The sequence below is a fragment of the Vigna unguiculata genome, chromosome 11 (assembly GCF_037176805.1).
Source record: "Vigna unguiculata cultivar grain cowpea cultivar isolate G323 ecotype 2 chromosome 11, ASM3717680v1, whole genome shotgun sequence".
Lineage (NCBI taxonomy): Eukaryota > Viridiplantae > Streptophyta > Magnoliopsida > Fabales > Fabaceae > Vigna > Vigna unguiculata.
In genome coordinates, this window is record NC_140802.1 from 26331914 (window position 1) to 26404002 (window position 72089).

The following is a 72089-nucleotide window of genomic DNA, read 5'->3' on the forward strand; positions in this document are numbered from 1 at the left end:
TGGACTTTATCACAGGGTTGCCTTTGTCTCACGGTTACACAGTTATTCTAGTGGTTGTTGATAGGCTGTCTAAGTATGCTCACTTCTCTGGACTCAAAACTGATTATTCCAGCAAAAGTGTAGCTGAAACTTTCATGAGGACAGTGGTCAAGTTACATGGAATTCCCAAGACCATTGTTTCTGACAGGGACAAAGTCTTTACTAGTCAATTTTGGCAACAACTATTTAAACTGAGTGGTACATCCCTAAACATGTCGACAGCTTATCATCCACAATCGGATGGGCAATCTGAAGCTGTCAATAAATGCCTCGAAATGTATCTTCGTTGCTTCACATTTGACAGCCCGAGGGATTGGTATAAATTACTGTCGTGGGCCGAATATTGGTATAACACAGCGTACCACACTAGTATTGGTATGACTCCCTTTAGGGTGGTATATGGTCGAGAACCTCCTCAACTGCTCCGATACACTCCGAATAGCCACGATGTCATTGCAGTACAAGAGCAGCTTATGCTTCGAGATGCTACTCTAGCTAAATTGAAGTGTAATTTACAACGAGCCCAACAGGTCATGACAAAATATGCGGATGAAAAGAGAATGCATAAGGAGTTTGCCATTGGTGATATGGTTTTGGTTAAACTCCAACCCTATAGGCAACACACTGTTGCTTTAAGAAAATATCAGAAGCTCAGTTTACGCTACTTTGGTCCTTATCGGGTTATTATCAGGGGACCGACACAAGTGCCACAACTGTTAATTCAGTGGGAAGGTTTTGATGAGTCTCATGCAACATGGGAAGATAAAGACGCTTTCATACTAGCATATCCACTGTTCAACCTTGGGGACAAGGTTGATTTCAAAGGGGGACGCATTGTAATGAATGAAAATGAGGTGGGACCCAAAGTAGGGGCTGACATGCCAATAAAAAATCAAGGACACGTGACACAAGATCTTCCAGAAGATAAGCGCAGGAAAAGCACACGTACAAAGTTTGTTAGCTCAAAATTGCGTGAAATTGAGTGATGCAAAAAGAGGGGTATAAGTTTTCGGTTAGAGGAGAGAGGAGGGGGACTGGCAGTTTTCTTTTCTCTTTCTTTTGGAATTCTGTTTTTGCTGTTTTCCCTGCTTGTTACTGTGACTATGCAGACTCCACTATTCAGACTATGAGAGAATAGTTTATGCAGGTTTATAATAATATCAGTCACCTTGACTGACGTTTTAATAGCCTTTCTATTCATCATTTATTGTGTGCACTGTTAGTCCTTGTTATATTCATAACACAACCCTCGACAACACACTTTGTTCATGTGTGTTTTTCACATTTGATCCATCACCTTCCACATCCATGCCAGCATGTAAAGATTCAAAAGGAGCACTTGGAACAAAATCTGCAACAACAAGTCTGATGCATCTTGGAAACTTTGCCTTTGGATTGGGTGGAGAAGCTGTGTGGTGACGTGGCAACCTTTTGTCTCTCTTTCTCTCTCTGTTTATCTAATAACTGTATGAAACAGAGAAGGGTAAAACAAAAAGAAAGGAAAAAGCAAAGGTTGAAGGTGGTAGATAGGAATGTGCTTGAAGTCGGTGTTAATGGTGGTGTGGTGTTGTGGTGTTGTGTGAGAAACCTCTTTAATGAAGTGGAGAAAGAAAAAAAGAACTCGAGGAACGAGGTCAGAGACTATGAAATCATGACATCTTCTTTTATTTTTTTAGCATAGTCTAAGATATTAGTTGTGTGCAGATGGTGGAAGTACAAGGAGAATGTAGTGGAGTAACGATAACATATAATCTATGATGCACCGATACTTCAACTTAGGTCACGTATCCGTATCCGATACGAATTTGTATCCGATACTGTAGGATACTTTATCGATAGTTATAAATGAAATATCTAATTTATAAAGTCGTAATACACTATAAGAAAATTTTAGTGACAAAAAATAATTACTCACTATATATATATATATACATATATATATATATATATATATATATATATATATATATAGGTACCAATTTAAAAAATAAAAATTATTTGGATATATATATATATAAAGGTACCAATTTAAAAAATAAAAATTATTGGCAACTAAAATAGTTTCAAAAAAATATAATTGGTCTCTAAATTGATAATTTAAATAGTTTATATTATGAATTAGTTTCTAAATTTGTCACTAACATTAGCTACCAAGGTTTTGACTACTAAAATAATTTATTTCTAAATTGGTCATTAACATTAGTCACCAAGGTCTTGGCTACCTAAATATTAGTCTCTAAGTAGAAAATTGTTGTCTAACATATTTTTTAGGATAATGATATTTCAACAAAAGTTTTTGACAAGTATTTGACAAAGGTGACGTGGCAGCGATTTTTTTTAAATTTTAATTACGAAATGGTTAGTTCACATGTGCAGCGGAAAGAGAAACCAAAATAAAATTAAATGTAAGTTAGAGAGAGAAAGTAAAGAGAGAAAAGGGGGAAAGTGAGGCAGGGGGTTGCGAAGTGAGAAAGTGAAGAGAGAAAAGGGGGAAAGTGAGCCCGTCGGAGTTTGTGGTTTAGTGAAAGTGAGATTTCAACAACCATTTCGCCGGGTGGGGGGGTGGAGGATAGTTATCAGTGAAAGCGAGAAAGATAGAGAGCAAGAGGGATAAAGCGAGAACGAGAATGAGAGAGTGATCGGAGTTAAGCATTGCAGATTAGTGGTGGATAATTGCAGTCATTGACGCCGTTTGGGTGGGTTACCAGAGGCAGGTCGTAGAAGAAGTCGTCGACGACAAGGAATTCGTCATCCCGAGCGTACACAACTGTATAAACAGCTGACGCCGATGTGGGTAGTAAGGACGCTGTATGTGGGGAGTTGAAGCAAAGTTTTTTGAACAAAACTGCAGGACAAACCAATAAACCTAATTAAAATGTGGTAAATACGTTATTCTTATTTCATTACTTAAGAAAAATATTCGTATGCATAACCCAATTCCAATTCAAATAATTAAGTGGGAGTAGTAGCCTCACAGGACCCTAAGTATAAACCTGATAGAAAAGCGGGGAGTACACATGAACTTTTGCAATACTGCTTCAACATTGAATAAACATTATTCTTAAGTCGCCTTTTTCGACCATTGACCATCAAGTAACTCAATCACGAGGTCTAATGGACCAATTAAAATTGAATTAACGGAAGTATGTGGATTTAATATGTGCACACAATTGTATAAATAGTTGACGCCGATGTGGGGAGTAAGGACGCTATATGTGGGGAGTTGAAGCAAATTTTTTTGAACAAAATTGCAGGACAAACCAATAAACCTAATTAAAATGTGGTAAATACATTATTCTTATTTCATGACTTAAGAAAAATATTCGTATGCATAACCCAATTCTAATTCAATTAATTTAGTGGGAGTGTACCCTCACAAAACCCCAACTATAAACGTGATAGAAAAGCGGGGAGTAACTCGCAACTATGTGGGGAGTACACATGAACTTTTGCAATATTGCTTCAACATTGAACTAACACTATTCTTAAGTCGCCTTTTTCGAGCATTGACCATCAAGTAACTCAATCACGAAGTCTAATGGACCAATTAAATTTGAATTAAGTGAAGTATGTGGATTTAATATGTGCACACAATTTTATAAACAGCTCACGCAGATGTGGGTAGTAAGGACGCTGTTTGTGGGGAGTTGCACCGAAGTTTTTTGAACAAAGCTGCAAGACAAACCAATAAACTTATTTAAAATTTGGTAAATACGTTATTCGTATTTCATTCGTTAAGAAACATATTCGTTTGCATAACCCAATTCCAATTCAATTAATTTAGTGGGAGTGTAGCCTCAGAGGACCCCAAGTAAAAACCTGTTACAAAAAAGGGGAGTTACTCGCCCCTATGTGGGGAGTACAATCGGACTTTTTCAATACTGCTTCCACGTTGAATAAAAACTCTTCTTAAATCGCCTTATTCGAGTAATGGCCATGATGTAACTCAATGACGAAGTCAATCACGAAGTCCAGTACACTAATTAACATTGCATTCGCTAAATTTTGTGCTTTTTCAACTACACAAACCAGTAAAAAATATTTGATGCAGATATGAGGACTTATGCATACATATGTGGGGCGTAAAGGCAAACTTTTTTAACAAAACTGCAGAAAAAGCAAACACAATTAATATAATGTGTAAACACATCATTTGTGTTTGATTCAGCCCAACAAATATTCCTTTCCATTATCCAATCCCAATTCAAGTAATTTGGTGGGAGTGTAGACTTACTAGAGGCCAAATTCAAACCTGTAATGGTAAGTGGGGAGTTAAGTACAACTACTTGGGGAGTGGAGTTCAACTTAATCAGTACTGCTTGCATATTGTACACAACTTTATTTAAATCTCCTTATTGGAGCATAAACAATTATGCAAATTATTGACGAAGTCCAGACCTCCAATTAACACTACTTTCACTGAATTTTGTGCTTTTTAAACTCCACAATCATGTGTAAAACATGTCACGCAGATGTGGGAGTTATGCAGATATGTTTAGGGAGTTTGGGCAAACTTTACTAAGAAAGCTGCAAAAAAAACCCAATACAATGATTTTAAATTTAGTAAATACATCAATAATATTCGATTCAGTCAGACATATATTGCTTACAATTACCACATTTTAATTAGGTTTATTGGTTTATCCTACAGTTTTGTTCAAAAAACTTTGCTTCAACTCCCCACATACAGCGTCCTTACTACCCACATCGGTGTCAGCTGTTTATACAGTTGTGTACGCTCGGGATGACAAATTCCTTGTCGTCGATGACTTCTTCTACGACTTGCCTCCGGTAACCCACCCAAACGGCGTCAATGACTGCAATTATCCACCACTAATCTGCAATGCTTAACTCCGATCACTCTTTCATTCTCGTTCTCGCTTTATCCCTCTTGCTCTCTATCTTTCTCGCTTTCACTGATAACTATCCTCCACCCCCCCCCCCCCCCCGGCGAAATGGTTGCCGGAATCTCACTTTCACTGAACCACAAACTCCAGCGGGCTCACTTTCCCCCTTTTCTCTCTTCACTTTCTCACTTCGCAACCCTCTGCCTCACTTTCCCCCTTTTCTCTTTTCACTTTCTCTCTCTAACTGACATTTAATTTCATTTTGGTTTCTCTTTCCGCTGCACGTGTGAACTAACCATTTCGTAATTAAAATTTAAAAAAAATCGTTGCCACGTCACCTTTGTCAACTACTTGTCAAAAGCTTTTGTTGAAATATCATTATCCTATTTTTTATTACTAAAATTGGTCATTTTCTTGTAGTCGTAATTTTATGATGACCATAATTTATATTTGTTATGTTAACAACTTTAGTACACATAATTTTAATTTAGATTCACACAATAATAATTATATATTCGTTATATTTTTAAGAATTGCTATACACTTTTCATTATTCATATAGCATGTATCCATCAGGTATCATATCTTATTATTTTCAAAAATAAACGTATCGATGTATCGGATACGTGCTGTATCTGATACACGTATCGTATTCGTGCATCATAGCATATAACAATTTATTTTGAAAAAAACTTTCCTTACTTTTTGTAATTTTAATATTATTTCTTTACCGTTATCTTTGTTCATTTTTTTACAAATTAAAATATATTTTATAAAACTATTTTGATTATTTAAAAACTATTTTTTTCTATTTTCAATTTATTATTATTTTTTATTATAAAAATCTTTTTTTTAATTCTTATTCTAAATCATTAGTTTTATTTTTTTTTGTGTTTGTCTTTTAAAAACTTATTTTCATTATAAAACTTATTTTCATTATAAAAGTTATTTTTCTTATTTTTTCTATTTAGTTTATTTTTCTATTTTTTTTAAAAAAAAAGTTTAGTTATGTTATATTATATATTTAAATTAGTTGTCTAGGAAATAAGAAAAATAAGATTATTATTACTAAATTTTTTTTATTTTTTTTATTTTTTTTATTATTTAGTCATCTGGACGAAATTGGATGTTGACAATTATGGTCATAATAAAATATCTACCCTACAATCTTATAATATCTTTCATTTAACAATCAATAACTTATTCCATCACAAGCAATTTTACATCACATATACTCAGCCTTTCATAGACATCCCAACTGAACAAGACCTCTGGAGGACTCAGTGTATTGATTAGACTTTAGGACCATGCACATATTATACTTACCTCCCTTTTCAAACCCTTTCCTTACCATCCCATGGCTATACTTCAATTTGAATAGTCTAACAGGGTAAATCATTAATATGTAAGTTCAATTACAAAGTTGAACTTACACACAATGATCTCCCTCAACTCTCACTCTAAGTATTTTTCTCTATATGAGTCCAACACTTAGTTGAGTAAGGATAATCCTAATACAAGTCATTCCATCAATACACTTCATATATTACTCAAACATTTACATCACCACCATTGAGATTTCTATCTCGTACTTAGAATCAAAATTCATGTAACATCATCAAATCAATCAAAAAAACACATCAGGGCATTGCCCAACGACATCATCCCAACTCCAACATCATCAGGCCACTAATTTCAAGAATCCTAAGTAATGTCCAACTACACTTCCAGGGGCCCAACGCCAACGACCCTTGATGTTCTATGTCAAGATGGCGTTACAATGGTGTTGGAGTGGCGCCTCGCATTACCTCCATTGAAGCTCTCTAACTTGGGATTTTAGAACCAGTGCCTAATGGTACTTGTTTGGTGCCTAACTGTTGAAGTAGAAACATATAACCTGATTTTTCTACATTAAGATATTCTAATTAATTTGTCTAATTGCTGCCACTCTTTTTATACTAAAACATCATTTTATAACCTAAATCATCTAATTTAAACAAAAGTTTTAGAGTATCACAATATAGAGAAATCTTTGCACATAAAGATTCATAGAATTAGATAATCAATTCACACATTTCACCATTCAATGTAACCATACATCTGATAGACTAAAATTAAACAATTTATCAAATTTAGTAAGCATGACAATATATTTCTTCAAAATCTTATACTTCAAATCCAACCATAAGACAATTTGATACAACATTTTTAACTGTAAAAATTTTCCCACTATAGTCCACTTGTCACGCGACTCTATGTACACGAAAATAACTTCAATTCAATTATATGTCCTTTCTACAAGAAGCACCAATACTCAAAAGACTCGGATAGAAGAAGATGGAACCACATGTAGCTTGTCAAGCTTACGTGCATGGACAGAAGAAATCAAATTTTAAGAGAGGGTAAATGAATAACTTACTCTAATTGATATTTTAATCAAATGGATGTGTAGAGTCCTCCTGTCGTGAGTTCAAAGGTGGTCTCTAATTGAAAAACAAATAAGAGATGGGTGAGGAAGCTTAGAGAGAAGTTAGAGATGATATAGAGGAAATATTTTAGGAGGGATAAACAATATCTCCATATAAACTCTATATAATAAAAATCTATTTATAGCTTAGCATTTTTAATAATAAGTTATACATATATCATGTTATTAAACCTTCTATGATTTTATAATTATTCATTTTCTAGGTCTTCAGTTGTACATATAATTGTACAAAACAAATTTCATACAAATTAATTTGTACAAAATTTATTCTAATGTTTTTCCAATTTGTACAAAATTTTATAATCTATTTATAGCTTACAAAATTTATTCTTCACAAATAACATTTGTATGTGAAATATTTTTAAAAAAAAAATATTTATTAAAATTTATAAAATTAAATAATTATTAAAAATATTTTAAGGCTTATATGTAAAGTATTTGTCTATTGAAAAATATTTAAAGAAAAAATTCATTGTAGATGATTTGTTGCTATTAATGTATATTTTAATAATTAAATTTTAATTTTACAATTTTCTATAATAAAAGTTTAGTCTGAATATTTGTTGAAAATGCCCATGAGTTAAGGACTCATTTTAAGTTAATCACTTTATATATTTTATAAAATGAAGATTGTTATTCTAAAACTTGATTTTGTAAGGGTGTTAATGTGCAATGATAGAAACTTTGTAAATGTGGTAAAAACATAGTTGTTGTAACTTGACTTTTCATATTTTAATCCTTATTTTTGAAAATAGTTTTTATAAATAAAGGGAGGAAGCCTATTTTGAAAAATACAATAGTTAAACAAGTTGAGTACCGAAAAACTCTATGTGGAAAAATTTTGAAAATAGTGATGTGGGTAGAGCGATTAAATTTCACTAAGTGTGTTCTTAGGTGATTAGTTGTTGTTGGTGTAACTAGATAAAGTTATTCATCTTTTGTGTTACTCAAATGAGGTATTGATCCTTTGTGGTAATCAAGGGAGGTGTCTTTCATCTTTTGTGGTTTTAAGAGATGTGTTTTGTATCCTAAAATATGCTTACTTGATTGTAATATTCAGTTTATTTTAATGTTTGGTTAATCTCTCTTTTAAGAGTGATTAAAAACTAGACGTAGGATCTTTTGATCTGAATAACTATACAATAGTTTGTGCAAATTTTCTCTTTCATTGCTCTCTTTAATTAACTATTGTTCTTATAAAGAAAAATATTTGATTGTAACTCTTATTTTAAAAGGAAACTTTAAAGCATACGTTTTTATCACGAAACCAATTTATCCCTCCCTATGAGTTTTTGTCCAAAGTAAATATTTCGTTGTGCAATGATTATAAAAGGTTAGACTAAACTTAGTAAGAAACTTAAAGCAAAACTCTGTATATTTCCAACTAGGTATCTAAAATGTAAACTAAACTAGAATCAAACTAGGTTAACATGAAAAGAAGCTAGAATTTACTACTATAAACCAAAGTTGTTTAAGATTTACACTAAAAATGACTTATAAAAGAGCTAATTAAGCTAATTTTACAAAAGTCAATTAAAAGACTCTCTAATCTAATTAACTAAAAACCAAATTAACTACAGACTCTCTAAACAAGAAAATTTTGAAGACTTACGAACTTATCAGATAGCCTCGAAAAATATTTTGTAATTCATTCAATTATAATCCATATTAAACTTATTTTTTCCTATGGAAGAAGATAGAAGGAATACAATCATAGATCTTTAAAATAAATAAATAAAGCACACAAAAAGAATATAGAGCATATATGGAAGAAGTTATATATTATGTATGTGTTTTTTCTATACTTATATGTGCAGACCGTAGAAGATAAATGGTTTGTTTAGTTGGCAATTGGAAAGATAAGATGAATGGTTGATATCAATAAAGAGGATCACTTATTTAAGTAATAGACAACAAAATAACATCAAACTCCATTAACATGTAATGAATGCACATTTATGAGTACAAATTAAATAACCATTATTTAGTTTAATGTTATTTAGATTATTGTTTAGTTGCAAATAACTTGTTTTCTATATTGAATGATTTTATTCTTGAACAATTATTAACTATACACAAAAGATTATTAAAAGAAATAGACAGAACTTGTTAAGTCAACCATGGTGCATTAATGTCTTTTTTCCTTAATTTTTGTAAGGACATAAAAACTAGCTAACAGTAAAAGTGATCTTTAAAATATGGAGTTTTATTAATAGAAGTCAAGCTTTTAAATAGAAAAATCAATTAATCCAGTTTCATTTTATAAAGCCCATTATCTTTTTAAAATTATTTCTTTTTCTTCTTTTGACTGTTCTTTCTAAGATTCTCAAAGATTTGTTCATCTGTTTGAAGATCGGAATACACTATAGGAGCCTTAGAGTAGAGGAAACAATCCTATTTGATCATAATTTTCCGAGTAAGTTCACTTTTTATCCGTTTCTTGTGTCATTTTAGAAATTTGCTTACAAGGGTGGGTAAAGTGCTTGCATGTGACTCTTTTGTTTTCAAAATGAATCTCTTGTTGTTTGTGATCATTAGAATGTGTTTAAATCATTATTTACAATTTTCTTGGTACAAGTACAATATCTTGTATGGGATAAAGTTTGTGGAGTTTAGTTAAGATAAAAGCTCAAGTTTAGATAAGGAAAGCTTAATTCTTGAGTTACATTTACTAATTGACTTGGGTGAATGAGGATTTGATGAAATGTGTATAGTAGAGATGATTTTTTTTTTCGTTGAATAATGATTGAGATGTTTGTAGTATGGATGTTGATTGAGATTTATTGTTGAATCTAATGTATGTGATGTTGATTGTTTTGTTGATCGGTTGGTTAATGAGATGAAGTGGGCGATTATAGGTTATTGAGGAATTTTTATTGATTTATAATTTAAGCGATTTTTTAGATGTTGTGAGTATATAGATTTTTGAGATATATCAACCAAGTCAATTAGTTCCAATTGAGATAAAAATTTTAACAGAATATAACTATTTTGACAATAAAAATGAGAAAAGAATGCTCATTAGATCAAAGGACTAGTTGATAAATTTGGGAGGTTCTACAATTATGTAGAGAGAACTCTAGAAGATATGATATATAAGTGAGTTTGAAATTATTTGACTTAAGGTAACCTATTTTAGAATTGGATTATACCTTTTGTGACATGTATAATGGAGAAAAACATAATGGAAGCAAATAATACCAAATTAATATACTTATTTGTTTCCTAAGTTGATTTGACAATAGTTGCCAAATTACTGGTCGAGCCACAACTAGTTGAGTGAGAACGAGAAATTTAAAATTTATAGAATGCTCCATATGATATACTCGTTGGGTGAGTCATTATCGTTGGGCAAGCTTAGTGGATTTGCTTTCAGGAGTTTGGGTCGTTGAACGAGTGACATTATCGTTAGGCGAAAAATATTTGTAAAAAAACAAAGATTTTAGGGTGGTTGGGTCGCTGAATAAGGTGTGGATTTACTGGGTGAATTTTGTTGGATTTCTGTTCCAGGGCTTGATCGCTAGGCAAGTGATATTATCACTAAATGAAAATATATTTTGTATAATTCTAAGAGCTTAAGGGGGTTGGATTTTTAAGTGAGTTCTGGTTTTGTTGAGTGAGTAAGAGGAAAAATCTTTAAAATAAATTATGTTTAAAATATTAAGAGCTTCCATATGATATGCGGGACCGAGTAAAGTCATGACTTATGTCATAATCTGTAGAGAGGTATGTGGGCTTCAATAGAGCCAAGACTTACACCATAATCTATTGAGAGGTATGTAGAACTCAGTAGAGCCAAGGCTTATGCCATAGTTGTTGTTGATTATATATATGCATGTAATGTGGATGTAGTTATTTCCTAGGAGGAAATACTATGTTGTGTGATTTATAATATGTGTATTGAATAATGATGTTGAAGCATATTATCCTAACTTTATTAATTATCGAACTCGCATAGATAAAGATAATTAGCTTGTTAGAATTAATGGAGGTTTTATAATTTATAGAGGTGATATAAAAAAAAAGATTGTGTCTCACAAATAGAAGGAACTTATCCTATCATATGGAAAGGATATAATTTGTGATATAAGGTTGAGTAGAAAAGACCATATTCTACCAAGAGGTCATATGACAAGTGCAAAAGTACAACATGTTGACAATGGTGATTATTATTGTGTTGAATGATCTTTTGTGTGGTTGTTATATGAGGTTCAACAATGTTTTATTTTTAGGAAGGATGTTTTACCAAAATATGGTAGCTTACCCTAGTTTATGGTTTAGGTTTCCACTTTAATGATTGTGTGCTACACAAGAGCAAAACATATTGCAGGTGGAAGTACTCAACAATGAGGAGTTGAGAAAGGTTTTGTGATGTAGATATTTTATATATGTATATATTTATAGTGTGTGTTTCAAATGATATGTAAAAATATTTTGAAAATTTTTAATAAGAGGAGGATTGTAAACATATTATACGTATATGAATTATTTGAAGAAATGTAAGATGTTTAGTAAAGTTATTAATGGTAATATAACTTCGGGTTAAATATGTATTTAATCCTTGAAGTTACATGTGAAATTTGAATTTGTCCATCACTCAAAATTTGAAACATTTTGGTTCCTAACCTTTAAAAATGAATGAATATGGGTCTTTTAACTTAATGGTATTAATATTTTTGGGATTGTTAAATAATATTTTAGGCTGACATTTGGGCTGAAACATGTCAAAATAGTGAAAACAACTTAAACATTATCCTAAAATGGGTTTAACATGTCAAAAAGCTAAAATGCGTTTAAGATGTCAAAAAGATTTAATGAAGTTAGGTTAGGAGGACTATATCCATTCATTTTTTTAAGTTTGGTGATCAAAATGTATAAAGTTTAAGACATGGACTAATTTCAATTTCGTATGTAAGTTTAGAGATTAAAAACATACTTAACAATATAAATTGAAAGTATAAGTGTTACAATTTTTGTATTCTATGTTTTATCCATTGTTCTCTTAACTTTTTCTTTTTCTTTTCTTTTTCACCAAATCATGTTAAAAGTGTTTTAAAATGTTAGATATATCAATAAAAGAAAAGGTATAATTAATCTCTATTTCTTATATTTATAAAAACTAAATAGAAAAATTGTTAAAAAAATATTTAAAGAAAATAAATTAAGTAAATGTTGTTATTAATAAATGGATTAAATGTTTTTGGTCCTTTAACTTTCAGTGAAAATTGAAATTAGTCCATCTTCAAAACTTTGACTTAATTTAATCCCCCAACTTCAGAAATGCGTGTCAAATGTGTTTCATGATAACATATGAGATGTTGTGAGTATATAGATCTTTGAGATATATTAACCAAGTCAATTGGTTCCAATTGAGATAAAATTTTTAACATAATATAACTATTTTGACAATAAAAAATTAGAAAAAAGATGCTCATTAGATCAAAGGGACTAGTTGATAAGTTTGGGAGGTTCTACAATTATGTAGAGAGAACTCTAGCAGATATGATTTATAAGTGAGTTTGAAATTATTTGACTTAAATAACCTATTTTATAATTAGATTATACCTTTTGTGACATGTAAAATGGAGAAAAACGTAATGGAAGCAAATAATACCAAATTAATTTACTTATTTGTTTTTTTAGTTGATCTGACGATAGTTGCCAAAAAAAAATATTTACTGCTCGAGCCACAACTAATTGAGTGAGAACGAGAAATTTAAAATTTATAGAATGCTCCATATGATATACTCGTTGGGTGAGCCATAATCGTTGGGCAAGCTTAGTGGGTTTGGCTTTCAGGAGTTTGGATCGTTGAACGAGTGACATTATCGTTAGGCAAAAAAATATTTTGTAAGAAAACAAAGATTACAGGGTGGTTGGGTTGCTAAACAAGGTGTGGATTTACTGGGTGAATTTTGTTGGATTTTTTTTTCAGGGCTTGGCAAGTTATATTGTCACTAAGTGAAAATATATTTTGAATAATTCTAAGAGCTGAAGGTGGTTGGATTTTTAAGCGAGTTCTGGTTTTGTTAAGCGAGTGAGAGGAAAAATCTTTAAAATAAATTATGTTTAAAATATTAAGAGCTTCCATGTGATATGTGATATGTGATATGTGGGGCTGAGTAAAGTCATGACTTATGCCATAATCTATAGAGAGGTATGTGGGCTTCAATAGAGGCAAGACTTACGCCATAATCTATTAAGAGGTATGTAGAATTATATATATATATATATATATATATATATATATATATATATATATGTGTGTGTGTGTGTGTGTGTGTGTGTGTGTGTGTGTGTGTGTGTGTAAATAATGATGTTGAATGTAACGTCCCATTTAATTTATAAACGCAATTAAAGGAAACGCCACACATAAGATAGAATAAAAACGTAGTCCTGGGGTTCTCAACATCACCCCCACAAAATTAGGCACACCACGATGCCAACAAAAGCAGGATAATGGTCTAACTAAAAGCTTACAATGTAATAACCACGAATACAGGGGTCATAGCCCTAAAGAAAACATGACAGAAAGAAGTATAAGGTACAGCCCAGATGGCTAGGTAGCGGAATCGCCGTTCCCTTGTTGACCACGAGAACCTCGCCCATCTGCTCCCATCAACCAAGTTGATGATCATCGCAAGGAAGAACAGCCACATACAACACAACCATGCAACAAAACGGGTAAGCTAGAGCCAACACATATTCATCATGAAGTTAAATATATTTTCATCATCTCATATCCATATAACAACCAAACATGTTATGACTCTTCATTCAATACCCTACGACTCGACTCGACTCATCCGGATACGTATAACTTAGTCGGATTCAGCGGATGCTTGCACTTGTGGTGGATACCTCTGCTCGAACCTGAGTTGCTCATCCTCGAGCTATGTGTTACAAGTGTTACGATGAATCAAATCTCCCTTACCACAAGGTTAGCCCTTAATGAATTTCAGGCCTCCTGCTACTCTCACCACAGGAGTCAGTCCGCTCTAAGTGAGACTAACTGGCCCCTTAGAGTGTCAGGATACAGTCCTTACCTTGAATCCTTACTTAGTTATACAGATGGGGCACCACCATGGACACCCACTAACAGGGGCCATGGAATTACGTCCCGACCACTGAAGCGCGATCCCAGAGGTCTCACCTAGAGACCCCAAGGAATTTATGCGCTGACACGGACCAACATTCATAGCTCAGAAATAAATGAACGTAAAATCATATTTACATTTCCATGCCAACCCCTGAGATTAATTCCTCATACGCATCATATTTCGAATCCATACCTCTGATCATCACCACCCCATGAATCTAGGGTCTCATCTCATATTAATCACGTGTTCCTTTAGTTCCAAACCACTCATTCATTTCACATGCCAATATCATACCCAACCCGTCATACGCAATTCATGAATCATGCCAAACATACCTCATACTCCATTATATACATATCACTCATCATACAATCATACTCAACCAAAACAGATCGTTCAGGAACAAACAGACATTCAATCACAGCACTGTCTCGCCCAGCATCTCGCTCAGGCTAAGGGGTCTCGCTCAGGCGAGGTGAGCTCGCTCAAGCGAACCCCCCCTTCGCCTAGGCGAGGGCCCGAAAGGGCATCCAGAAACCAATGCGGGATCTCGCTTAGGCGAGACCCCTCTCGCCTGGGCGAGATGTCTGCTCGCTCAAAATTCGAGCGGGTCGCCTGGGCGACCCTTCGCGCAAACTGGTTTGGGTGAATCCCTGTTTGTCTCGCTTAGGCGAGACTAGCTCGCTTGGGCGAGATTAACAGGTCTCGCCACTGTTTCACCTGCAACAGCCATTACTTTTCGAACCAACCAAGCATACAAAGCATTCAATCACAACAAATCGAAGGTTTTATCCATGCAATCAGTGAATAACTCAGGAACAGCCAAAACAACACCAAAAGACTGGAACCCTAACTTCCCGTACCTGGAAGTCAAGTTAGCGGGACGCTCCGACACGCACACAGGAAACCAAACGGTCCTTAGGGTGGTCAGCAGCTGGAACGGACGGTAAAACAGAAGAAAGAAGGCGGGTTATTACTAAACCCTAACAATAACAGCAAACATAGACCATGAAAATAGAAGCATGAGCCAAGGGACGACTTACGTGAGTAGGACTGAGTTTGAGCTTGAAGGAAGGGGACCTTAGGGTAAACCCTAGCAGAGCTTTTCGTGAGAGGGAGAGAGGGTTGACGGCTAGATCTGTGAGAATGAAAGTGAGTGTGGGATTAGGGCAACATGAAAGCTTTTATCCTATGGGTCGGCCTTTAGGCCCAATACTGTAGGACAGCCCACTAACTTTAGGGCAGAAAATAAAAAGGGGCCTTACATTGAAGCAGATTATCCTAACTTTATTAATTATCAAACTCGTATAGATAAAGATAATTAGTTTGTTAGAATTAATGGAGGTTTTGTAATTTATAGAGGTCATATGAAAAAAAAAATGTGTCTCACAAATAGAAGGAACTTATCCTATCATATGGAAAGGATATAATTTGTGATATAAGGCGTAGAGCAAGAGCTTAGGTCATAATCTCTGAAGAGGTCATATGACAAGTGCAAAAGTATAACATGTTGACAATGATGATTATTATTGTGTTGAATGATCTTTTGTATGGTTGTTATATGAGGTTCAAAAATGTTTTATTTTTAGGAATGATGTTTTACCAAAATATGGTAGCTTACCCTAGTTTATGGTTTAGGTTTCCACTTCTATGATTGTGTGCTACACAAGAGCAAAACATATTGCAGGTGGAAGTACTCAACAATGAGGAGTTGAGAAAGGTTTTGTGACGTAGATATATTATACATGTATATATTTATAGTGTGTGTGTGTGTGTGTGTGTGTATGGTCTTTCAAATGACATGTTAAAATATTTTGAAAATTTGTAATAAGAGGAGGATTGTAAACATATTATAAGTATATGAATTATTTGAAAAAAATGTGAGATGTTTAGTAAAGTTACTAATGGTAATATAACTCCGGGTTAAATATGTATTTAGTCCTTGAAGTTACATGTGAAATTTGAATTTGTCCATTGCTCAAAATTTGAAACATTTTGGTTCCTAACCTTTAAAATTGAATGGATATGGGTCTTTTAACTTAATGATATTAATATTTTTGAGTTTCTTAAATAATGTTTTAGGCTGACATTTGAGCTGAAACGTGTCAAAATAGTGAAAACAACTTAAACATCATTCTAAAATGCGTTTAACATGTCAAAAGAATTTAATGAACTTAGGTTTGGAGGACGACATCCATTCACTTTTTAAGTTTGGTGATCAACATGTATCAAAGTTTAAGACATGGACTAATTTCAATTTCGTATGTAAGTTTAGAGACTAAAACATACTTAACGATATAACTTGAAAGTATGAGTGTTACAATTTTTGTATTCTATGTTTTATCCATTGTTCTCTTAACTTTTTCTTTTTCTTTTCTTTTTCACCAAATCATGTTAAAAGTGTTTTAAAATGTTAGATATATCAATAAAAAAAGGTATAATTAATCTCTATTTCTTATATTTATAAAAACTAAATAGAAAAATTGTTAAAAAAATTGTAAAGAAAATAAATTAAGTAAATGTTGTTATTAATAAATGGATTAAATGTTTTTGGTCTTTTAACTATCAGTGAAAATTGAAATTAGTCCATTTTCGAAACTTTGACTTAATTTAATCTCCCAACTTTAGAAATGTGTGGATTTAATCCTTTTAACCAAATTTTGTTAAGTTTATTTTACATTTCAAATGTGTTTTATGATAATATTTGAGTTGTTTACCCTGTCTGACACTTTCATCTTTAATGTTAGCTACGAAACTATCATGAAACACGTTTAAAATGTCAAATAAACTTAACAAAATTTGACAAAAATGACTAAATTAACATATTTCTAAAGTTGAGAGATTAAATTAGGCCAAAATTTTGAAGAAAGACTAATTCTAGTTCTTACTAGAAGTTAAACAACCAAAACATATTTAACCCTTAGTAAATTAAGCACGGAGTACACTAAAAAATTATTTTCATACTCTTTCAATCACCTAACCAAATTTCATCTCTTAAAGCAAATAAAAATGTTATCCTTTTCTAGTTGACCCTATAGGAATAATTTATAAAATAAATAAAAAAATAATTGGCATAGTAAATTATACATACCTTATTAGAATGTAATCATAAATAGCAACTAATTATTCTTGTAGTTCTCACGAAAGTAATAATACTAATGTAGTTTGAAGAACAAAGAGAGTAGACTATTGTTTTTGCCTTTTTTTTTTAATGAAAAGGAGCTAAATTTATTCAAGCCTTATCAGAATTACAATACTTGATTGGAAAATGCTCTAAATTATCAAGGACGAGAAAGGAATACTGGAGAAGAGAAAAGGAGTCCCATGCAGAGAAACAGAAGTAGAGAAACAAAACCAGAGTTCTGGATTAATTTGGGTAATCAAACAAAACTTTAAAACACCAGTAAACCATACTAATACTTGAATTTGAAAACACTGATTAAGTAAGCTGATACAATTCTGAACATCCACACACTAGACTGCCATGGTCTTTTCACATTCTTATAGGTTTCTCACAACTCTTTCGTAATTAACTCTTAACAATGCTGATGACAAAAACCGTAGCAATTCAAGACAAGAGAAGATTAGACAAACTTCAGCACCAAACTGAGATGACGTAAAAACAAGTTTTATATTTTCTGCATTAGAAAAGGATGAAAAACCAAATTCTATACATTATAAATTTCTTGAAAATTTGAAATTCTAAATAAGGATTGTTTTTCATATTCACTGATAGTCTCATCTGCTGTAACAGGGAAGAATATATTAGTGTGAGGGAGTTTGCTAAAATAGACTGCCACATGTCTAATCCAGACCAGAAGCTAATACAAATTTGGACGTACAAATTTTGTTTAAAATTATTTATAGTGCACCCTACAAAAATTCAAGCAGCAAAATGGTTGCTAGAGGTCAAAAGTATTGGCATCTTCATGCCCTAATCCATTCCATGCTAGAAAATTGAGAAAGAGGTTATTGTTGGTTCAGTAATCAGTAATGTACATGATGTCTTCCTCTGCAATCTGCATTGACCCTCGATCCCTTCTGCTACCCTGTTGGCTTTTGTCAGGTTGACCTCGCTGTGTCATTACATCAATAACCCCATTTCAGCTTTTTCTTTATTACCACAAATATAATCTTTTTTTGTTATTTTCTTTTAGTCCTATTATATATATATTTTGCATTTTACTCCTTATAATGTGTTGTTCCTTTTGACAATATTACAATAATACTAAAGAAACAAAATCAATATATATATATATATATATATATATATATATATATTAATAAAAGGGTTAAATATTTTTTTCGACCACAAATTATTTAAACCTATTTCATCTCTACACACTTTATTAAAGCAATGTAAAACATTCTCTCAACAAACTCCACATGGAATGTTTCATGTAACAAGGAATTCCTCAACCTCCATGTCGTTTGATAGAAACGATGTTTAACATGATTTTCATATAATGTAAGGACGAAATGAATATATAGTTTAGTTTAGAGATGAAACACAACTTTCAAAAATAGTTAGAGGATAGAAAACATATTTAACCTTTAGTAGAAAAGCCTAAAAAAACAAACCAAAACGTAAATCAAGAATTTTATAAGGGCTAAGAGTCAACAAAATTTAGGAATCAAAAAGCCAAATAAAAGCACTTGACATGAAAATGGTGGCACTATTATCAACATGCAAAATTTTAGTATTCTCAGTACTTGTAGTTTATCCTTTTTTATGTATAAACCACAAGTATCTTATCTTTCACTCAAGGCAATTTTGTTCAAATCAAACAAGAACGCTAGAGACATATTAATTTCGAGCATTTAACATAAAGAAATGAAATAAAGCAAAATAAAGAAACAGGAAATTATTTTAGCATTTGTTTTGGATGAAAAGAAGAATGAAAATAAATAAATTATATAAAACTCTAATACTAATTAAAAATAAATATATAAATAAATTATATAAAACTCTTATACTAATTAAAAATAAATAATTTAACCAAAAACATTCTCTTTACTATAACTTTTTCTTCTTACTTCTTATTTCTACTCTTTAAACAAGTTATGAAAATTTGGTATTTCTATCCTATCTTAGTTATCACACTTCCTTTCTGGAAGATAAAGGAGGATTGAAGTTTTTCTTTCTAAGAGGCAGCTCAAGTGCTTGCTACTTACCTTTCTCAATACAAATGACATGTATAAATATGCTGCCTCCCATTCATCAGCTGAGAGTGTACCTGAAATAGAAGTATGCACAAGTACTAAATTACTAGGATTACCACGAACCACAACACCTAAAAATAGGATTTCACATAAAAAAGACTGGGAAACGCATTGGTCAATGAAGTTAAATGGAAATTGAAATGGCTTACTATTATCTTGGTTTCCATCTCCCAATGCACCTAATCTTCGCATGAGCTCCACAAATTCCGGTTTTTTCATATATTCGTGCACAAATTCGTGCGAGTTCTTTGCGAAAACAAGCTCAAAGTCATACTGTAAATGATAAGTTTAAATAAGTAGTCTACGAAAACAAGTCATTGTAATCAACACTTACCTCAGAAGAGCTAGAAATTTGGCAGAGTATCACAGACAGTGTGCTACATACCTCTTCAGCTAACGACTTGAATATGTGGAAGGGAACAATCCATTCAGGACAATCAACAGCATCCTGAAACAAGACATTATGTCTTAAAATGGCGGGATAGAAATTAAAAGTATGGAAATTTAAAGTGAACTAAATAAGAGACATTGTCTTTGAATGATAAAATCATAATACTTGTTACACAAAGGTTCTCCATTTATGCATGCATAAAGTCATATATCGCATTGTAATTTGACAAGGAAACTGCAAACCAGACTTGTGTGATGAGAAAACAGCTACTTGATATTAAGAAAAGGAAGATTAGAAAGAAAGTATACCTCCAAATGGAACGTGTACTTTATTCCAAAGGGGCTGGAAGATTTAAATTTCTGAAAAACAGAAGGATAATTTCAAGTAAGTAGAATTCACAAAATCATTTCCATAATTAGAGGTTTCTGGCCTTAAAGATGACGCAAGGATCACGAGGACAAACTTACCTTGTCAGAAAATTCTTCATCAAAACGCACCCAATAGACACTGTTACCGAAAGTTAATCCTTCAGCTGCAAATCACAGTGAAAATAGCATCTCCAATCAAAATGAGGAAATAGATTGCCATACCCAACAAAATCCCCCACTTATACGCAAGAAAGGATCAAAGCGTGTTATTGGTGAAGCACATGTCGTGCAAAATAATTTATCAGTTCAATTCCAAATAGGAAATGTCGCAAGCAGAGAAGAAACACCAGAAGTGCAAAACTCTACTGGGGAAATGATCGTTTCTGTTCTTGTTGATAACATAAACATGTCAAAGGATGAAGATTTTAATATGCATTGAGACATTTTAAATGACAAAGGACCAAATTCCAACACATACTATTGTTTTAATTAAAACTATTAACATAAACATTAAACATACCAACAAGTCAATGTGAACTGTTTTAATAAATGTTATGAATCTCTATCAACTTTTTTAAAATAACAGTTATGATTTCTTATTTCACTACATGAGGTCAGTCACATGAGACAAAGGATGTCAAAGTACTTCATTAACTACTAAATTTATTTTAAAAGAATAATAATAGTTGAACATGCAAGAAAAACCTTCTCTAAGCTTCTTGACAATCACATTCGCATCAGGCATAGTTCCAATGAAAATGCCTCCTGGGCGAAGTAAAGCTGATACATTAGCTAATGCTTGCCGGGCACGGGCTTCTGTAGACCATGAGTAATGTAATGCAAACTGCACATTTAAAATGTTTATCAGACTAAATCCAACATTCGCTCTTAAAATGTAAAGTTCATAATTTATTGAGACAAAACAGTACGATGGTTTTGTTTATTAAAAGAAGAAAGGAAGGAGTAATCAAGAATATTTACAGTTGACACATAATTTAATTACATTTTTATTTTTTGTATCAGAGAAACTGCAGCAGAACAAGGGCTTTGCAAGAACAAAATTAGATGCCAAATAAATATTTTTAAATGCAATAAAAGAAAAACGAAAGGTAAGGATACAAAACAAGAACATATGGATCAAAACTCAAAGCAGAAAACATGGTAGTTACTGGAAGAGGCCACTTCTAAGGGTACTAGGTTTTGTGGCAGCACACACAAATTTCTCTTTCTGCATAAACTCAACAACTATATATAATTATTTTAAGAGTATCATTTACCTGGCAACTACAAATATCAAAAGGAGCATCATCCGCAAGAACTTTGTCCAAGCGAACCTGCAATTGCAAATAATATGAACAACTAGACCTTCTTTGAACATCTAAACAAAATTCAGAACTTGGTATTGAAGTTGAAGATCGCAATATCACTTTCTCTGAAGAAAATTTAGTGTTTAATTGTGTTTTGTTTTTTAGTTTTTGAAAATTCTTTTATGATATATAACAATTTTAAAAAGATAATCTTTAAAAAATAGAAGTGGGAGAGGAAGACGAAATAATAAAAGAACACGAGCAATAGAAAACTGAAAACATAAAATCAAAACAACTTACAGATGTTATCAGGTCTATTATTTATAAAACTGAAAAAAAAGGTATTACTTTTTTAAAAAAGACAGATTTAAGAAGTTGTTTGCTTTTTCATTTCATTTAAGAAAAAAAAAAACTTTCAAAAACAGGAAACAAAGACACTCTAAAAATTTAATCTACTTGATTAATAACTATTCTATCAGATTCCTATCTACCTAGGCAATTCAGTAAACAACTAGTCAACTACTGCGGAAAACATGTTACTTTACAATTTGAAAATGAGACAAAACATAACTGGAAGTAATTGTACTAAAGTTCCGAACCCATTGAAATTGAATTATAGTATGCTGAATACTTTTGCAGATAGAACAAAAACAAAACAAAATGAGAGGAAAAAAAAAAGGTTACTGACAACAAGAAATTATCAACAGATCAAAATCTTCTGCTTAAACTTTGTTTAGTTTGATTTTGAGGGAAGGAATCTGAAGGAAGAAAATTTAAAATTGTGGAATCCTAAAAGACCGAGACATAGTTGTCGTAGAAGTAGATCATTTTTAAAAACCTTGTGAATATCCCTCTAGTTCTGCCGATGTCAGTTCTTGACATATTCAAGATTTGCCTTTAGTTCTGCCGATGTCAGTTCTTGCTCACTAACCAATCTCTCTAAAGTTCCCACCCAATTCTCCATCATAATCAAATCCAGCAGGTCAGATCGATTGTTAGGAACCAAGAATCGAAAATCCTAATACACAACACCTACTCTGCTACAAAAACTAACAGAAAGAGTTGTATTCACGACACACACACACAGGTAAACAAAATTAACCCCAAAAGAGACACTCTCCTTAGAAAACACCAGTATATCAATCTAAAAAATAAGCTGAAAAACCCCCAACTACAACAGAGAGCCTATTTATTAGGCCAAACCACATACTAACTACCCAGTTACAACCAATTACAACTAAACCCCTTTTAAGTTTCTATTCATCTATAATAGACCTGTCAAGGTTATTCACACTTCCTTTCGGTTTTGTCACCATTTTTAACACGAATAAATAGACATGAAATGTGAAGTACAAATCAAAAATTTAGTAATTTAAATCTTACTTTTGGGATCTAATGAAGTAATCAATAAAAAATCATAGAACTTTATTTTAAAAGCATAGAAATGATAATCACCTCATAACAATCTCCACATATAAGGCGAGCAGGAAATGTAAACTTTTTACGTCGCTGATGATGGTCAGCATCACCATTGTAACGTGTTCGACAGTCTTTGATCTGGAAAGATTGTTGAATTCAATGAGAAAATAGTGAGGACACATACATCATAATAACAATAGTTTGACAAGATAAGGTATACAGTGTTTCACCATGTAATGGGCATGGATTTGAGCAATAAAATATAATTATAAGTTATCACCAAAAGTTGGGGAAATACATAACCAAAATTAAAAATTTACTACCACTTGCAAAGGGATGATCTTAGGATCTAACTGCAAGGTCCAACTAGTGGACTACATGAGGAAGTATTGGAGTTTGATGTGTGGCTTATGAGCTCTTGAGCTCTCCAAACTACAATGAATAGCTTTTGTCTATGAATGAAAGAAATGGGAATAATATCAATCTCACACCACCTTCTTGAGCATCATCCATAAAGAGCACAACTTCCATTTTTGGTTAATCAAAAGACAATACTTCTATGTTTCTTATTCAAGCTTCTATATCTCATATTTGGCTACAGTTTTTAATAACTATTTCTTTGGATACATCATCGATACATACTAATGTAGTATTGGAGAGCATAGTTATAAATCTCAGATGGCAGTGGTAAACTCTGAAAGTGTTATGTCAAGAGGCAGGATGACTTTATTTTAAATAGTAGAAAAAAACTTAAGAATTCATACTAAACATGATAACACTAAAAAAAGGAAAACCAAAATTAAAGAAATTCGTGATAAATAATAGGTGACAAGTTTTATACACAATTACCACCAATCTTTAAGCAATAAAAGAACATAGTGATGAGATTAAAAACAATGAAAGATGATGGTGAAATTAAAAAAAAAAAACATAATAAGAGAGATAAAACTAGTAGAATGTGAATTGGGAAATCTAAAGCAAGAGAAAAAATGTAACGGAATACATTAAAAGAAATGGGTTTTTGATGCCTATATCATGGTAGCGCCAGCATAGCAAGTGAAATAGCCACGAATCCAATCCACTACAGCTCCAATATACAACGCTATTGACAACCATGTTAGACACTATTGGCATTGGATACACTAAGAAAATGCAAATATTGGTGTTTAATCTGCAAGAGGTGTACCCCTAATTCATCCCTATAAATGATATGATTTGGGGGAAGTCAATATGGAAGCATGATAAGAAAACCAGTGCAAAATAATACTCACCGAACCTTCGGCAATGTCAATACCAACATAGTATCCAATTTTGGCCTTGTCCCATTTGATAAGATCACCACCCTGATAAACATTCATGAAACAAAAAAGGATGCTTGGCTAAGAAACTGGGAATGACTAGTGGCATTTAAACACAACTGAAAGCCCATTAACACCTTGCCACAGGCTAGATCAAGTACTGCATCTCCTCGACGGGCATAAAGCTGAATTAAGACGCTCTTAATCTGCTAAATGACAGAAATTAATTTGCAATCATGTAGTAATCTGTGGGTAACACATCATACATTACAGAACACAATACATACCCAGTTATTGAGTTTCTTTAAATGAATTATTGGACTGGCCTCCCGTTCTTCCAAAGTCTGGTTAGATCTTGCACTATAATGATCAGCTACTTTCCGAGCAAAAATCTTCGTGCTTTCATCCTCAAGAAAATTTGCACCACCTAAACACAACGCATCAAACGATAATTAACCCTAGAACCACAACCCCATATAAACCTATTACAAGAAAAGCATCCGCACTGACGTTTGCAGTTTCATCACGATTCTTGATATTATAGAAAATTCTTAGCAGCTGATGCAGTCGCAATTGTGGTTGTGAACTAATTTCCAGAACCTTCCAACAAGTGGAAAACAAAGCCTCTAATGCCCACAATTGAATCATACAAACTCTTTACACAATGAAACTTCGCACCACAAATTACTATGAAGTTCATTTATATTTAATTAAGCAAGTCCATTGCAATATTGCTTCTATCAAACATGCCAGTAACTTTGGTTGAGCAATATGCAGTTAACAACCAGAAAAACCTCTACTTTTAACCACAATTCCCAAACTGCAACCCAATATTTCAAAACCAGGGGTGCACTTTAATTTCATACAATTGTCAATTGTTAACTCCGTATTTCAGACCAAACCCAATACAAAAGCCACAAACATTCCTTTAACCCCATTCCTCCACTTGGAAATTCAACCAACCTACAGTGTCAAACCCAATCAACTCCAGATCCACAAACCCTTCAAAACGGTGAAATAAAGATGAAAAAACAAATGGGCTAGAGCCAAAACACTAAAATATTTACCTTGAGGATCATGCCTAGCTTTGGATTGAGGTGGACCTACCGAGGTCGAAGGAGATTCCTGGTACCCACGTTTCATTGGGAACAATAAATTGAAGAAGAATGAACTCACTCACTCTGCGTGCCGGAAGATGCTGCAATAATCGTTAAAGGATATCAGAACAACAATCAAAACTGTTCCCAAGTGCTTCTTTTTTCTTTTTTTTTTTTGCCGAAACTGAGGGAGTATTGGTGTGGCTTTTGCGTAGGGTTGTGTTCGTGTAGGGTATGTTCGATTTGAAGAGAGAATAGTGGAAGTGAAAGTGAAAGATACGCAAAAAGCAATAAAATTTCTGGTCTGTGGAAGGATATATAGCGGTATGTTAATGGTGGTGCTAAAGGAAGCTGGGTTCTTTCCTTCCCAACAATGGTATTCAATTTATGAATAAATTAATTAGAACCAAACCCTCATATAAAGAAGCCAATTAAATAAAGATTAGTAGTGTAAACAATACCTAAATAACACAATTTATTAATTTTCTTATTTCTGAGATTTATCATTTCTTTTTTGCTAAAATAGTTTTATTTTATTTAAATTATTAAAATAGGTAAATTTTAAAAGAAAATACAATTGGTAAACTATGTTTGGTAAAATACATGAGAAAACTAAAGTTGAGTTGTTAGGGAAACACTACTCTAATTTCACTATTTCTCTAAATAAAAATGATATGGAGACAAATTATTTGACTTTAAAGAAATATGACTTCAATTTTGTTATAATAATATTATAATATTATTACTAATTATAATAATATTAATATTAATTATAAAAATATTATCAATTATAATATCAATAATAATAAATATTAGTAATAATTAGTAACAATATTCATAATAATCTAATTATTATAAAAAAATTTATTATGTTTAACTATAACTACATATAGAAGTTCATTTTAGATTTTACTTTCTGATATAGAAAAATTACATTATATATTTTTTCTTATTCTCTATTAAATAAGTTTAAAACTGAATCTTTCTGTTGACTATTTAATTTTATTTTATCACTTTCGAATTTTTCTATTTTCTCACATTCAAATTATTTTCTTTCATGGTTTCAAATTTTTCTAATTTTAAATTTAAATTGTTTAAATAATATCTTAAAATTAAATAAAGCAATATAAAAGTACATATATTACATAAATAGAAATATTAAATTTAAAATTAAAATATACATTAATATGTAAAAATAATTATTATAAATTATTAAATTTTGACTCAATAAAAATAGCACTATATTATATATGCGCATATGCCTAAATATCTTTATCTTTCTTTTCACTAGTTTATTAAGAAACGAATAGTATTATCAATATTTTCTGTAATTAATAATAAAATATTACCATAATAATTAACCCGTGAGAACGAATGTGTATTTATTTATTTATTATAACCAAAATTAATAAATTTTTTATTATTATAATTATAAAAATAAATATAAATAAATTTTACAATTTTATATAAACAATTATTTTAATTTAAAAAATAATTAAATTTTAAAAAATAAAGAAAAAAATATCAATCTTAAAAATAGATCACTTAAAGGATTATCAACACCCAATTTTATCCGGGTGAATAAATTTATTTTCAAAAAAAAATAAAAAATAAAAAGTAAAAGTTTTAGTTAATGGAAAATAATAAAAAATGTGAAACAAAATTTTCTTCAAAACTTTACTTTTAGAAAAAAAAAAGAAAAAAAGAAAGATGAAAAAAAGAAAAAAAAAGAAAAAAGAAGGAAGAGTCTAATTTGTTATTAATTATCACACTCCTTTTCATGAGCCCAACAACTCAACTCAAATAGTTTATATCCTTTGTTTCTGAAAGAGAAATTAGTGATATGATTGTAATGATTAGAAGCAATATATCTTAAAATGGTAAGAATCAATATTACTATTTGGGATTGATTTTGTTCTATGATTTATTGACAGTTACAATCAACATTATTGATTTATTGATCTTGATTGATTCTGTGTTCTGATTTGCTGCGATTTGATTTCCATAATGTGTTGCTATCATGATCAACTCCTTCCTTATATTGTTCATTACAATTAAGACTCAGATTGCATTGATATTGCAAGGTGTGAGTATAAATACGCACTCTGTCTACGGAAAGGAGAACCGAGAAAAACATCCTCTACACTTCTCTCATTCTTTCTCATCACCACTCCCACATACACACCTCTTTTTTTTATCTCTCTTTAAAAAATATATATATATTGAAGGAGGTAGAAAAAAGAGAGAAGAAAACATCCTCTACACTCTCTCTTACTCTCATTGCCACCCACACAGACACCTCTCATTCTTATTTTTATTCGAAAAAACAAACACAAAAATATTAGAAAAGGAAACAAGAAAAAAAAAAAAAGAGAAAAGATGATGAGATGTTGAAAATTTTTTAAGGTATATCACTCTCAGTTCTTTCATTTTTTGATTTAGTTTTTCCAATTTTCATCTTTTTTAATCATAAAAAAAATATTTTTCCTCTTTTTTTAGTATCTGTCCGGCCGTTCGCGTCGCATGACATCCAATTTAACTTTTGGTTTTTTTCTAAAATATATATATATATATATATGATATAAATATAAAAAATATTTTTCTTTGTTTACTTTTTGATATAGAGATACATAGGAGCGAGGATTAATCCTTCTCGGGCCCAAAAAATCAAAAAAATATTTTAGTTCTTTTTCTTACATTTTTTTATTACTATTTTTGGGGTAAAATTAAATATTTTGAAAAAAATACATAAATTTTTCACAGTTAATTAAAGGTACCGTCTTAGGACGGGCGTTGTGGGGTGCTAATACCTTCCCCACGCGTAACCGACTCCCAGACCCAAAATTTGTTTTTTCGCAGACGTTGCTCCCTTTTATGGTTTTCCATAGTTTCCTATAATAATTATGGTGGCAACCCCAAACTCTATTTATTCAAATTTTAATTTTTGGTTCGTCGTCCAGTGACGATTTCGGTTGTGACAAGGATAAAATTGACAAAATAATTATTTTAATTTAAAAAAAATTAAAAGATAAATACGAAAAATGAATATATACACCAAAATAAATAGTATAGATAGTATTATTATAATAATAATAATAATCATAAAACATAAATTTTATGAAGATTTTAGTTAAATCGAAATCCTATTTGCCATGACTTCATATTAGTTTAAAAAAATTATAGAAAAATAATTTACATTTGGTAAAATAATTATTAATTTAAATAATAATTTAAAATATAAATTGTATTGGATTAATTTTAAAAAGTTAACATTTTTCAATATATATAACTTTATGAAATATAAAAAAAAAATCAAATTTCTAAACATATCAAATATAGATGTATAAATTAATTTCAATAACATTTTTATATACTATATGAAATTTCTTAAAAATAATCAAGGAAAAGACAATTGAATCCTTCATAAAATTGTTGTAGTCCATGAAACATTTTTAAATTAAAATAATAAGGTTTAAATACATGATTGGTCCCAATTTTCAAAAATTTTGTTTACTTTAATTTTCATTTTTGTAATATTCAAAATGGTCCTAATTTTTATAATTTGTGCTCAATTTGGTCATTTTTCTTGAAGCCATTTAAATCAGTAATAGAGCATTGTACATGTTGGCACTGTTTGCATTACGTCTTTGATTTGTTATTATGTGGCTTGTTTGTGTACTATGTGAGGTGGATTTACATGTATTTTAATTATAAATTTGGGGATAAATAAGAAAGTAGGGTTTTTAGATGGATATCATGGCCTGAAGAAAGTTTTAGAGTACTCTTTCCTCCATCCTCAATCCCCCTTGGTGCCTTCATTAGATAGGTATGCCGTGCTGCCAATCTTCTTCCTTTAGCTGTAATAGTTGGGGCCAACGTTGTTTTAGGACTTCATGCCATGGTGGAGGATCAATGAGAATGGGTTTAACCCACATTTGTAATTGTGGAGAGCTGGCAACTTTGAGAATAACAAGAACTCCTAAGAACATTTGTAGACAATTTTGGGGTTATCCCAATTACAAGGCGAGCTTAATACTACTAAATGTTTATTATTTTTATGTAATAAATTTTTGTTGTGTTATTTTTGGTTCGTTGATTGACAAAGTGGTTCTTCTGATGTTGTCTGGTGTAAGTTCTTCAAATGGTGCTATGTAGAAGATGTTGACGAAAGGGATGCTATCATCATTAGGAAAAAGAGGAAAATAAATGATATGGACATTTCACTTAAGTTTTATAAGAAAAGGATGCAATTAGTAGTAGGATTCAGTTGTGTTATGATTGTATTTAACATAGTGTTGTTGTTTGTAGTATTGTAAAGTTGAGGTATTTAGGTTTGCATTATGTGTTGTGGTTTGCAATGTTGAATTTGTTTTGTAATGTTCTAAATTGAGTAAATGAAATAATGTTTTTGTTATGATCATATTAATTCCAAATTTTGTAAAAAATTGTCAATGTAGTCCTAACAAATGTCCACATCACGAAAATTAAAAATTTACGAACATTGGATAAAATTCAATACATTGCACAATACCACAATATGATTAATGTTTGGCAAACCAAGTCAACTTGCTAAATTTGATAGATGTCTGGTAATAGTGTCTTTCACCACATTTAGGTACCTTAAATTAGTCAATACAAAACAAAAATATTAATCTTCACCAACTAAGTTTGTCAAAAAGTACAGTACAAAGGACAAAAAACATAAAGACAGTCATGGGCATGGCCTCATAAATTGCAATTTCATCCTCCTTGAAGTTGTTGATGGCTTTGAATGTTGAGAATGCTGGTCTGGTGTTGCTATGTGACTTTTGTCCAGTGGTGGTTGACTTGTTAATGGTGGTGGTGGTTGTGTTTCTTGTGAGGATTGTTGCATTGTTGTTGGTGGTGGTTGTGTTTCTTGTGATGATTGTTACGTTGTTGTTAGTGGTGGGTCAGTAGGGTTTGTAGATTCCTAAGTTGATTCTGGTGCAGTATCTAATTCATCTACAAGTCGAAGTTAGCAATTATTCTTGTTATGCCCAACAAGACAACATATGCTACACTTTTTTTTGTGACCACCTTTACTATTTGGGTGTCATCCTTCCTTAACTCTCATTCTTCCAACCTTCTATTTTTCTTAGGTCTTTCTGGTAATCTTCTTTTGGGTCTTCCCACACCTTCCACTTCTCCACTTGCACCCTCCACTTCGTGACCAAACCCTCCACTTCTTGACATTGACCCTCCACTTCATCAACTAGACCTACCACAACTTCCTCATAGTGACTTCCAACATCAACATGTAGTGCATCACAAATGTAAAGAACCTCTACTTCATCCATAACATGTATTATCTCTACTTCATCCACACCACTTACTACCTCTGCTTTATCCACACCATGTACTACATCTGCTTCATCTACATCATGAACCACAAACAAATGAACTTGCCCAAAATGCTTGGCTACATTCATCATATTAATTGCACCATCGTTATCTGACAATAAGTGCAACATTTTTTCAACAACATACCACATCCCCTTAATGTTAACATACCTGATTTCCTTAACTGCATTTAAAACTTCAAAGTAACTCCATATATGAGGGTCGCATGACCAAGTTGTTTTTTCCCTATTGATATAATGGAAACCTACATTATGTACAAAAATATCTTCATTATTGTTAGAGCAATAATATCTTTCATTCCATGAAACAACTTATTCATTATATATTTCTCAATATTAGATATTTCATCAACTTGATTCAGCATTTGAATTTTTAGAGCTCAAACTTGATTCAAAAACTTTCTATTTCCAAAATGATAATATTCATTGTAATACATATCATTGAATCTCTATTTTAAAAACTTGTATCAATATGTTAATTCACATGAATAATCAAAGATAAAAAACTTGTTTCAAACCATCAAAGCACATTATAAAGGTTTCAACATTAAAGGTTTTCTGACACTTAGGTCGTCTAATGACATAAGTTGTTTTAGGTCGTATAATACCTTGGTTTTTCGAATCTTAGGTCGTCTAATGACTTAAATTGTCTTAAGTTATCTAATCCTTTGAGTCATCTAATACCTTGGTGGTCTAATTACTTGAATTTCCTTGGGTCATCTAACCCTTGGTCAACTAATGTCTTAGTCATCTAACACCTTAGTCATCTAACATGGTGACTAAGGTTGTCTAGAGACTTATGTTGTCTAACGCATTCACTTGATTATTTCTACTATTAGATTCGTCTAACACCTTGACTCGGCTAATCCTTAGACTCGTCTAATGCTCAAATTTTTCCTTTGCATTAACTAGATTTATTCCTTTTGTTGACACATACATTGTACAAAAATAATCATTTAGCACATGCAAGTAACAATATACATAATATATTTTGATCTTCGAACAACATTGATCAATTTCTCATTCTTTCTATTTCCATTAAACACTCTCTCTTAGTCATCTAATCATAATTTCACTTCTTACCAAAAACTTACTCATCTAGTAGAGTATTTATTTATCATCAAGACTTTATTGATTGTTGGGGATCATCTACTTTTGCCTAAGTCCTTCAACATATAAAACATTTTTAATTGATACAAGAGAAGAAATACCTATGGAACCAACACTTGAGATTTTCCCTTGTCAATGCCTTCAAAAGGAACATTGCCTCCACATGTTTCCTAAGATTAAAGAATGCAGACTTTATGCTTTCCATGTGTCTTAACCTAGGACTAAGGAACCAACTTAGTCCTTGACCTTTTCCACAAAAGAAATCTTCAATAATAATTATGAGTTACTTTGGTAGCCAAACTCTTTTGGTTCAATTTCTACTAGTTTTAAGAGGTTTTCTCTTAAGTTTGCATTTAACACTAGTGTGTCCAGACTTAGTATAGTCAAAGCAAGCACATTATCTTTTTCAAAAAAAGCTTTGCTATGATTTTTCTTACTATTCAGATCATACTCAAGACTAGACTAGTCATATGACTGACTATATTTTTAAAATATAAAGTTTAGAGCCTTAAAGATCTCAAGAAAGTTTTTCAAAATTAACATGTGATTTTTTCTTCCAAACACTTAATTTTCTTAATGTTTAACAATTGAGTCTACTCTAAGGTTGTTACTTATTCATCAACTGCAAGTTTATCTTTCTGGAGCTTTTCATTTTCTATAAACAATATTTTAAATCTTTGCTTAAGTTTTAAGAACCGCTCAACGATAAAGTTGTAGCTATGAAAAAGATCCCCATAAGAGAAATAAACTTGTACCTCTCCTTTTACATCTGCCATCACACCTAAGTTTGCTTGTTACATGACATTGAGTCCAATCTCGAGTCTAAGTCTTCCTAACTAAACTTGGGGTTTCTCTTTAGCTTGGGACATTTAGTTCACATGTGCCTAGATATTTCACATTCATAGCAGATGATATCTTGTAAATCTTCATCATTTCTTTGTCAAATGAAACCTTCCTTTATCTTTTGATAAACCTTTGGTTTCATTATCCTCTTCACTTAAGCATATGCTCAAACTTTCAAGACATGAATGATATTTCCTCATTGGTTGAGCTTTCAGACTCAACCTTAAACACTTCCACATCTTCCTCTAGAGTTTTAAGGCTTCTAGTCTTCTTTCTTCTATGAGTTAGTAAATTCACTTTAGCTTGACGACCTATGTTTGATGAAGTTGATGCTTCGTTTTCACTTTAGTCTTGTAGGTGCACTTCATAAGATTCCCAAAAGCTCATCCTAAGTGAGTTTCCTTACAACTCAGGCCTCTTTGATGGTTGTTGTTTTAAATTACCACACCTTAGTTATGTTATCTAGCATCTTTTGTTGATTTAAGCTATAGAGAAGTGAATGTTGTCATTTTTACAATCAAATAGAAGTCAATTATCTAATGCACTACCCTAATCCTATAATGCACCAAATTGGGCATTCTATTGCATTCTAAATTTGATAATAATATAGTATATATAGGGTTAGCCAATTCAAGTCATCTTCCAACAAATTTAATTAAAAATTTCACTTAAAACACCACTTATAAGAATTTGCATAAATGTTAGAAGCATAAAACAATAAAAAGAGGGTTTTTACAAATAATAAACAATATAAAGAAGAACAAATATATGGAGACAAGTTGAATCTCTAACTCTTCCATAGTCAAAATCTTCATCGATTATCATATGATTATCTTTTGAACCAAAGTTCAAGATAAGAAGACTGAGAGAGAAGCACACTCTAGAAAAAGAGGCATACGAAAATTGGCTATAGTAATTTTACTCTTAAACATTCAACTCTTTACAAGTGATGGATAGTGTAAGACCCACAAAATTTAAGTAATTAAATAAATAAGTATTTAATAAATGCGGGTAGGAGAAGCCTTTATGGCATTAAATACTAACATTCATGATGTGAAAAAGTACTAGCTCAATTGGTTGAGAGTACTTTATTGTGTGTGAGGACTTGGGTTCGACTCCTAAGTATGCCAATTGTGTGTTATTTAATTCTTAGTATTTTTTTAGAGATGCTTGGGTGTGATAGGTAAGGATATAATATTTGATGTGTGAATATTATCAAGTAACATGGGTTTGAATCTTAGTTTAGACAAAGTAATTTCTTTTTGCCAAATTCATTTTTGACATGAACATGAAGAGTCACACAAACCCTAGTCGTAAGAGGGCAGCTAGGATGGCTGGGAAAAGTGCCTCTAAACACCATTGAATGACCATTAAGCTCACTAAACACTTAATTTTCGTTTTATGGTCATTAACTCTAATTAAGGTATGATTAAAGAGACCAATTGAGGAGAGAGAAGGGGGTTGAACGTCTGCCATTGGGAGGAGCTGTGAGGAGAGACGAATTTAGATTAAAAACTGAGTTGAGGTTGATAGGAAGAAGGGAATTGGAAGAAGAGCAAAGAAGACTATTGGAAATCAAGGAGGAAATAGAGAAATTACCAAGTTAAGCAAGGAATCCAGGTTAGGGGAGTTCTGACTGTGTGCTTTAATTTTGTTATCATGTAAAGATGAGTTTTGATTCATGCTTGAACTGCAAAAACCTGCAAATTCTTGTTTTGTTCGCGTTTTCTGGATTTTTTCAGAAATCGCCTGGCGGCGCATGAACTGTCGCTAGGCGGCACATGCGTTTTCACTAGATTCTGGGTTTCCTCCATGAATTTCCTGGCAGCAGAGGATGAACCGCTAGGCGGCACGAACATAGTTACATTGTTTTTGGCCATTTTTGATATTTTTGGGATATCTGTGATATGGCCATGATGTTTTTTTTTGTGTTGATTGTGAATCGGGATGTTTATGATAGATGATGAATATTATGGTATGTTGGAAGATATGATTTTTGATCTGAAATTGGGTGTTAGGGTTTATGTTGGGGGTTGAAAACCATTATGCACGATGTAAGCACACTGTTTGATAAAATAGGTGTTATTTTATGCAAGGTATATGTATATGTTTTCTGTATGAACGTAAAGAGCAGTGTGCGATGGACATGGTTGTGGGTTATTTGAGTCAGTGATGATTTTATGTGATGGGTGACGCATGAAATAGATTGAAGGCAAGTTGGGTTTGTTTTTGTGTCTGGTTTCTAAATGATCGTTCTGCGAAAATGGGTGGTTATAAAGTAATGGTGTATGTATGGAGAGAATTGCAGTAGCATGAGTTTTATAAACATAAAGGGCATGATACTAGGTTGGGGGTATGTGGCAGGTTTAGAGTAGGAACTGATGAAGAGAAAATGTGCAAGATGATAATTGAATTGGTATAATTTAATTGTGTATATAGGATTTGGGCATGAGTCATTAGTATATGTTGTCTTTGGTGATAGCTTTATGACTCAATGTATAAGTAAAGTAGAATGGGATAGACATTATGATCCCTGTTTTTGGTGTGATTTATATGTGTATATATTATGTTTTATGTATGATAATAGTCCTGAAATATTAACATTGTTGCCTGAATGATGTATGATATGTTTGGGGGTCTTTTAAGACCTGAGAAAAATGCCAAAAACCAGTAGCATTGCGCTACTGGTATGGCGCCTGGCGGTGCGTGTAACATCCCTGGCTACCCTTCTCCGTCCATTCATACTGGGTGGGTTGTTGCCAGTGGGAATCGAACCCCCAACCTGACCTTTAACACCTCTGGCACACCAGCAGATGCTACCAACTGGCATCTGCTGGTGTGCCAGAGGTGTTAAAGGTCAGGTTGGGGGTTCGATTCCCACTGGCAACAACCCACCCAGTATGAATGGACGGAGAAGGGTGAGGGGTTGGGGTGCATTGGGCTGTAGTAACCTGACAGCCTCTAGGCCCGGTATGAATGGACGGAGAAGGGTAGCCAGGGATGTTGCAGCACAACTGGTAGCATCTGCTGGTGTGCCAGAGGTGTTAAAGGTCAGGTTGGGGGTTCGATTCCCACTGGCAACAACCCACCCAGTATGAATGGACGGAGAAGGGTGAGGGGTTGGGGTGCATTGGGCTGTAGTAACCTGACAGCCTCTGGGCCTGGTATGAATGGACGGAGAAGGGTAGCCAGGGATGTTGCAGCACAACTGGTAGCATCTGCTGGTGTGCCAGAGGTGTTAAAGGTCAGGTTGGGGGTTCGATTCCCACTGGCAACAACCCACCCAGTATGAATGGACAGAGAAGGGTGAGGGGTTGGGGTGCATTGGGCTGTAGTAACCTGACAGCCTCTGGGCCCGGTATGAATGGACGGAGAAGGGTAGCCAGGGATGTTACAGTGCGGGACGTGTCGCCAAGCGGTAGAGTCAAAAACCAGTGACAGTGGTCACAGCGGGAGCAGGGTGCCTGGCGACGGGTGATGGCTGCGCCAGGCAGTGACGACGGAGTAGGGCGCCTGGCGATGCGGTGGTGCCCGCCAGGCGATAGCGGTACAATGAGGGTGTTGCAGGCGCATGGCGCCTAGCGGTGTGTGATGCCCGCCAGGCGGTCTGGAACTAAGTTCCGCCTAGCGGCGTGAGATGCGTGCCAGGTGGTTTTGGTCCAGTGACGGTACGCGAGAAAAGTTTTCTACACCGCTTTAGAGGATGTTCATGATGCGATGCTTTGGGTCGGGGCCCAGTTACGAGTGCGGATTGTGGCTCGTACGGCGAGGTTTCAGATGATTGCCCTCTTCAGTGGATTCTGATAGAGATTTGGTAGTCTAGGAACAACTACAAACTTATGTTTGTTTTGGGGAACTCCACTTGGTGTCACAGTGAGATGTTATGGCAAAGTTATTCCCACGTGTGGACTATCAGGTGGTGGCCTGTAGTCGGAGGGGCGAGTAGACACTCGTACAGCAAAGATCGATCATAGATCTCACCTAAAGGGTATAGAAATGATAGACGTCTAAAGGCAAGTGTTGAAAGTGAAGTAGAAAAAGAAAAGGGAGAAGAGTACTAACCAGGTTTAAATTTGTTAATATGGTATTGATTATTATATTGTTGTTTTAATTAAATGAGCTCACCCTATCTGTGTGTGTGTGGCGATGATCATGTAACTCGTTACATGGGAGTAGATGTTGATGCAGGTGAGCAAACCGATACTTAGAGACGGAGTGAGAATCTCTCAGGGATTTTTGTTACCACTAGTTTTCATGTTGGACTATGGTTTTATTGTAATCATTATATATACAATTTTATTTGTATTACGTATTGATACGACTTATTTTATTTATATTGGCGCGTTGAACATCGAAATTTAAGTTTTCCTGCGTTTTTTGGGAAATTGATGTTTAATAAATGAGGTTGTGATATATTTATTTATTTTTATTTATTTTAATAAGTAATTTTCGGCTAGAACGTTACAGATAGGTCCCTCTTAAATAAGCCAAGAGAGGAACCTCCTATCAATAATACAAAGTGTAGGGACTTCAACCAAAAAGCAAAAAGTATCTTTCTATGAACCTAATGATTAGTACTATCGAGAATATTCTCCCACTAATCACAAAAATTTTCAAAAATTGCATTCTCTCACTCCTATGTGTGTGGGTTGCCAAATCATAGCGGTCTCTACTTTAAGATGCTCTCTTCTCCACTTTCAAGGGTGTGGTGAGTACACTCCCTTAGGCTAGGTTCCTCCTAAGCCCTTCATTCCTCTAAAAGGTGACAATCTCAAAAGGCGATATACCATTAACAAACCTACAAAACACAAGACACAAATATAAGTCTATAATTTATTTAAAAACTCAATAAACTAAGAGAAGAAAGGTGAAGAACCCTAATCACGCTTAATTTCCCTAAGCACATCTCTCCATCTTTGGTAGGGGTTAGGGGCTCATCAACCTCATGCTAAGTCGAGTCAAACCCACCTCTTTCCAAGTCATATCATGCCCACCTTTGGTTGAGTCATGTTGTGCCCACCTCTGTCAAGTCAAGTTGGGTCTGCCTTAGGTTGAGTCAAGTTGGGCCCACCTTCGGCTGAGTTGAATTGGGTCCAAATCAAGCCTAAACGAGTCCATTTTGAGGCTAGTCGAGTTAAGCCTATGTTAGATCGATTAGAGTTATATCCATGTTAGGCCGGGTGATCGAGGTCGTACCCGATCAAATAAAAATGTAAATCTAATACTCAATATTTCAACCAAGTTCGTCTCTCAGTGACCAAACCTTTCATTCAAAGCTTGTTTTCCAGATGCAATTCAACACAAAAAGGGAGGGGGGTTGGCAAATTTGAATGTTAATCAACAAATTAAATGAAATGCAACAATGATTAAAAATGTACTGACTTCCTTGATTCAAACACAATTTCACTTATTATAGGCCACCAAATTGACACTTATGCCTACTCTCAATCCACTAGACTATAACCCACTAAGAGAAAGTTACAATCCAATTCAAGAGCAAAAGAGAATTATAAAGCTTTAATGGAACAAAAATGACTGCTATGATATAAAAACTGAAAACCCTATACATGTATGTTGTTCCAAGTCAATACAATCCACAAAATGAAATGCCCAAGCTAGCAAATGAGTTCAAAACGAAAAACTCACATTGGGTGTTATCAATGGTACATAAAAACGTTAAAAACAAGTGCTAAAACATGAAAAACGAAAGATGCACCTCCATGGGTCACCAACCAAGCTCAAGAACATGAAAAATGGAGAATGGGGAAGAAGAAGTGGATGCCCCTGACAAAAATGACCTAAAACTCGTGGTCACATCACCATTCTGCCACTCATAATTACAAAAATGCCACTATGGGTTGAAAATGGTGGCCTAGTGACGTGGACAGGCTAATTGACATGTCACAAATGTGGCAATGATGTGGAAACTCTCTCTTCATTTTAAGATTAATGTTCAAGCTCCAAAATTTGATCCACAAAATACCTAAAAACAATTAGAAACAAAAATTAGACCAATTAATGCCAAATTACTCAAAATTTGGAATAATGACCCATGAAACCCAATTGAGGAGAATGCACTAACGAAAGACAATTAAGCACTAAAAAACCCTCAAGATGGACACAAAAAGGTAATGGAATAAGAGAAAAATAATGACCCGAGTATAGTCGGGCCAGGTCGAATCAAGTTGAGTAATGTTGAGGTTGGATCGAGTCTAGTTGGACCCACATCAGACTGAGTCAACTCAACTCACCATGGACTGACTTGAGTCAAACCAACCTTTGGTAGTCAAATGGAATCCACCTTTGGTTGATTCATGTTATACCCATATTGAGTTGAGTTGAGTTAGGTCGATGTCAGGATGAGTCGAGTTAAACCCACATCAAGTCCATATTGGGCCAAGTTTAGATCATGCCATGCTAATTCATACTAAAACAAGGTCAACCATGTTTGGATTCATGTTGGACAATGTTGAGTCGTCTTGAACCCTAAGTTGAGTTAGGTTCTCCCAATCAGACAAAGTGGGTCGGACTCTAGCTTTTTTTTTAAGTTGCAAATAGTAAACATTAATTAAGGAAGAATTAATTTGTAATTAATATAAAATATTTGATAATCAATTAACAATTTAAAATATTTAGGAGTTAATTAAAATATTGTAATAAGATTTAACCTACTTTAATTCTAAATCTAACCCACATTAAGTGGAGGCTTTTGGGGACCAGAGTTTTTTCAACAGACTCATTTAGAGAACCAATAAAAAAAATAAGTCAACTTATTTTGGAATGGATCGAAATTGACTCATGAATCATGGGACAAATTGGAAGCTTTACTTAGATAAGGCTTGAATCTTAAAAGTAGGAAGTCAAACACCTAGTTGCTTTGCATTATTTACTCTTTTTGCGTATGTCATTTTCATTCATTAATTTCCGATGAACTTTACAACTACAAAATGCTTTTTCATGTATAGTGACAACTATTCAAATTTCACTATCCCTTCTGTATCTATTTTGAGTATGTTTTTGAACCATTGCACTGAATCTTTTGGTATCCTAGTAAGATTGTTCTTGAAATCAACATAGTACAGTCCAAACCGTACAGTGTATCCCATGTTCCACTCCCAATTGTCAAGCAATGACCATACAAAGTAACCTCGAACATTGCAATCATCTTCCCTGTATTGAATTCATATTATGTCAGAATTAAGATGGCTAACAAAATAGTGTTATAAACCCATAAGCACGAACTCAAAAACTTCCAATAATGTACCTTATAGCAGTAGACAGATTTGAAAGATAGTCTCTGTGGTATCTTATCCTCTTGTCATCTTTTAAGGCCTTCTGTAAAGTCATAAAGGGTTTGCTTGGGTCATCCATTCCTGCCATCACAAACTAATAGGTATTAAAAATTTCATGATTATTGATAATTAAGATTAGATTAGTTAGATTTCATAAAAATATTAGAATATCTTATTATTGTTCTCTAAGATTATTTTTTTTGAGTTCACTTACCTAATTTCTTCTTCTCTTATCATAAGGATAGTACTATAGGTTCCATGAATATTCAAAGATACCGATATGTTATCAATTCAGTGATAAATTTTGTTTTATCCTTTCTTCTTCATCTGTCTAACTAAGTAATTTCGATAGTTTACCAACCATAAAACTACTAAGTACTCACCATTCTCTGTTATAATTACTGGTGTGTCCCCATATTTGTCTTTCACATGTTTCACCAACTTTCTAATGCCCCATGGGACAATGTGCAACCAACTTGAAGCTGCCTGAAAAAAAAAAAAGGCTTTTTGGTTTAGCATGAAATGTTGAGTAAATGTATTTGGCTATATTTGGATTCATAGTAAGGAATAAAATGAAATGGAGTATAGTAAATAGACTTACGATTCCACTTGTTTGGATATTTTTTACGATAAAATGAAGAAAAAAAATGTGAATAACATTACCTTCAATTCAAGGCTTTTTACTTCCCGTACTTCCACAATGTTTACACGCACCCCCAACTTTTCAAAATAACATTTTACGTTCTAAAAAAGAGATTTTAGAAATAAGTTCTAGAAACTTTCCAGAACAAGCTTTCCATAACTTCTGAAATAAGATTTTGAGAACTAGATTTCTGGAACAAAAATTTCGCAGTCAAATTTTCAGAATAAAATTTTCTTAGTCAGATTTTCGAAATATAATTTTTGTAATCAGATTTTCGGAATAGAACTTGAATGTGTGAAATGCATTCCAGAACAAGTTTTTTATGAATGAACTTTTTGACACGCATATAATGTCTTTTAGAATGATTTTTTTGGAACATTCCTACGTGATCTAAAATGAATTTTTCAAAACACATAAAATATGTTTCGGAAATTTCTGGAAAAGTTTTTCTCGCATTTTCTCTCTTCTTCCTTTGCAGTATTTTCCCCCTCTTTTTCTTCCTCTACCGTGACGGTGGAAGTGGCTAAAATGCTGACTACAGAAGTAGTGATGCGATACAGAGGTGAAATGCGTTTAAGTCTTCTTTTATTATTGTGGGGTGCAAGAAGCAATAACTTCAATTCAACTCTGTCATAATTTACACTACCAAAAACAATAGAGGTGGTATCAATGCATTATATTTTAGTCCATTTTATCTTTTTCCAATAACAAAACACTGCAGTCTGAGCATACCTTTTCTCCAATTGCAGCCCCTCTTCGGTATGCTAGGACGAAAAACAAGAACAGATATCAGAAACTTCCAATGAACTTCAGTTATATTATTCTTGTCTTAGGCAAAGAAGACAAAAGAAATTCAAGTTAAAAAATGGGGGGTCACAATTAGCATTAATAGCTTACCGGTTGTAATAACTGCAGCATCAGAAATAGCATCTTGCATAACCAGTTTATGAATCCTAGTCCTATCGTTACGAGTATATACTGAGGTGTAGTGGTTTATGCCAATAAAATCCAAAGATCCCACGAGGAATTTTGAGGTTGCAGAAGAAATCTCTGGTAATCTCTCACCTACAAGTTTCTTCATCCAGAGAGGGTATTTTCCAAAGAAAAGTGGATCAAGGAACCTGATTCACATTGGTGTTTGTGGAAGATGAGTTCTTAGTTGTTTTCACTAAGCTATAAATTTTTCTGAGAATCATTATACCACACGAAAGATTACCATCCAAGTGAGAAATCCATAGCTCTTGATGCTGCATCTTTGTCTTCATCAAGTTCTGTTATTGGTTCATACCATATAACATCCAGTGCTATTCCTATTTGACCTCCTTGTTCTTCCTGAATGCTCCATCCAAATAAAAGAGAAAATTATTATTGATACTTTTAGCTTTTCTGTAGTAGACTTTTTAATGATAGTTTGATCAAGTAAACCTGCACCCTGATATGTAAATCTCAATCATATGTAACTAGTAAAGATTGCACTTATCTCTAATGATGATATATTGATGATATTTACATCCTCTAATTTTAAAATAAACATCTATATTTATTATATTCATAATGAAATAATATTTACATTTTTCTAATTTTTAAATAAACACTTATATCCTTGTGTTTTAATACAGGATATCCATTATTTTATTTAAAAACGTCATATTAGCTAAAGCTTAAATGAAAAAGTATGAAAATTAAAAGCTAAAATATAAAAATAGAAAAAGTAAGTTCTTTTTATAGAAAATTCCTTTTTATGAAGAAAACAATTGAGTTGAATGGCATTTATTTAAAACATGAAAAAAGTGAATGTCCATTTAAAAATGATAAGAAATGCAATTATTCAAAAACATACATGAAACAAGCATCTAAAAGTTTCATTTATGATAACATCAAAAGAGATATATAGAATTTATCCCAAATCCTTAAAATTCAAAACTTTCCCTTTAATCTTTGATTTTTCCTCATGTTCCAAAATATAATTTATTTGCATGGTTAGTACCACTTGAAAAAATGTGGTGAAAAGCAAATAAAATCTGGTAAAGCTAGCTATTAAAGTGAAAGTTGTGCAAAATTAAGGACTAAAAAAACCTAACTATTACAATCTCAAGAATCTAAGAAGAGTTTTAGTTTATTTCAGTGTGAGAAGGGTGGTTTGGAACCTTGAAATTTAGTTGGTAGGTTCTGTAGGCAGCAGCATGAGATAAGAGAATGTTGTGAGCAACAATGTATGGCTCAGTGGATGATTTTCCCTTCTTACATAGAAGACGACCCAACAGAGAACATCTTCCTGGTGCTTGAATTCCTAAATCATAACCATGAAGTGCAAAGTTATGAGGCTCATTGAAGGTAATCCAGTGCTTAACTCTGTCTCCAAAAGCTTTGAAGCATGTATATGCATAATGCTCAAAATCTTTTCTGCAAGTCAATATGAAATTCAACCACACATTTCAAAACATCAAAAACAATAATAGGTATAAATAAATTGTTCTTACATGATTTGTGTGCTTAACCATCCTTCATATTCATCTTCAAGCGTTTGTGGAAGATCCCAATGATAAAGTGTAACAAAAGGCTGAATTCCTGATTGAAAAAAGGAGCTAAAACTTCAATGCTATTTACTTTTATATGTTTGAAGATCAAATGCCTGAATAAATTCCTCAGTAACCTTTTTCAAGCAAAGCATCAATGAGGCTGTTGTAATATTTTATTCCATCTTTGTTGGGTTCCCCTGTTCCTTCTGTTCACAAATTTAGTTAGCTTTTGAACCAAACCACACAAAAACTAAATGGTTTTGAAAACAAAAAAAAAACTTACTTGGGAAAATCCTCGTCCATGATATGGAAAATCTGTAAGAATCCATTCCCAAATCCTTCATCAAATTTACATCATTCTGTATGAAATGGAATTTGTGCAACCATCAGTGTGAAAGTTTCTTTCTGTTTTACTTTTGAGTATAGTTATTCGAAATTATTAAACAAAAGAAAAACAACAGTTTGATTTTATTTCTTACAGTCTTGATATAAAAAGGAAAAAAAAAATGACACCATTGACAACTTTTTTAGAAAAAAATGGTCTAAATAAAAATTAACTTATGTATTTCTAAAAAAAGAGAAATTGAATACTAATAAAGGATACTGTTAAATTAAATGATAATAAAAGACATTGGGATGTCAAAATAACAGTTTTTCCATAAAAAATTTCCTAGCCAATAAAGGTCTATAATTTATCAAAAATTGTTACAAAACTTGGTGAATGGTCTTCACCAATAACATGATATAAGAGTATATAATTTTACGATATATATGATATAATCAATGAGGATATAGTATCATATTATCATACATTTGAACAAAATTTAAAAGAAAAGAAATAAAAGCAGAAGTCACATCAACATGGATAACAGTTTTATGAAAGAATAAGTGGATTAAGAGAGTAGTTGTGTGTTTTATATTAATAAATGTATTAATATATAGTAAAAAGATCTTTTGCAACACTTTACACGCTTTGGAACTTTATGTCATGAGTTACATTTACGCTGATTCTCTATTCCGCGAGGTTGGTGAAACGTTGTCATCGTCATAAACATGGCGGTGATCGTTCGAATTGTTTACCATTTATACTGATGGGGAAAACAACAACAAACAATATACCAGAGAATGCAGCGGATATAATTTCCCCTAACTTGCAAGAATCTATGAGGAGCAATAATCAAAGAGCAGCAATAATAAATCACCAAAAGCACAAATAAAGGCACCAAGATTTTTAACGTGGAAAACCCCTCAAATCAAGGGTAAAAACCACGAGTCGTCCAGACCAAAGAAATAGCTTCACTATGATCAACAAGAGTACAAAAGAGTCTCAATCAATAGCACAAATTAGTGCCAACACCCAACCAAATAACAAAGCAACAAAGCTTTCAAATAGAGAAGAACAAGAGAGGAAAACCTCTACAAATCACTGCTGCAGTGCGAAATTAATATCTCCCAACTCAGACCTCGTATCAAAGATCCGACCGGTCAGAATGAAGAGCAATGAGTTCCGAACCTGCTGTAAAAATTTCAGCCCGATCCAACGGTGAACGAATCCGCAGCGCCGAATTTACTGCGACAGCTCTATGAAAAACGTGAACAGAATTTTCCCTCTACCTCTCCCTCTATGTGTTAGGGCTTTCAGTGTGTTCTTACTCTATTGTTCTGCCTCTCTCTTTATTTTATAGCCTCCTCTCCACTAGGTTTAAGTGAGACATGGGCTTCTCAAATTTTGGGCCTTTTCTCCACATAGGAAGGGAGCCCAATACCCAACAAATCTCCCCCTCACAACTATGTGGAGATAACCGCCAAACCGGCGATCTCACAACAAACTTCAAACTTTCCTCTTGGCAATGCTTTAGTCATCATATCAGCACCATTATCATCTGTATGAACTTTTTCCAACTCCAACAACTTAGCATCCAAAGCATCACGTATCCAATGATACCTCACATCAATATGTTTGGATCTAGAATGAAAAGTTGGATTCTTACCAAGATGGATAGCACTTTGGCTATCAACAAACAATGAATAGTTATCTTGCCTAAAACCAAGCTCCTGCAAGAATTTCTTCAACCATAACACCTCCTTGCATGCTTCAGTAATAGCAATGAACTCTGCCTCTGTAGTAGACAACGCTACACACCTTTGTAGTCTTGATTGCCAAGCCACAGCTCCTCCTGCAAACTTTATCAAATAGCCAGAAGTGGACTTTCTGGAATCAATATCCCCAGCCATATCTGAGTCTGAGTAACCCATCAAAGTAGGTTGATCACCTCCAAAACAAAGCTTCATATCAACTGTACCATGAAGATACCTCAAAATCCATTTCACAGCATTCCAATGCTCTCTACCTGGGTTTGACAAAAATCGACTAACTGTACCAACAGCATGTGCAATATCTGGTCTTGTACACACCATCGCATACATCAAACTGCCCACCGCAGATGCATAAGGAACTCTACTCATATTGGTCTTCTCAACTTCATTTGAAGGACTCTGTTTAACACTCAGTTTAAAATGAGTAGCAAGAGGAGTACTCACAGCTTTAGCATTTTCCATCTGGAATCTCTGCAACACCTTCCTAATGTATTGCTCTTGTGATAGATAAATCTTCTTTTCTCTCCTATCACGTGAGATATGTATGCCAAGAATCCTTTTAGCAGCTCCCAAGTCTTTCATGGCAAAAGACTCGCCAAGTGTCTTCTTTGACCTGTCAATTCTGGAAATATCTTTCCCAACAATAAGCATGTCATCAACATATAATAACAGGATAATAAAGTCATCATTAGAAAACCTTTTAACAAAGACACAATGATCAGAAGTAGTCTTCATGTAACCCTGCTCACACATAAAAGACTCAAACTTCTTATACCACTGCCTTGGAGCCTGCTTCAAACCGTATAGACTCTTTCTTAGTCTACACACATAATCTTCCTTGCCTTTAACAAGAAAACCATCAGGTTGCTTCATGTATATCTCTTCCTCCAAATTACCATGAAGGAAAGCTGTCTTCACATCCATCTGCTCAACCTCCAAATCAAGAGTAGCAGCTAAACTTAGCACAGTTCTGATGGATGACATTTTCACCACAGGTGAGAAAATCTCATTGAAATCAACACCCTTTTTCTGTCTGAAACCTTTCACCACTAATCTGGCCTTGTACCTTGGAAGCGTAGAATTTGAATCTTGTTTCACCCTGAAAATCCACCTAGTTTCCAATGCCCTTTTGCCCTTAGGCAATTTCACCAAGTCGTAAGTGTGATTATCATGCAAAGATTTCATCTCATCTTGCATTGCATCCAGCCACTGTTTCTTCTCTTCACTATCCAAAGCCTCTTCAAAACACTCAGGTTCTCCACCGTCAGTCAAGGTTATGTACTCATCACAGGAATACCTTGTAGAAGGTTGTTTTTGTCTATTAGACCTCCTGAGTTGGACTTGAGGTGATTCAGGTATATCACCAAGATCGTCATCATCATCATGTTCCTCTTGAGCATCATCAATTGGAACCTCTACTCCACTTCCAAACTGTTGATCATCAACATCACCATGTTGCTCATTGTCTTGAGCTTCCGTTTCAACATTCTCCAAATTGTGAGCGGGCAACCTCATCGGATTACCATCAGTGAGATTACTATCTTTCTCGGGTGTGGTCTTCTCCACCTTATCAATGTCTTCAATGGTCTGGTCTTCCATGAATTGTACATCACGACTTCTAACAAGCTTCTTCTCAACAGGATCATAAAACCTGTAGCCAAATTCATCCTCACCATAGCCAATAAAGATACATTGCCTTGTCTTTTTATCTAACTTGGATCTTTCATCCTTAGGAACATGAACAAATGCCCTGCAACCAAAGACACGCAAATGATCATAGCTAACATTCTTACCAAACCAAATTTTGTCTGGCACCTCAGTATTCAAAGCAACTGCGCAGAGATTAAATTAAAACGAACATCTGGAGCATGTTTGACTCCTTTAAGCAACAACTGCACTCCCATGTTGGTTTGCAGGCAAACATCACCAACACCAATCACTTTAGACTCACCATCATTACCCATCTTCAACACTCCAAAATCACCAGAAGTGTAAGATGTGAAGAACTCCTTCCTAGGTGTAACATGCAGTGTAGCACCACTATCAATAATCCACATGCTCTCATCAGATACAAGATTAACGGACTCAAAGTCACGAAGAAGAACAAGATCACCATCTGTAGCAGTAGTGACACGATCATCATCATCATGATCATTCTCTCTCTGTTTGCCCTTCTTGTCTTTGTTCTCCTTTTTCCACTTAAAACAGTATTTCTGAATGTGTCCAGTTTTATGACAAAAATGGCACTCTAAATTCTTGTATCTTGACTTGGACTTGCTCCTACTCTTCTCTCTACCACCTTTATGTTCCTTTTTCTGACTTCTCCCCCTAGCTTCTGTAACAAGCATCTCAGACTGAGATGAAGAACCATGTGCCTTCCTTCTCATCTCTTCATTAAGAGCACCGCTCTTTGCCATCTGAAAAGAAACAACACCATTCGAGGCAGAGTTTGTAATTGAAACCCGAAATACCTCCCAAGACTCTGGTAGAGTATTAAGCAACCATAATCCCATAACTTCGTCATCAAACTTTATGCTCATTCCTGACAATTGATCTAGGAGCCCTTGAAACTCATTTAAGTGATCAGAAATAGAAGAATTCTCCATGTACCTCAAATTCATCAAGCAATTTAACAAATACAATTTATTATTGCCCGACTTAGAAGCATACAAAGACTCAATCTTCTCCCACAAAGCTCTGGCATGTGTCTCATTAGCAATATGATTATAAACATTATCTTCAACATATTGCCGAATAAAACCACATACCTGTTGGTGCTCAAAGTCCCATTCTTCTTCAGACATAGAATCTGGCTTCTGTGTAGCAAAGACCGGAAGATGCAATTTCTTGACAAATAATAAATCTTTCATCTTGCCCTTCCACAAATGATAATTTGTACCATTCAAAGCAACCATCTTTGCATTTGCCTCCATCATTCAAGCAAGTAAATATAGCCCAACCAAGAGCTCTGATGCCACTCTGATGGGGAAAACAACAACAAACAATATACCAGAGAATGCAGCGGATATAATTTCCCCTAACTTGCAAGAATCTATGAGGAGCAATAATCAAAGAGCAGCAATAATAAATCACCAAAAGCACAAATAAAGGCACCAAGATTTTTAACGTGGAAAACCCCTCAAATCAAGGGTAAAAACCACGAGTCGTCCAGACCAAAGAAATAGCTTCACTATGATCAACAAGAGTACAAAAGAGTCTCAATCAATAGCACAAATTAGTGCCAACACCCAACCAAATAACAAAGCAACAAAGCTTTCAAATAGAGAAGAACAAGAGAGGAAAACCTCTACAAATCACTGCTGCAGTGCGAAATTAATATCTCCCAACTCAGACCTCGTATCAAAGATCCGACCGGTCAGAATGAAGAGCAATGAGTTCCGAACCTGCTGTAAAAATTTCAGCCCGATCCAACGGTGAACGAATCCGCAGCGCCGAATTTACTGCGACAGCTCTATGAAAAACGTGAACAGAATTTTCCCTCTACCTCTCCCTCTATGTGTTAGGGCTTTCAGTGTGTTCTTACTCTATTGTTCTGCTTCTCTCTTTATTTTATAGCCTCCTCTCCACTAGGTTTAAGTGAGACATGGGCTTCTCAAATTTTGGGCCTTTTCTCCACATAGGAAGGGAGCCCAATACCCAACATATACAATATTCTAATCCTAGGCATTTCAACATGGATAATGACCACATGCACCAAAAGGGGTAGAGAAAGAAAAATTGAAGCAACTAATGTGGGTAGAGTGAAGTTGAAGTCAACAAATGTTACTTCTTAGTTCACCTGAAATCGGTGGTATTGATCCACTGCCATGTCTGCATTACTGAAATCCACGATTCTCCCTATCATCATAATGCAGAACAAGAGAAATCAGAAACTTCCCTTTTACTGATTTTGATTTTGGTGTTTTCTTATTTTCTGCAGTTTGAAATTTCATCACTACCTGGTATCCTTGAGAAAGTATCCCATATGCTATCTCCTTTGTTTCCTTCATCTGCAGCTCCCTCAAACTGTGACAGAAAACGTTTACCTTCTTTGTTAAACTGTCATTTCAATCAGAATTTGAAGTAAAAGTTTGTATTAAGGTTTAACATGAATTATGCAGATGAAACTAGAATTTTGGAAAACAGATAAATGAAAATGAAGAAGGTTTGTGAGCTGAATAACAGAAGGAAACCTGGAATGCATACCTGGTGAGCTGAAGAAGCAGTTCCAAATATAAACCCTTTTGGAAAATCTGCTCTGCTTATTGATTCTGCTTTCTCAATTGTTATGAGGACAAGAGTTAGAGAGAAAACAATAAGCCTCATGATGGTTGTTGATGTAAAATGAATCTATGGTGGTTAGAGTCTAAAATGCGTTGGTTATATTTATATACAGAAAAAATGTAGCTATCTTTGTTGTAAAGGTGAAGATTGTGGCAGAAGAAGAAATAGACTAATTAAACAGAGTGAGTTTCTTGAGCAATCTTTTGTTCTTGGTATTCAACTTCGCTGAGGGACCATGCTCATGAATCAGACACAGATGAATTTTGATGGCATCACTGGCATGTAATATTTGATTAGCAAGAGATCTTTCTATGTTCTTCTTATTTGAAAATTGTGTTTTGTGTGTGTAGGGAGATGAAAAAGGGTGTCTTCGGATAATGTTGATGATGAGGAAACTTGAACCTGAGGGAATGGTGCAGTGTGCTTGAATAATAAGGTTACAGTTGCGGGGAAGAGATTATAACTTGTGTTGTTAGCTTAATGCCACACTCAATGTGCCTTTCCGCTTTTATACTTCTCCATTTCTTCAGTATGTTTATGTTATTCGGGTGAGTGGGTAAGTATTTCAACCAGAACATTGAATTAGGCCATAATTATCTTAATACACTTGCTTGTAGTCAAGTTCATCTTCTTTTTCTCTCTAATCCCCTTTTCTCTTCACGCAATGATATAAAATTAAATTGCAAAAAAATTGTTCAAACTTCTTAGTACTAAGTGGTCTTAGTGGATCACAATTTTTATATAAGTTGAATAATGATTTGAACATTTCTGTCACACTTTATGATGTTTATGTACTCAAATTTTCCATTTCTCGTATGGTGTTTCGACATTCCAACGTTCTTTATATGTTTGTGTAAAACTCTCCAATTTTTTTATATTTCTTTTCCTGTTACATTACATTCCCTATTGTAATTATATTTTAATTTTTTTTAGTTCTTTCTCTTTATTGGAATTAAATAGGTTGTTAGGTGCTGAACAATATTTTTTTTCTTCAAAAATTTAGTGTACGACAATATTTTGTATAAAAAAAGACAAACCATTGAAAATTCTAATTGTTAAAATTTAAATATATGCATATACTATTTTCATTTCCAAAAATGAAAACAACACTCTGGCCTACTTAATTTGTAGGTTCTTTTTAAGTCAGCTGGATTTGAAATTAGAAGAATTATTGTAAAAGATGATTGATCATTGACACGTATATTCTTGTCAATTAGATAAACAACGCAATTGCATAAAAGAGACCAATTACGTTACGTGGTAGACAGAAACAAATCACAACGTTTGATTTATGTAAACTTACTAAAATAAATTATTACAAAATTGCACAAGTAGTCCCTTATTAATATCAAACAAATCCCTAAGTTAATACGAGACCATGAATAATAATAATAATAATAATAATAATAATAATAATAATAATAATAATAATAATAATAATAATAATAATAATAATAATGGAGAATTATTTTATTTATCTAAAACTATATATAAATAGATTTTTCATTTTAATTTATAAGAAACTACTTTGTTTATTTCATTATGTTTCATCATCTTTCTATATAATCTCTAAAAAATATTCTTCTTATTATTCAATCATATTCCATTTTGCTTTCTATAATTTTCAAGTAATTTTAGATAGTATTTATCTTAAATATATAAATTATTTTAGAGGTATTATGATTGACATTTTACTATTGACCAAGTGAATATTATTCAATATGATTATTCAATATTTCGCTAATCACATAAATTATTATGGGTTAGATAATTTTTTATAAATTATTTTAAAAAAATGTGTTTTATTTTGAAATTATATATATATATATATATATATATATATATATATATATATATAAAGTACTTCATTCCTACATTTTATAAAGTTATGTATAACATTATTTTTAGCAAACATTATACATTAAAAAAATATTTTACATAACAAGAACAAGATAGAAATATAACTTAATTTAAAAACAAAATAGTTTTTAAAATAATTTAAAAACAAGAGACATATTTAACTTATTATTATTAGCTAATATTTAAGTAGAACTTTTATTTTCTTTAAAAATAAAAAGTATTAAAAAACTAAAATAAAAAGAGTCATAGTTTAGCCACAACTAAAATAATATTTAGAAGCAACGAGCTTCAAAATTTTGGGAGGAGCCAAGGTTCTGAACGTCAACTAGATCCGTTTTTTACTTTATTTTATTCTTAGATGAGATATAAATAAAAAAATGAACCTTACGTGGAAAGCATCCAAATGATTAGAGCAACAAAGACGTATGAGAAATATTTTATGTATAAATAAACTTAAAGATAAGAATAACAATTAGCCATTGAGTTTGGCAACTTCGTGATAAACTTCACAACCTACTTTCCCATTCTACTTTCTAAACAAACCCAAGAACTTTGGTTGGGTTCAAACTCCAAACTATTTTCAAACACATGACTCAGTGTTTTGGATAAACTTTTGGAGTTTTCTGTGTTTGATCATCAAATAATTTAACTTCAAGATACCTCGTGGAATCTCTTCCACCATGAATTCTTTTATATTCTTTATTGCTTATTGATGAATTCAATCATAACTAGTAGCTTGTTTGTTTAAGATTTAAGAAAGAAAAAAAACTATTTTCTTCCCATCTTTATATACTATAATGGATAGACATTCACTTTCCTTTTCCATTTTATTATATTTCTAATTTCATCTTCTTTTTAATGTGTGTTTCACTCATTACTGTTATAATTAAAGAATTCTCCTTCAACCACCTCCTTTTATATTTCCATTGGTTTATATGTGCCTAATATTTAACCACCTACTTTTTAATATATTCTTAAAATTTAATCAATTTTAAAATTTAACTATTTGGAAATATTATATTATAATTAAAAAATAATTCACGGTAGAGTTAACCTTTTACATGTTTAGATGATGGTTTTTCTCCAAACAAACTTGAATTTAATGTGAGAAATGAATGGCATGTACCGAATCTTTAGATATTCGATCAGATTTACTATGAATTCATATATATATATATATATATATATATATATATATATATATATATATATATATATATATATATAAACCAAATTTTGAATTCAGATTCACTTTTTTTTTAAATAGCAATTTGGATATTTTAAAATCTAAATCTAAATATTAGAATCAAATTAGATATCTATATTAAATATTTGGATTAAAAAATATAGATCTATTCTAAATTCATTTTTAATGAAACTTAATTTTTTATAAATTTAATTTTAAATTTATATTTATATTTTAAAAATGAAATAATTATTTCATCCAATATATAAAATCTTATAAATTTAATAGTATTAAAGATTAAGATAATATATAATTTAAATTCTTAACATAAAAAAAATGACAGTTCATCTAAAAAAAAGCAAAATCGATAGATCACGTGTAAATATACTATAATACTTAAATCTTCTTTTGTTTTTGCCCTTTAACTAAATATTATGTCAAAGTAGTATGTAAGGACTTGAACATAACTCATTTGCAATAATTTGGGAATCAAATCAAAACTCAAGAAAGAATAAAAAAAAAATCAAAAAAAGGAAATTGCTCTAAAATCATTCTTTAGGTCAAGAGGACTCTTTGATTTATCAGAGTGAGCAATATTTAGAAAATAGAGCTTCTTTGAGACCACAAATGCTGTATTATCCACCTTGTATTCAAATTCATAAATTTGCAACCCTTCCTCTCCTAATCTTTCTGCTACTATAATCAATTCAACCTCCTTTGTATATTCCTGAATGCCAAGGCAATAACAACAAAAGTTAATGCATCACTCAATCATTTTATCACTACCCACCAATTCTAATAAAACTTACACATTTCTTTTGACTTATAAATGTTGTTCCCATCAAAGTGTCATGTCAAAATACAACTTAAGGTTTTAAGAAAATCACTAAACAATAGAATACAAAGAAAGAAAAGTTATTCACATGAAAAGGGAAGTCCATTCATTACTTACTGATTGCAAGAGGCATGGGGCGTGAGCTTTAACTAAAATAAATTATATTGTGGTCAACATCTTGTTGAGAAACCAACTCTTTAAGAAATGAAAAAAAATATCATTAGTTAATACATATTTAATTATAATATTATTACATAATTTAAACATCAACATACATTGGTCAACAGATTGAAGCTCTCGTGCTATGTTTGACAAGATTGGAAATCTACATGAATTCATTTTCCACCAATCAAGAATGTTCAAAATTGTTTCACCAAGCTCTTCCTCTAAATACTTTTGAAGTTCATATTTGTTTAAAGAGGTTAATCCTGTTGTTTGTAAAAACTGATTCCTACCATATGGATCATGCTTATAATTGGGTACATCCAGATGTGTTTGTTATGTGTTAGTTTTAGCTCCCCGGTTTCGACTTTTATATTCATTAAAGAACAACTTTAAGGAAGTATCAAGTTGTGACTTTAACACCCATCCATCATTTTTCTTTTCGGGATCAAAAAGTTGATCAATTTCCCAATTCATATAACTCATCTTGTATCTAGGATCTAAGACAACAACAATTAACAACAATATATTGAACTTGTTAGGTTCACCCCAATATTTCTCATATTTTTTTCCCATTTTTTCAACCATCTTATATGTAGCACTGCTTGTAGCATTGGACTTGAGGAGATGATTGATCCCATTACAAATTCCTACCACTTCTAACATGTAGATATTACTACTAACATAAGAGTTACTTGAGATGCGCAAAGTAGCTTCATAAAAAATGCTCAAGAAAGGTAGAATATACTCAACATACTCCCAATCTTCATAAGAAGGCAATCCAATCCCCTTTCCTAACTCATTAATATATTTTGTATCATAAAACTCAAGCTCAAAAAATGTCATTTTATGCTTGAAAGTAGCATCTAACATCAAATATGTTGAATTCCACCTTGTTTCAACATCCAAGCAAATATGACCTTTATATTCAATCTGTTGTCTTTCAACACACTCTTTGAATTTCATAAATCTAGAAGGAGATGATCTAATATATTTCACTACAGCACGAATTCTTAAAACAGATTTATCAATCCCTTTTAGACCACTACTCACAATTAAGTTTAAAATATGTGCACAACAACGCATATAAGTATAGTTACCTTTCAAAACTGAATTATTCCAAGACAATAGTCTTTTCTTCAAGTGTTGAACTCCCATGTCATTTGATATAGCATTATCTACTATCAAGGTCAAAACACGGCTCAACCCTCATTCATGCAAGCATGGCTCAACAAATTTAGCCATGACCTCTCCAATATGACTTATTACTTGACAAAAATTCAAAATCCTTTTATGCAAACTCCAATCATTGTCGATGAAGTGGGTTGCTAAAAACATATAACTTTGATTTTGAGGTGAAGTCCATGCATCAGTAGTAAGACAAACTCTTTGACAATGTTGAGAAAAGAAATCCTTCAAATATATCTTTTTTGCATTCCATAATGTCACAATATTCTATGATATGGTATAACGTGATTGGATCTTAAATCTTGGTTGCAAAGCATTTGAATACCTCCTAAAAGCAACATGCTCTACAAATCGAAAGGGGAATTCAGCTTCCACAAACATTTTTACCAGTTCTTCTTGACAAAGTTCTTGGTCATATCTACCATAAGAAGGAGAGTTAATATTTCCATCAACTGTTGAAGATGAACCTACTTTTTGTCTCTTGTTCACTTCTTTATTGGGCTTATTTGGACATCTCAACACATGATTACGCATTGTAGTTGTTCCTTTCTCATATCGAATAAGGATATCACAATACTTGCATTGAGCCCTCTTATCCGATTTTGGTTCTAGTTGAATGAAATTATTCCAAGCTTTTGATCGATTTTTCCGTCCCTCATGAGAAGGGGTTCCCATATTTGTAGAGCCACTGGCAATTGATGGAGTAGAAAGTGCATGCTCAATATGTTTTGAGACGAGACAATCATCTTCATGTATTAATGATATTTTTAGAACAATGTTACAATATTGACTAACTAAGAACACAACTTGGAAGATATCATATCAAATCAAATACGGTATTCATGTTAGTTGAGAGGCTATAACAACCCACCTGTGAATTGGTTCATTTGTTGAAAATTGTACCATAAATAGTTTGCAACAGTTATGATATCCATCGATATCTATAATAGTTTCTAAACAAGAATGTATAACTAGAGATATGTGATAACCTTATATAATAATTTCTCTTAAATAAGTACATGTAATTGTTATTATAATAGCCTGTAATTATGGTTACTATTGCTCATATTCATGAAAATAGTTTTAATAAAGGACAACTAGTAAGTAATGAAATTAGTATATTGTTTTTGTTTATACTAATATTTAGTTTCTAGTTTCAAACAAGCTCAATAAGTACATAAGAGTTTATCATTTTATTTTTATCTAAACATAGCAGCATGAAATTTGGATATTTTTAAGAACTTTTTGGTATAAGAGAAAGACACTAAGATTCAGTAACATCAATTTGTCACTTAAATCTTGTGTGTTTCAATCCTCATTTCACAATGCAGAGAGAGCAACATAGCATTTTAAACACAACATGTTAAAACATTCAATTCCAAAAATCTCCCACTAATTGAGATTTGGTCTGAATATACACTTCTTTAAGGAAGTCAGTTTAACTAAAAAGCAAACAAAGTTAAGAATGTAATTTTTGTGTCTGATTTAGTGAGCATTAAGTACCTATTTCCAAGGATACTATGAAGCTATATGAGAGTTTTTCTTCCTCAAGAAGACTTGAAAAAAGGAGAGTTAGAAGGCAAGTTATGTGACCAATTATTCTTTTTTTTACAATATTCTAAGCAAATTCAAAACAAATTTGCATGTAAAGAAAAGCCTCCAAATGCACGGGTGAATTGGCACTTGCCTACATCAGTGTAACAAACCTTGTAAAAATGAAGACCAAGTTTTAAGTTAAGAACACAAAAAGAACAAGAGAAAATCAACAAATAAGTATTAGGAAAGAAAATGGCCATTAATATGCATTTTACAACTAATTAAACTTGACTTGAATACATGCATACTTAAGTCATTTTCAATTCTTAAAAGCATTTCTATTTAAGAGGAAAGTAAAAAAAAAAATTAAGCACCGTAAACAATATGACATGATAAAAGGGAAAAAAAAACAAAGAAAAATAGTAGATATTAATATATACTTTTATATTACTTTTCATACTTTTATATTACAAATATGCACCACTGTTACTTTATGATTATTAGGAACGTTTAATTATACTATATATATGTATAATAATGATTTTATAGGACACCGAAAGTGGCATTCTTGAATCATTTGTAAATTTTCGATGTACATATGCGTATACGAAGCACATTAATACTCTGGCACACCAATTCACGATCTCTTAAATACCACTACAAGAAATTTTGTATTTTGCTAGAGAAATTAGCTAGGGAAATTTTTTATAGCTAATTCCTCACTAATTTGCGAGGAAATAGCGAAAAAATAAAATTATAGCTGATTCGTAGCAAATTAGCTACAGATTTACCAAAACATATATTTGTAGCTAATTTTTTACTAATTTGCGAGAAAATAACGAAGGAATAAAATTGTAGCTAATTCATAGCAAAATAGCTACAAATTTATCATAACATATATTTGTAACTAATACCTAGCTAATTTGCGAGAAAATAACGAAGAAAAAAAAATTTGTAGCTTGTTCGTAGCAAAATAGCTACAAATTTACCATAATATATATTTGAGCTATTCCTTCTCAATTAAAATTATATTAAATTCAAAAATAAAAACAATTTTTAATTTAAATATATATTTTTTTAAAATTTAAATATTTTAAAATTACTATTAATTTAAATATTTAAATTATTATTTTTAAATATAATTGTATATATTAAAATATAAAATATCAATATCAATAAATAAATTATAATATATTTTTTATTTAAATTTGGCAATTTAGGAATTTTATTTTTATTTTTTAATCAGTAAAGTAAAATATTATTAGTTACCTTTGTAACTATCTTTTAAACACTGAAATATTATAAATTTGAAAGAAATAATTATTATTTTTAATAATTTTTAATTTAAACATCAACTTTTTAAAATTTAAACATGTTAAAATTATTGTTAATTTAAATATTCTAAAATTAATTTTAATTTAAATATTTAAAATTATTATTTTAAAATATAATTGTATATATTGAAATATAAAATATCAATATCAATATCAATAAATAAATTAAAACATATTATCATATAAAAATATAAAAAAATTTCATGATATTCAAGCTATAATAAATATACAGCAATATAACAAAGGTTTTAATTAAAAATAAGCAATAATATATATAAACATTAATTTTAATAAAAGAATTATAAGTTTAAGAAAGATAATTTTATAAAATTATTAAAATTTTGCTATTTTTTTATTTAGATTTGGCTATTTAGGAAAAATATATTAATTAGTTCACTAAAAAATCCTAGAAAAAAAATTATGCTGGATATTAAACACTTTGCGAGGGAAAAAATATGTTTCCTTTCGTCTTTGTACACGATCTCAACATTTATTTCGTTACTATTCAGTCTTCTTCTAGTCTTCCTCTTTATCAACGGTTTCCTCTTTCTCCATTGTTAAGCTTTGCTCTAAATTTAATAGTCTCTTTCATTCTCCATCCTTTATTGTGCTTTTGGAATCTTAACCTCTCACGTTGTGTTGCTTTTGAAATGCTACATTCGTCGGCGTTGGTTTTCTTCTCTTCCTGTCACAGTCGTTCACCGTTGAGAAGCCTCCACACCACACGCCGCTGCTGTGCGGAGGAGGTGCCGCCCCAACGTAACCATCGATTCCTCGTCCACCGGTATTTCCCCAACTTGGCAGCGCACGAAGGCTTCACACTCCAATTTCTCTCTGTTTTCTTTTTCTTCCTTTTCCCAATTTCGGCGATTTCAAACCAATCCTCATCCTTAGGTCAGTTTCCATTGCATTAGTTTCTTTCGTCATGTTGATTTCTCCGTTTGCTTTTTCCCTATTTCTTCTTTAATGTTTGCATGTTGTAGTGCTTTACTTTCATTTCATTATTACCAAAACTAACCCTAAACAGAAATAGCTCCTCAACAGAACTTCTTCATGCTTTTCTTCTTCTCTTAAAAGGTTTACTTTGTTGTTATAGGATGTAAACTTGTATTTTTGTAACTTTAATTTATTTGATGATTGATGGGATGAATATCATTATCCTGGCTTTGGTTTGTAAGTTTAGCATCAGATGCAAATAATTTAGCACCACAATTCTGTTTAATCATTATTTCTTTAATGACATTTTAGGTGGCTCATTAGTGTTTTAGCTTTACAATTTTAAAAAATATTTAGTTGGAGGTTGCAAAGCTTCACAAATCATGGGGTTGGTGGAAGGGAATAAAATGGATAGGTGCTCATCAATTATCAACCTGGTTATCCAATATCTAGGCAAAAGGTGCTCATCAATTATCTTTTGTTCTTCTATTTGTATATAGCTCTGATCTTTTACATATTTATGAATGGATGTGCATATTCTGGTAAGACGTTTTTGTGCACTAAGCTCACATGTTTAGTTTATGAATTGTTACATGTTTTTTCATTAATGAGTTCTCTCAACTCAACTTAACTATCAACGATGAAGTCTTTTTATAATTGGGATATTTGAGCTTATCTTCAACGAAAGAGTCATTTCAGTTCATCTTGCTGGTTAACTAACATGATTTGTGACTGATAATGAATTAGAATATTGAACTCTTATTGGTTAGAAAGTTATGACTTCTAATTATATATCGTGCTCATCTTTTTAATCTTCGTTTGAGAAAATGATAGCAGAAATGTTATGTCAAGTCCTTACTGTGATTCAGGTATCATTCAATTTGGTAGAGCAAATTAATATGTCATTGAATTTTTTTTATCATTATATATAGAAATGGATGCTTGGTATTAATTAATTTGCATGTATACTTCTTTTTAATGTGTATTTTCATGCTAATAATTTTTACTTTATGTCCTGCTCATGTTGGCTGCTTCAGATTTGAACTTTTGCATTGTTTACTTGACAGCCAGAGTTTCATAGTATTGAAACTGCTTTTGTTGCTGCAATGAATGCATGCCTCTCAGCCAAAAATACAAGCACTGTTGAATCTGGTTTTTCTAATGCTTTATTCATTTATTACATTATTCTTGCTATTTTTTTATTATTTGTTAATGGAATGTAAGATCACGTTTTTAATCATTATTCATAAATGATAATGGATTGATTTTGGACTTGTTATCCTGTAAATTCGTAATTAATTGTCATCATTATGGAAATATTTAAATGGTATGATTAAATATTTAAGGAACTCGTTGGCATCATGACAGTGTGACCCACTTAAAATTTAATTAAAACTTATATATATTACTTAACAACTCTTTTTAGACAACTTTTTAATAAATAAAAAATAACGTATTAATTTATTTAATTAAATAAATTATTGAATATCTTATCACTATTGAAATTAAATAACTACTTTTAAAATAACATATATACAATTTTTAAAATTATATACATTTTAGATAACATTATTGTATTATTTTTAATTAATTACTCATAAAATAACAAAATAACTTATTCTTTAATAAAATAAGAATATGAATATAGATAGGTGTATATGATTGTGATAAATTAGCTATGGATTAGCGAAAACAAAATTGTGAGGAATTAGCTACGGATTAGTAAGAATAAAGTTGCGAGAGATTAGCTACGAATTAGTGAGAACAAAGTTGCGAGAGATTAGCTACGGTTTAGCGAGAACAAAGTTGCGAGAGATTAGCTACGGATTAGCGAGAACAAAGTTGCGAGAGATTAGCTACGGATTAGCGAGAACAAAGTTGCAAGAGATTAGCTACGGATTAGTGAGAGAATTTGCTACAGAATAGCGATGAAATATATTTCTCTCTAATTAGCTACCTGGATTTAGCTACGAAATATTCTCTAGCAATTTTGTAGTTAATCTGTAGCAAAACTAATTAGCGAGGGATTAGCTACGAAATTTTCTGTAGCTAATATGTAATTTTTTTGTAGTGTACAGATTAGTTAACTTCTAACAAAGTTAATGCAGACACAACCTGTATTATTGTTTCGTAGTGATTTTTTTAGCAAATTGGGCCATGACTATTAGTTTTTTAGCCAAGTTTTTAAAAAACAAATGTGAAACATACCAATGAAAAGCACACAAGATGGAAATATATTCTCATCTTTATTTCAAAGTTTGATTCTGCTGGATTACATTGCTAAGTGCTTTCTCACTCTATGTGTGAGTGCCTCACAGCTTGAGTCGTGAAAGTGCAGAAAGAAAGGAAGAGAGAACAGGTGGTAGAAGAATTTATACAAGAAAGTAAAACATATGAAACATATAAACAATTTATCAAACAGTTCAGCTTCATTGGAAAACTACACATTCATCAGAAGTAAATACACATTCAAAAAATAAAGGAGAGAAGAAAAAAGAAAATAGACATGGGGCCAACTGTAAGACCCAAGAAATTTAAATAATTAAGTAAATAATTATTTAATAAATGCGGGTAGTGAGAGCTTTTATGACATTTAATACTGACATGTATGACGTGAAAAAGTACTAGCTCAAATGATTGAGAGTACTTGGTTGTGTGAGACGACTTGGGTTCAAGTCCCATGTATGCCATTTATGTGTTAATTAATTGATTATTTTTCGTACTTTTCACACAACAGGAACCATCGGGCATTGGTTTTATACCGCCAGGGGCCATGGTCCATAAGATGTAGTTCTTCACCTTGAACGGTGGAGATTTGATTTGGAGGTCACTAGCCAGAGATATATGATTGAGTTATGTTGTAAGTCTCTATGAATTTGAATGTTAATATAAATTAACTTGTTGCATAGGAGAAATGCTAGCATGGATTTAAAGGGTGGAATATATATATATATATATATATATATGATTGTTTAATTGTTAGTTCATCCTTTCTACTTGTGTTTGACGATGTTGTAGGTGGATTTGGTGAGGCATAGAGCCGGAGCGGGGCTAGTATGGGAGAAAAGAGTTTTCTGAGTTTTATGTTTTATATTTCTAAATAAATTGTAATATTTTATATTACTAGACTTTGATGATTGTAATGAAGCTTATAATTATGGTTTTAAAGTTTATTCTATGATGAATGAAAGTTTTAAATTTTCCACGTTTTGGGGAATTACAATTATATTAAATAAGGTTTTAATATTATTTTATTATATTTTATTTAAAATTCGTAATATCCGGGCGGGATGTTACATTAGGTATCAAAGCAATGGTTTTTAAAAGATTTTTGGGCCTTGGGGAGTGAGCTTGACGCGTTTCAGTTGTAACTTATGTGTTGTGGTTAAGTTTTAATGCTTAACTCTATATGTCTAAGCTTAGTAACAATGTCCTTGCCGGTTTTGTTGAGTAGGCAAGGAATGTTGCTTGTGCGGGTTAGGAAAAAGTGACGCTTTTACCGAGTTTTGGTGAACAGGTAAGGGTGAGGCTCTTATCGGGTTTTGTTGAACAGACAAGAGTTGTGTTTGTGAGGCTCAAGGAAAACAACACTCTTATCGGGTTTTGGTGAGCAGGTAAGGGGTGCGCTCTTGCTGGGTTTTGGTGAGCAAGCAATGGTTGTTGTTTGTGAGTCTCAAGATAGGCAACGCTCTTACCGGGTTTTGGTGAGCAGGTAAGGGTGATACTCTTGCTGGGTTTTGATGAGCAAGCAAAAGTTGTTGCTTACGGGTCTTAGTAGAAGCAACGCTCTTACCGGGTTTTGGTGAGCAGGCAAGAATGATACTTTTACTGAGTTTTAGTGAGCAAGCAAGGATAGTTACTTATAAGACCTAAGGAAAGTAATGCTCTTATCGGGTTTTGGCAAGCAGGTAAGGGGTATTACTTGTCTTTCCTGATGCGTTGGTGCGCAAGGGGAGAGGTTCTTTCCAAGAAGCATTGGTGTGCAGGAAAGGAACTTATGAATTGGAAGTATTAAGAACAGAAAATGTCTTGGTAGAGTGATGAGGGTGCACACTCATGACTATATCTGAGATAGTTTCATTTCTTAATTCTAAAGGTTTTGGTAAAAGAGAGAAAGGTGATAGGTTGAGTTTGTCTCCTATACCTTTCTTGTTATATTTGCATTTTTTACTTTTGTGATATGTGTGTGTTATCTGTAGTGGCTGACTACAGAATCAAGGTCAAACTTGATCTGTTTGTTTTGCAAAAATTGGGTAGGGCCTTTGAGAAAATCTCTTGATCGAAAATGCGAGTACACATAAGGATATCTCGGTAGGCAAGGAAAGCTAAGTTGGTTTGATTAACCTAAGAGCGACGTTAGAACCTAGAAGCAACGCGTTAGGCAAGGAGATCTTCAAGAATGAGTTCTTGGAACTAATACCACAAGTTTTGCGAGAGGAATTGAATTCAAAGGTTAGAATAAGGAGAGGTGTTCAAATGTCTACTGATGTCGCGAAGTTGGGAAGTTAAATTGGTACTACATCCTATCATAGGTCTAAAGTCGAAGGTAGAAAGTGGTGGAACGTATGAAGCGAAGGTTAAAACAAAATGGTAGAGACAAGGAAGGAATAATCTCAAGTTAAAGGTAAGTTGAGACAGAGCTCGGATGATTAAATCGATAAGGCAGTGTTCTAAGAAAAAAAAAGGAAAACCAATCTGGTGGTGAGAATACAATGTGTTCAAGGTTTTATACCCAAGTAACTCATAGGAGGTAGTTGAAACTTGCCAACAAGGATCGCGATTAAGGTTAAGAGTAGAAAGGGCGTCATAAGTGGGGTGGCTCGCAAGAGAGACAAGTTTGATTTGGGACATGAGATGAACAGATTGTCATATCAGAAGAAGAGCTACAACGTAGGTCGTTCTTATGGGGAAGTGGTATTATAGATGGTGATGGACTGATTGAAGCAAACAATCACATTCAAGGATACAAGGTATGAAAGTAGTGTCTGAGATGTGAATTTTGTGTTAATGGAGATCATATACCTTGGGTTTTGTTCGTAAAGGAGTTGGGTTCTGATAGTCTACAAGAGGGAGTTGGTAGTGAGAGGTTGGTTTTTCGGCTACAGTTACGGCCAAGGGAGAAGTATTCTCGTATGGTGGTCTATTGGGGATCAAAGGATTCAACCTTGATATTAATTGGAATCGATTCCTTTGTAAGATTGGGGCAGAAACGCAAGGAAAATGTGTTATTCCCTACTTTCATTCTTGAGCGAGGGGATACCAACAAAGTGGCGTCGATGGCATAAAGGAGATAAATCAACCATGGAGTACAATTTATTGATCAAGAGGAAAGGAGGGGGCAGAACGTTATGGCAATTCGAGTCGACTAACAAGGATGGAAGAAATATAAAGGCAAGGGATTGTAGTTGTGAAATATCTCTTAGACACGTTTCCGTAGCAGGTGCTTGATACTGTTAATTTTTACCATTATCCAAGCTATATTTCATTAGCAAAATCATCTCTTCCAAAGCTTTTAACCTACTTAATCCTCAATTTTACCTTACTTTTGTAAATAAATACATTGTGGGTTACATTGATCTAAATATACCACTAATCCCCATTTTTGTGTCCTTTTTGTAGATGGAAAGCTTTGTTCCAAAAATCCAGACTAATGAGTGACCCGGAATAGCAAAGAGAGAAGAAAAATGTCAACAGGAAGCGCCTGGCGACGAGAAGCCAGCGCCAGGCGAAACAGACCGCCAGCGCCAGGCGAAACAGACCGCCAGCCACGCGTCAGCCAAGCGCCAGACAGGCGCTACTGTTAGTCACCGCCTGGCGGCACTTGGTCACCGCCGGGCGGTAGCGGGAAGACTTGCCCCCTGTTTGGTGGCTTGCGCCTGGCGGTGAGACCCTTTCGCCAGGCGCCTGTTTTCGCTGATGTGTCAAGTGACCCTTTTTCTTCTATTTTCGCGGAGGGAAACTTATCTTTGGCATTTTGGAGGCACGAAAAACACATTTGGAGAGCTTGGAGGAGTGCTAGGGCTTGTGGGAACAGCTCCATCTTCCTCTTTGTATCTCTTTCTCTTTCATCTCTTCCATTTTTAAGCTTGAACTCTCCATGGCAATGGAGAGCTAAACCCATTTTTGTTGGGGTTAGATGTAGCCACGAAACTCTTGTGTAAATGCAAATGTTTTGATTATATATATGACTCTTTCATTAATTGCTAGTCTTCTTATTTCTTCACTTAAAGCTTGCATTGATTTAGCCATCTCTTGCATGATTTTTGGTTCATTGGGTGTGGAAATATCTTTTTAAACCTAGATTCGGAATAAGAAAACTCAATGGAGCTTGTACCTAGGAATGGGGCTTGACCCATTGGTTGTCTTAAACCTTTGTGCATAAAGCAAATTTGCTTATTAAGAGTTCAAGGAATTGATTTTTAATAAGGAAATTTAGGCTCAATCTATTAAGGAATTAGGGTTTGAGTAATATTGTGGGTTGGCATTAACATATTAATGAAGAGGATGTTAAATTGTAGTTGCATGAGAGCATAGTTGGTGAATTCTAACCCCGGCAATATCAAGTCATATCATTTCTAATCTTTTCCATTCACTAAGTGCCTTTAACTTCCAAAGTTCAATTTTAATTATTTATGCAAAGTTTAATTTCATACATTGAAACTCAAAATATGGATTTATTCATTAGTTTAAATTAGTCACTAATTACGCAAATATTTAGTATATACGAGTCTCTTGGGAAACGATATCCCGGTCTTACCGGTTACTACTTGCGCGACTTGGTACACTTGCCAAAGTCATAACAGTGCTAGAATTTCCATATAAGAGTGATGAGGTTCACTACGACGTTGATGTGTGAAGTAGAACCAAGAGAAATTGTCTTTAATGGGATAGTTTCTACTAAGGGTGTAAAATTAAAGAAGCAGCTGGAGGAGTTATAGGAGAGGTAGCGGTGTAGACTGACCCGCCAAGCGACACATATGCTTGAACCTAATTTTCTGGGTTTTGTTCCCGCCAAGCGACGTGAGCTAGACTACCAAGTTCATGGTTTTTTATGGTTCTTGTGATGTCTGCGAGGCTTAAATTGACTATAAATGTATAACTGTGTGGAATTTTAATGTGATTGAAGGCATGAAATTATGTTTTATATGAAATTGACATGAGTCTTTATCTAACTAGGGGCTAGGGTTTATGTTAGGATTGGGGATGAAGAAACATGATCTCTGGCTATGATTGGTGTGTTGTTTTTAGGAAAATGATCTTAAATGGAATAAACATGAACTCTATAATTTAGGTGAACCCTAAAGATATGCCAAAACATGTGCTTGAATGGATGATCGGGGTTTAGAGTTCGCGCAAGTGCTAGAAAAATCTGGGATTTTTCTTAGAATTGCACGCACCGCTCAGTGGTACATGAACTGGCACCATGCGACCCGTCAATGTAGTGGGCATTGTGATTTTGCTTCGCGTTGGGTATCTTTGGGTGGGTTATCTAGTAATATTGTGCATAAAATTCATTAATTGGGTAGAGGGTGTGGGAAGGAAATATATGCATGTAAGATAATTAAATAATTACGTGATGGCTGGCAATAAATGTGTGTAAAAGTAAGCTTTTGGCCCCAACTATGATATTGTTTAGTGCCTATTTTGGAGACTATCATTATGTGCAAAATGTGATGTTGGTTGAAATGCAGTGTGGTCTTTTTAATTTGGTAAAAGAATACGTGTATAGTGAATTTTATCAATAATTGAGTAAAGACATGATCTTAACTGTGAAAAGTTTGGTAAATGAATGTGTTGAATTGTTACTTAGTCATATGATTATGACTGGATAACTATAGTTGAAATAATGAATTTTGTGATGAGTGATTGGTGTTCTTTGAAACCAGTCCAAAATGCCAAAATACTTGTAGCAATGACGCTATTGGTGTGGAGCCTGGCGGCGTAGGGCGAGCCGCAAGGCGATAAAGGGAAAACAGTAAAGTCTGGAATGTGCAGCGCTTGGCGACGCAAAGGTTTCTACCAGATGACAACAACCAAACAGAGGCCACTGGAATTCGCACAGTGCCTGATGATAGGGGTGGTTCTGTCAGGCGACTTCTGTCATAAAGGAGTTCTAGACGTGCATGGCGCCTGGCGGCGTGTGGTTTCTGCCAAGCGGTCTAGAACTAACTTTCGCCTAGAGACGGTGTGAAGCGTCAAGCAGTTACGGGTGTAGAGTTGGATTGCATGGAGGATCCTACACAACTTTGGATGGAGGTCTTGAGACGATGACTTGTTGGAGGCCTTTTATGAGTTGTAGCTCGTACTAGGTAATACGTGACCACTCGAGGTTGTAGCCTGGTGGTTTTGGAAGTTTAGTGGAGCGTGCGAGATCATGGCTCGTACGGATGGGTCCTGGAAGATTACCCTCCTCAGTATTGTAACGTCCCTACTGGAAATTACTTAATTAATTTTAAATAAATAACTAATTTATTTAGTAAACTTATATTTTCATAATTCCCAAACGCGAGAAAATTCAAAACCAACTACCGAGGTACCATAATTCAAACCAATATTAATGTAATAACTTATTACAAATTCCAAAAACATATTCTGAGAAGGTAAAAGAAAGACATAATAATTTTCCTAGCTCCAACCCAAGCTATCCCCTCTCTCTGTCTCATGCATTAGTAGTATCACCTGTATCATCAACTGCTCCCGTGTAAAGAATTACATGATCATCGCCAAGCATAAACAGAAAGGGTGAGCTCAGTAATATAAGAAATCACATGAAATTAAATAATATATAAACACCCAGTTATATTATCATAATTAGACCTTGGCCAAGACATTTAACCCTAAGGCCTTTCAACCTTCACAACACACAACATAAGTAGCCATGGACTCAGGATTCATGATGCTCATACGAACCTGCTCGCTCGTGGTCCTGCCTCTACGAACCTCCCCGTTCGTAGTCCTGCTCTACGAACCTGCCCGCCCGTAGTTCAACACATGTGATCCACCAGTCACGTACCTCCCCGCACGCAACATCTCTCAAATGTGAGCACGGAACATACAAACCTACCTCGCTCGTATCCTCACATGAGAGTAACTAGGTATGAACCTCCCCTCTCATACCATCACATGTCAACCACCATCCATGAACCTACCCGCTCATGGCACAACATCTCCTGATCCACGTTCGTTTCAATGTGTACCACACATATAAACTGCATTAAACTCGCCTGGGCTAGAAGACTTAGCTTGAGCGACCAGGCCTATCTCGCTTAAGCCAATTCTTCCCACCTGAGCGAGCGTGCTACAACAGCTCACTTGCGAAGTCTCGCTTAGGCGAGCCTATCTCGCTTGGGCGAGCTTATCCTTCGCCTAGAGCATCACTCTCGCCTAGGTGGCGAGTTAAACATCACACAAAACAATCACGAGTTCTCGCTTAAGCGAGAACCTCTCGCCTGAGCGAGATGCCCAAAACCCAAGTCTCACAACCCTCGATTTCTCGCTTAAGCGAGATACACTCGCCTGAGCGAGATAACATGTCGCCCAAAACCCTAGGTCTTCGCCCAAGCGAGTGGCTCGAGCAGAATCAGGGTCACCACTCTACAACTCTCGCCTGAGCGAGCCTGGCTCGCTTGAGCGAAATTAGCAGATAGGTTCCCTGTTTACGCACACCCAAACACATAAACAATGCCCAAAATCACATTCAACATTACCTAAACAATTCATCACATAACACCAGCATTAGGAACCTGATTCAGACTCCAACTTGACCCTTAAATTCGAATTTTAACCATAATCTCACATACAATATAGCAAACCTCATTATTTGCATATATTCGCATAAAGGATTACCCATACAACATCAAAACCATAAAAACCCCAATTTCACATCATATTGACTACGAAAATCTCATGGCAATTATACAATTTATTCATGCCTAACACAGAATGCACAAGATTGTCACCAAAATACATATAGATATGAAAAAGAGCTCCCCTAACCTGGAATTTCTCGCTCCAATTGGGTCTTCTAACCTTAGCTTTGCAATACCCCCAATAACTCCCCTTTGCTCTTCAAAACTTAGATTTCTTGATTCTCTCTTACTCCCCTTTTCACCCAAAACTCGTGCTCCCCTTTCACTCTAGGTTTCATACTTCACAAAACCCTCATAATTAGCCAAATTTCCCTTTTTATATGGTTATTTAATTATGGTAAATGGTAAAAACGAAATTTTGATTTTTAAGTGTCTCTAAATGCATTTTAAGGACCATTATGGGTTGTTTTTCCCAACTCCCTTGGTTGCCCATTGCCCCTAGGGTTTTCCCACCCTTTCACATTCAGACCACTATTATAATAGCAAAAATAAAGAGATCAATTTCATTCTAAGCAGGATTTGAACACACACCCTTGGAATTCCAAGGTTAAGGCACAACTAATTCAACCAAGTCATGTTTGTGTTAATTCCTCTAATTTTATAATTATGTTATCACCCAACATAATCATGCATATTATTAAAATTAATAATAAATCAAATAACACATACATGACATACATAAGACTCGAACCCAAGTCCTTTCACACAATCAAAGTACTCTCAATCACATGAATTAGTACTTTTCCACGTCACAACAATTAACATTAAATGCCATAAAGGCTTTTACTACCACCATTTATTAAATAATTATTTATTTAATTATTTAATTTTCTCGGGTCTTACAAGTATTATCCGATGAGTTTGGTAGTGTTGGGACAAATATGGACTGCCAGTCATATTGGGGAACTCCATTTGGTGTTGCGCATTGTAGTCCATAACAAGATCATTCCACGTGTAGACTACAGGTGGTGGCCTATAGTCGGAGGGGCGAGTAGACACTCGTGGTAGCAAGTATCAACTAAAGTAATCATAAAAGAGTGTAGAATCAAGAGGCGTCCAAAGGAAGAGGTGAAAACTTGGGTCAAAGGTTTGGGGTTATTAGAAGTGTTAGGGGTGTTAAATTGTTATTTTATTGTATATGGTAATACATTTCTATTGTTTTTAGCTCACCCTATATGTGTATGTTTGTGGATGATCATGTAACTCGTTACATGGGAGCAGATGATGTTGCAGGAAGTGTTGGTGAGACTTGGCGTCGAAGCGGGGCAGCTTGGGGATTTCATTTCTATAATTTATTTCTACTATTTTTGTAACTCCAATAAATTATGGATTTGGAGATGTAAAATTTTGAGTTTAATTTATGTTTTCGACATTTTGGCGCTTATAATAAAGTTAGTTTTTTTTTCCCGCGTTTAGGGAAATTATGTTCTATAATATCCGACTAGGATGTTACATGACCCACCTTCTATAGATGATTCCAACTCTTATTGAGCATATTTGGCCATGGCTAGAGGGTATGCCATCATAAAGTCGCTTTTTATAGTATAATACGTTTTTAGAACTGTTATGCATTACATACAAAATACGACATTTTTAAACGACACACTAGTATTGAAAAACATGTCATTTAGAAATTTCAATTTTAATAATTTTTTTTAATTTTGAAATATTTTCTTGATTTTTATTTTGGTCTTCCTTTTTCCTTTTTTATGAGCATAGACTCCCTCCATTTTCCAAAATCACTCTTCCCAGCACATTCACTTCACTTCGGAACCCCTTCTACAAATTCACCTCCCAACACATTCGAAATTCACTTTACTCCCAAGACGAACCACTTTGATTCATTCACTCCAAAATCGTCGTCCACTTCTATTTTCATATGTTCCCTAGTCATTCCCTAAATTCTTTTGTTCCCCAACCGATTTCTAATTCATGGCGTCGACCCAAATCGTTCCCGTCGATTTTGTTGAAGGTAAGTTCTTCACTCAAGGTAAGATAGACTAGGTTATAATGTTGTCGTAACACGATCAAATTAATATTACTTATCTATAACAACTTCAGTATTGCTAAGAAAGTAGCCAACAAAATAGATAGGGTAAAGTAACCCAAATTTGTCTCCCAACGAACATGAAAGCAATTTCTAACAAATTAGTACTTAACAAAATTTTGTTAAAAGGACTAAATTCATGTATTTCTAAATATGAGAGACTAAATTAGTCTAAAGTTTCGAAGAGGGAGTAATTTCAATACTCACCGAAAGTTAAGAAATAAAAACATATTTAACCTTTTTCAAAATAACAAACTTGTTTTAACCCTTTTATTAAAAGTCTTTGTAAAATAATAAACCTTTTAACAATATACTTTTTGAAATGTTAATTTTTTAACACTTCTGAGTTTTCTAAATGTGAATTGTTTAATTCTTCCAAAAAATTAATTTTTAGAATTTTAAATTGTTTTATATTTAGAAAAAAAGTTCTTTCTTGAAAAAAATAAAATAAAACTAGGTTAAAGTGCACAAGTTTAAACAAAAGAGAATTTCTTGAGCACCTTATGTTTTCTTCCACTAATCTTGTAGTATTAGTAAACTGACTTACTTACCCTTTATTAAAAAGTTTTACCACCATGTTGTTTTTCAAATTTGCATTACGAACTATACAATTCGAAATGCAAATTTGCATTATAGATTGTACACTCTAGAACGTAAATCTGCATTACGGATTTTACAATCCAGGATATATTTTGCATACTAGATGGTCTTGTAAATTTTCAATATGGATTGTATTATCTGGAATGTAATTTTACACCCCAGAATATACAATAATTTGGAATGTATTTTCCATTTCAGATTGTCTTAAAAAAATTTCATTACAAATTGTACAATCTAGAATGTAATTTCTATTTCGAATTGTCTTCCAAATTTGTATTACGGATTGTACCATCAAGAATATAAATTTATATTACGAATTGTACAATCTGAAATGTAATTTGTATTTCAGATTATCTTCCAAATTTTAATTTTGGATTATTCAATATGGAATGCAAATTTGTATTCTAAATTATTTTCCAAATTTGCATCACAAATTGTATAATTTAAAATATAAATTTGGATTATGTATTGTACAATTTGGAATCAATTCAAAAATATAACAGTGGCACAATTGGTAATTAAAAAGTATGGGGTGCACGAGAAAAACATGGGATGCAGAAAGAAATTCCCATCCAAAGGTCTATAAATGCTAAACTTAGAACCAAAACCAATTTCATTTGTACTATATACACTTCCCTGTTTTCCTAATACACTCCCATTCCTCTCCACAATTATCACGTCTCTTATATACGTTTCATCTTCTTCCTTTTGGAATCCTCACTCCTACCATAAAATATTATATAATTATGTGAGTTAAGGATCATAATTACACTTTTCACACGTTATGATC

The 72089-nt window shown here is 33.1% G+C and overlaps 3 protein-coding genes across 4 annotated transcripts in view; 1 reads left to right on the forward strand and 2 right to left on the reverse strand.

The window, feature by feature from the left end:
• LOC146881659 (uncharacterized) overlaps window positions 1–63 on the forward strand; it is a 3396-nt gene extending 3333 nt beyond the window's left edge. Inside the window, exon 1 of the mRNA XM_085669287.1 lies at window positions 1–63. This exon is cut by the window's left edge and continues 3333 nt beyond it. The gene's annotated coding sequence lies outside the window, so the exon portion shown is untranslated.
• An 18104-nt stretch (window positions 64–18167) lies between these two features.
• LOC114170737 (mRNA capping enzyme family protein) lies at window positions 18168–25951 on the reverse strand. 2 transcript variants are annotated; one of them, XM_085669476.1, is made up of 13 exons: window positions 25548–25951; window positions 24768–24907; window positions 24618–24689; window positions 24454–24525; window positions 23219–23320; window positions 21734–21790; window positions 21162–21300; window positions 20556–20620; window positions 20397–20447; window positions 20083–20145; window positions 19847–19970; window positions 19650–19711; window positions 18168–18550 (listed from the first exon to the last, which is right to left on the reverse strand). In XM_085669476.1, the coding sequence occupies exons 1-13, from the start codon at window positions 25621–25623 to the stop codon at window positions 18455–18457; spliced, it is 1119 nt and encodes a 372-aa protein (XP_085525602.1). In that variant the 5' UTR covers window positions 25624–25951; the 3' UTR covers window positions 18168–18454. The 2 variants fall into 2 exon arrangements, with proteins under 2 accessions (XP_085525602.1, XP_027912087.1); XM_028056286.2 differs by having other exon boundaries at window positions 24618–24686; window positions 25548–25950.
• A 13806-nt stretch (window positions 25952–39757) lies between these two features.
• On the reverse strand, window positions 39758–50235 carry LOC114169017 (putative beta-glucosidase 41). The gene is given in 14 exon segments (XM_028054026.2): window positions 39758–39950; window positions 39952–40081; window positions 40176–40284; window positions 40587–40689; window positions 41579–41610; window positions 41744–41967; window positions 42063–42178; window positions 42994–43249; window positions 43327–43414; window positions 43500–43571; window positions 43649–43724; window positions 49262–49320; window positions 49422–49488; window positions 49669–50235. Coding segments are annotated over 14 exon segments (1491 nt in total). The 5' UTR covers window positions 49789–50235; the 3' UTR covers window positions 39758–39911.
• Window positions 50236–72089: the final 21854 nt, after the last annotated feature.

Coding starts and splice junctions, on each gene's coding strand:
- LOC114170737 (XM_085669476.1), bottom strand. CDS start 25,623: ATGAAACGTGGGTACCAGGAATCTCCTTCGACCTCGGTAGGTCCACCT. Junction 24,908..25,547: donor AGCTAGGCATGATCCTCAAG/GTAAATATTTTA, acceptor CGTTGTGTTTAG/GTGGTGCAAATTTTCTTGAG. Junction 24,690..24,767: donor TAAAGAAACTCAATAACTGG/GTATGTATTGTG, acceptor TCTGTCATTTAG/CAGATTAAGAGCGTCTTAAT.